The sequence below is a fragment of the Chenopodium album genome, chromosome 12 (assembly GCF_948465745.1).
Source record: "Chenopodium album chromosome 12, dcCheAlbu1.1, whole genome shotgun sequence".
Taxonomy (NCBI): Eukaryota; Viridiplantae; Streptophyta; class Magnoliopsida; order Caryophyllales; family Amaranthaceae; genus Chenopodium; species Chenopodium album.
Genome location: NC_137845.1, coordinates 24,804,235 through 24,876,323, shown reverse-complemented (window position 1 = coordinate 24,876,323; position 72,089 = coordinate 24,804,235). Strand labels below are relative to the sequence as shown.

The 72,089-nt window shown below is 39.5% G+C and overlaps 1 long non-coding RNA gene and 1 other non-coding gene across 3 annotated transcripts; one reads left to right on the top strand and one right to left on the bottom strand.

Annotated features, from left to right (window-relative positions):
• The first annotated feature begins 35,463 nt into the window (after positions 1-35,463).
• On the top strand, positions 35,464-35,570 carry LOC145573403 (small nucleolar RNA R71). The gene has a single exon (XR_014097443.1). It is a non-coding gene; the product is annotated as a small nucleolar RNA R71 (small nucleolar RNA).
• A 7,516-nt stretch (positions 35,571-43,086) lies between these two features.
• On the bottom strand, positions 43,087-46,128 carry LOC145572229 (uncharacterized). 2 transcript variants are annotated; one of them, XR_014096735.1, is made up of 4 exons: positions 45,774-46,128; positions 45,409-45,534; positions 45,096-45,277; positions 43,087-43,371 (listed from the first exon to the last, which is right to left on the bottom strand). It is a non-coding gene; the product is annotated as an uncharacterized LOC145572229 (long non-coding RNA). The 2 variants fall into 2 exon arrangements; XR_014096734.1 differs by having other exon boundaries at positions 45,409-46,128.
• Positions 46,129-72,089: the final 25,961 nt, after the last annotated feature.

The following is a 72,089-nucleotide window of genomic DNA, read 5'->3' as shown; positions in this document are numbered from 1 at the left end:
GCGAGTTTCAAAGATTCTACTCCTCTCCCGACGGCCCATCTTTATGGAAAAACGTTTCTTTCTTCTTATAAGACAATTTGGTGTATACTTTTCAATGTTATCAGGAGGGCTAATTAATTCAAGCCTTTCTATTAGCCAAATTTGCAAAAATTCAATGCAAGTAATTAATATTACTATACAAAATTAAATATTTTTTATTTCTGTAATTAAAAGTATTGATTTTCTACCAGTAATAAAATTGGAGAACCTCAAAGAGGTGATTTTGGATCCTTCTTTAATTCATCCAAACTAAGCATAGTTTCTCCAACTATTAACGGCATTGGATTTTTCCTTAAGTCAACTTGCTCCGTGATAAATACCAAAATTGCTTGACCCTCATGAATATTTCCACTAGTGAGGAGATATTGGATAAACATGCAAAAGAGGAAAGCCCTCCTCTTATAAACATGAAAAGACTCAGATCATGGTCTATCAAAATAAAAACATGCAAATTCTTTCAAATTGATCACATTACCATGCACTATATCCTTAAACTCCCTATCCCTAAGGTTAAGGAAATGCTCAAAATCATTATAATAATATTCGCCCACCTTATGAATTACCGCAAGATCTAAAGAAGGAAAGCCAAGAATGGCACCAAATTCTTCCGATAAAGGGAAAATTTCTAGCCTAAAGCAATGGGTATTTTAATCCCAATATTCTAAGGCGGTATGAATAAAGTTTATATCAAGATCTACCCCCTTAATACCATATAAACCCCCCAAGTGAAAAAAGTCAAGCTCTTTCCTCTCCTTAGCAGTCAAAGACCGGCACCACTCACGAGTAAAATCACTAAAAGTCTTAGCCATGACTACTTGATTGAAAATTAAAAGCTATGTATTTTAATCTCTTCGAATTATGCTGAAATCGGCAGATTTGGGGGCTATTTATAAAAAGGGATTGATGCAAACCGAATCCTAAACGGATTCGGGAAATTAAAATTATCACGCCGCGATAAGGCTATCACGACACGATAGAAGTATCGCGCCGTGATAAAACTATCCCGCATCGATAGTCTATTCTTGCCTGCGATAGTGTCACGTGTTAAGCTGGCCGAGTTTTTCCATCTTTGACTCAGATTTGTACTTGGACTTTACGGTTTTTGATCCTTTCAAAAATTTATCCAATCCTATTTTTGGCAACTTTCCTTCAAATACATACCCTATATTGATTAATTAATTAAGCTTATCTTTCAAATGCAAGCAAAGAGATATACCTCTGTCGTATCGCCATCACGACGACACGATACCTGGTGGCCCAACCTCACGAGCTGGTAACGGAAGGCGTCCATAGCCCTCGCCATCCTTGTCACCACCTCGCGAGGAAATTGCAAGAGTAAAAGAGGTTAAAAGAAGTCGAAAAATGCATATAGAAAAGAATCAAAGATAGCTTACCGATTTCGGACGGCGGGGAATCGATCTCCCCACCAGACACCACCCCTCGGGGGCTGGAGGTATCATCTCCTCTATGGGCCCAAAGGACCCCTTGTAGGTGATGAACATTGGCGGAAGTACAAACACCGCAACAGCCGCGTCCTGCGAAAATAAACTCTAACGATTAAGGTTATCAACGGCTACCAAAAAATAAATAAACTAGAGAGATAAAGCGCACCTCCTCCTCCTCTAAAATACAAGGCGGTGGAGCTAGTCACGGCAAGAGCTTCCTAGCATAGTACTGGGACGGATGGCTATGTCTCTTCCAACCCTCACCAGCCGGGGACCTCTCCATATGAGTCCTAAGAGCCTCCTAGTCCATCATATGTGGTGAAGGACGTCGAGGAACCACAAAGAACTCCGTAGGGTGCTGAGTCGTAACTCTCTCGCCCAAATACACCACAGCAACGTACGTCCCCTGAAAGTAACGATGCTGAGCTGTATACGTAGTGGCTCGTGCAGGAACGTCCAACTCAGCCCATGGACAGAAAAGAGGCTTAGGCCCTTGTAAAAAAGATATCCATGAGTCAGAATCCTATTGAACATAACAAAATTAAAATGACAAACAGCGATGCATACCGAGAGAAGCGCCTCTTGAACAAGTGCAACAGTATCCAAGCAAGGATAACAGCCTCCCTAACTAGCAACAACAAGGAGCCCTCATGGCGAAGGCCTGGCTGGTGCCAAAGGTGGAATATACTCGTAAAACTACACCTGTAACAACGAGGAAGAGTCAACAAAAGCTAACGTGCATCAAGAGTAATCTTCTAAAAGTAGAATATACCTCTACGATCCTCCAGAAGCTAGAAAGCGTGACCTCCTCCCTATAGTTGCGTTGGCGACAGGCGAGTCGCAATCCAAGCAGGATGTCAGCATAGGCCAAGTTGGTCCAGTCAAAAGTCTCGACCATTCGTAGGTCGCAAAGAGCAGGCAGATAATAGAGTAGCGCTCGGCTACCCTTATTAGGAGAAAAGGTCCCTGACAGCAAAATCAGAACAAAGATGCGCACCCGCTGCTCTAGGGTGGTCACATCATCTCGAAAGGCCTCTACAAGCAAAGCCCAGCGAATAGATCGGCCGCTCATCTGTACTGATCGCGACTTAACATGGGCCCGAACAATTATAGGACCCAGCAACTCGTCCACCTCTGGTGACATGAGGGTAATATCCTACCCAAAAGAACTACCGTCGACTAGAACTCTAGTCCAGTGATCATAGAGAAGTCGAGAGGAGTGACGGTCATCTCACCCCACGGAAAATGGAATGTATTGGTGGTGTCCTAAAAGAACTCCACCAAACCCCGTATGATGAAACGGCTCGACCGTAGAGAATAGAGGCCCCTAGTAGCCTGCAACAAAGGAGACAAGCCACATGACTCCCACAACGCGCGCAGCTCCCGTTGTTGATGAAATAGGTGTCGTAAAGATGATCGATGGTATCGTTGCCCGAACCGTGGCAAAGAACCCGGTCGTCGGTCATGCCACACCGGACACGCTCTGAAATGTGGAATCTGGTTGCAAAGTAAAGACTCTGCTCTTCCCACTCAGGGAACTCCCAAAGGCTAGTGGAAGTCCCCTCGTCCGCATCGACGGGCTCGTCCTCCCAATGAGCCCCATGAGAACGAGAGCCAGAACCTCGACGACGAGTCATGCTAATCATGTTCAAGAACATAAAAAACAGTAAATTAATGGTCCTATGGTATCTAAAGTTCGCCTAGCCGCATGATACTATGTTCATCAAAAATATAGTACGTAGTACTAAAATAGAGCATGTTTTTTATTCAACAATAACAACAATTTTTTAGCAATCAAACAATTTCTTTCAATATTATGGCAAATATTGTGACAAATTAAGCATGAAAAGCAAGCAAAAACATGAAGAACAAGCCACATTATGTTCACGAACTCAAGATGATCAAGTGGCAAATTGCTCATTTCTTCACCAAATTGAGCCAAACAAGTTTCAAAATACTCCCAAGGTAATATACAAACATAAATAAGTGGTTTCATGGCAAGAAATTCAACAAACAAAGCAAAACAAGCAAAATTGATTTTGAAAATCCGCGAGCAAAAATGCACCAAATTAAATTTGCCAAAAATAGAGTGAGTTTGAGCAAAACTTACATAGATGGGCAAACTAGAGATAAAAAGCTTCGATTTGCAAAAAACTTGAGCGAATTTCGTTGAGAAACGAGCAAGAACATGCAAAGTGAAGATTTTTGAGCAAAAACGAAAAAATGAAGCAACAGCGGCGAAATGAGGAAGAAGGGGTTTAAATCCGGAAAACCCGACTCCATCGCGCCGCGATAAAGCTATCGCGACGCGATAAGCCTGGCGTGTCGCGATAGCACGTGGCAGCAGGCGATGTCTTCTTTCCTCAGCGATGCAACTCCTTACGCCCCATATTGTTTTATGTGGATCTTATTCAACAAATTGGCTTCCTTGGTACGCAAGTTAGCCCCTATAAGCAAATTGACATGATTAGTAGTCGGCTCGATTACAATTGCAGTTAGTGATCGACGTGATGATGATCGTCTCACTTAGCCTAAGCCCCTAACATTGGCTCATCGCAAGCACAGAGATAATTGTTCATAGCAAAATCTTAGCAAAGCAATAGCACAGCAGATATACAAGCAAAGCATAGGCAAACTAAGGATCATTACAAGTAGAATGATCTTCAACGATGTTCCTTAAGATGTGGAGGGTTGTCATAAATAACTGAAGATAACTATAAGCAGAGTCACCTTCGACAATGTTCCCTAGCTTGTGGAGAATTGTCACGAAAACGGGAGATGACTAAAAGCGGAGTTATCTTCGACTATGTTCCCTAGCTTGCGGAAGATGGTCACAAAACAGTAGAGGATCGATATAAGCAGAGCAATCTTCGATGGTGTTCCCTAGCTTGCGGACGACTGTCACAACCAAAATTGAAGACGACTACAAGCGGAGTGGTCTTTGGCGATATCCCCTGGCTTGAGGAAGGTCGTCACAAATGCAGAAAAATTGGTTACCCCAAAGACGTGCACTCGACAGTGCAAGATACGTGTTTCTAACTCTTTTATCTATTTAAGTAACGCTAGTTTGCAAGTATTGGCGTTACAAGAATGATTTAGGATCGCAGAACGTTCTAAATCATTTTGATAAACTCAGTCAAAGTGGGGGCTTCTATAGACACCTTATTGTGTCTCCCCAAAAACGAAACCCAATGATAAATATCTTTCACGTCATTGATTATCAAACGAGGGAAAATGAAAAAGTCTCGTGATGCATCTGCTTTTAATAAAAATACTTCTTTCGATTTTCGAAAATATTTCTTTTCGTACCCTATTTATGGAAGATATCCAGTCCAATTTGGTTTGGTCCATGATATGGGTCCAATAATAGTGTAGTTAGATGGGGCTTGAAAAGATCTTTCTGATGATATGTTATAAGCTCAATTCCGATGAATAATGATGAAATTATGGCCAAAATACTAAATTGGGCCCAAAATGATTTTATATGGCCAATGATCAAGTGGAGGGTCCATTAATTATTTTTCTAAAATTATTAGGAATTACTTTAATTTTCTAGAATAATCTAGATGGTTATTTTAATTCTAATGGAATTAGGATTAATAATTATACTTTTATTTAGAAAAGATAAAGAATTTAATTTGAATAAAACAACTGTTTTAAAAGATAAAGCTGATTTTAATTAAGATAATTACGGAGTCAAATTACCTAATTATATTAGGAAAATCAAATCGTAAAGGATTTTTATCATAATCGCGCTATCGCATTGCGAAGAGCCTATCGCATCGCGATAGGCATCGCGAAAGGGCCTGTCGCGTGGCGATAGCTCTATCACATCAAATTCTAACTCTTTTCTAAACATTCCGGATATTTTCTCTATAAATAGGGGCGTTATTTCCCCGTTTTCAATCATCAACAATAATCTAATTCTATTCTTTTCTCTCTCAAAGCTAGAAGCTTATTCTTTCTCTCTCTTTCTAAGCCTTCCCTTTTCAAAATACAATACCGCATTCACGAGTCTTAGACGCACCAACCAAGCTCGAAGTTTCCTTCACCCTAGACGTGAAAGGTTGATAATTTATGAGGGTTTGGTCCCAAACCCCTATTTCAATTATTTAAATTCATTGTTTGATTTAATACTTTCATTAAAGTTACTAACTTGTGTATTGTATTGATAGAAAGAGATACGAGGCAACAAAGTAAGTTGTTTTATAGCTACATCTTTTGTAGAAAGCATGTTTATATTATATTAGTTCCTAATATCATATTAGGATGTTATTTATTGCTTTCTAGTATCATGTTTAGGTTGATTCCTATTTCTTTTATCATGCTAGTATCATGTTAGGGTTAAAGCTTTGATCTATAATGTTTAGTGACATGCTAGGATTTGTTATTAATCATGTTAGTATCATGCCTAGGATCTTGCTAATAATATTATGCTTTGAGATTATTATTATGATGATGATTATTGTTGTTTCAATAATATTATTATGTTGCTTGATATTATTGTTTTGGGGTTTTTTGTACGTACCCGAGTGGAGGGCGTGTACGTCCCGCGAGAGACAGATCCGCAATGCAACACTCGAACGGCCTGGTAACCTGCAAAACAATGAACCCCCGGTGGGGCGGAGGTCCGCCTCCGACGATCAAGTTAGTGACCGGAAGAATGTATTTTAGAGAGAGAAAGTAGAGAGAAGGGAGAGTAGTTGTGGGGAGCATTGCCCTTGGGGGATAAATTGGATCCCCTTAAACTGATGTAAATGATCAGTATTTATAGTGCATTAGGACATGTGCCTTTTAGGTTATTTAACCTAAATATATTGGTTTCCCACCATTTTACGGTTTCTAGGGTTATGGGCTTGGAGCCCATTTTACCCTTCTATCATTGAATGACACGTATCATGCTCTTATTGGGTTATTGAGCGCTGAGCTTACGGACACATGTCGCTGTGGCATTGGTCCACATATCGAGGGTATTTTTACCCTAAACATTAGCCCCTCATAAGGGGTAATTTCTCTTTCAAGAGTAATTGCTTCTTTCGAAATTAAGGCTTTATTTGCCGCTGCTCAAAATCTCTTTTGTCGGCATTTGTCTAGTTCAATAAAATGATTTGATTAACTTGGAAAATTTGATACCTTAAATGGTATAATATTTTCTTAGTTAATTAATCATAATAATGATTGCCGCTGAAATAGACAGATGTCGACTCTCATTTCTTTTAGCCTACTATAGTGGTCATATGACCTTTGGGTGACTTAGAATATTTTTGAGACGTTTGATATCCCATAAGGCAGGAGGCAAATGGCCACCTAATAAGGCAGGAGGCAAACGGCCGCCTGATGAGGCAGGAGGCAAATGGTCGCCTGATAGGGCAGGAGGCAAATGGCCGACAAACAGGACAGGAGCAAATGGCCGCCTAACATTTCATAGGGCAAGAGGCAAATGGCCGCCTGATAGGGCAGGAGGCAAATGGCCGCCTGACAGGATAGGAGGCAAATGACCACCTGACTTTTCATAAGGTAGGAGGCAAATGGCCGCCTGATAGGGCAAGGGGCAAATGGCCGCCTGACAGGACATGAGGCAAATGGTTGCCTGACATTTCATAGGGCAGGAGGAAAATGGTCGCCTGGGGCAGAAGACAAATGGCCGCCTGATAGGGCAGGAGACAAATAGCCGCCTAACATTTCATAAGGCAGGAGACAAATGGCTGCCTGGGGGCAGGAGGTAAATGCCTGCCTGACAGGACAGGAGGCAAAAGGCCACCTGACATTTCATGGTCCAGGAGGAAAATGGCCCCCTGGGGTGTTTGTAATCCAATTATATACTCAATGTCCTTTTACCCCATTAGGAGGACTTGTGTAATTTCGAAAGGTAATCTAGGTTAGAACTTCGGCCGATCGCCGGCTGATGTCTTTAGACCTCCGATTCTCGTAGACTTAGTCGTTCTTTTGATTACCCAGGTCAGACGGCTATGAGTTGACCAATTAGGTCATTCAATCTTTGTCGTCTGCATGTTGTTGTAGAGCACTGTGTCACCCGGATGGGAGTTACTCTCTATGACGATTCCACCCGGATGGGCGTCGCCGGATGCCTTACTCATGTTGGAGCAGACGAATTTATAAAAAATTTAACCATCCGGCCATTAGCCTTATGTCTTTTTAAGAAGGTTGTATAGCCACTAAGTTTTTAACTTAGTTTATTATCCGGCCATTGACCTCATGTCACTTGGACATTAGTTTAGCTACTAAGTCTTTAACTTAGTTTATTATCCAGCCATCGGCCTCTCGTCACTTGGATGTTGGTTTAGCTACTAAGTTTTTAACTTAGTTTATTCAATTAATGAATCAAATATTCAATAATAATAATAATAATGATTATAATGAAAACTATCATTATTATTTTAATGCGTCAACATTATTAGTGGAGGATAAATTAATAATTATTATACTGTTACCTTAAATATTCATTGGTCAATGCTCAACCCATGTAATTGGGTAGCTTAGCCCTTTTAACGGCAGGAGGCTTGAGAGCTTTGACCAAATACGAAGAACATCCAGGTATCTTCAAGATTTTACCGTCTTACTTGAAGGACCTTGAAGGCCGGCTGCCGAGCTTAACCAAATTCAAAGATTGCTTGACATTTATGCAGCCAGACCATTATACTCCCAAAGAGTCGATCTCTCATATATACATGCGGCTTCTCACACATTCACGTACATGCGGCTCCACGCCACTTAAGTGAACTTACAGCTCATATTAATGCTGCTAGCCGACTGGACTCCTTAAGGTGAGCCGGCATATATGCCACCTGGAGCATATGCAATCACAGCCGGATTTGGAGTTGCCTCGAGCATATGCAATCACAGCCGGATTTGGAGTTGCTTTAAATGCATAATAATCGGAGCCGGAGATATTTCAGCTCCTTGCTAGAGTGCCATGCGGCATCCGTCGCTTGCTTTTAATTTAGTTTGCCTCCTATGCTAACTCATACAAGCTAGGACACAAGTTCTCAAAGATTGGTCGCTTTGGCAGACGTTTGATTTTCAGCTGCTCTTCTTCCATTTGCGGCTGCTTGGGTAAGCTTACAAAGGGGTGACCCTATATAACAAATACCACAATGGGCTTCGAGCTTTAGTGTTACAGACGGGCTAAGGCTGATGGAAGCCGGGCTTGAGTGATTAATCGAGCTCAATGAGCTAGATTGGTTACAACCCAATGCTACAGCTGGGCTGACTTAAGAATTAAACTTGAACCGTCTTACAATCGAGCTCTCTTGCTAGCTCACTTCACAGCCGGCGCACTTTTCTTTTTCCTTTTTTTTTTTTTTTTTTTTTACAATCACAATAATGATTTATTATTTTTGAGCTAGCTAACGGCTATGGGATGCTGAGTATGCGACGCTCAAGAAATGACTTTGCTCTTTGAAGTACATGGATGGCTTTTTTAAGCCGTTAGTAGCCCCTGATGCCACTTGAGTTCAGCCGGCTTCAACGCCGTCTGACCTTGTTTAGCTTGAATTGCTGCTTGAACTAAGCTTACATATATATATATAGTCACAGCCGCATACATATACTCGAGTAATTTAAATCACAGCCGCTTAACCAAGATTACAATCGAGCGCAGCCGGGCTGACACCATTGATAATGCTGATCGGCTGCCACCATTGATAGTGGTAACCAGCTGATACCATTGATGATGGTAACCGGCTGATACCATTGATGATGGTAACTGGCTGACACCATTGATAACCACCTCTGCTGACTGGCTATAATTGCCGGCTTGGCTATTATTCCCACGCATGATAACTGAAATGTAAACTATCAAGTTTAATAAAATAAACTTGCTAGCTGTCAAAAACATTAGAGTATGGAAGTGCATGTCACTTGCCGCATGTACCCCACTAATTACAAGAGTTTACTCTTGAAAAACAATTGTATAATATTATGTATAATACAATTAGTAACATTCATATACATATATATTTGTTAATGTATATGATATTGATAGTATCAAACTATCAATCATAATGCCAGCATTCTCAATATATGCCGTTTAATTACATGCGCTTCTCGGTCGGTTTGGAGTTTGCTCCAAAAGCTTAATGAATAATAAGCTGCTCGTGGGAAGCTATATTGAAGCTTTCACTTAGCTAATATTATTTATTTATTCAATAAGCTCAGAAGTGACACCTGACTCATGGCCGGCTCACTAAGTGATGTATAATAATGGAGTAGTTGCTCTCCTTTTATATGTATTAATATATATGCTAATATGCATATATAAATATACTCAAGGCCTGCTGGTTGCTTTTGAAAGACATACTCAGCAATTTTTCCATCTTGCTATGTTGGGGGTAGCCCCTAGTTAACGATGAGGTGGCCAATTTGCCGGCTCATCACTAAAGGGTTATATGATAGTGTAGTTGGCAAATTTTGCCAGCTGTGATGAGGTGGCCTGAGCATGCATCCGACTCATTAAATGAGCAATGAAAAATAGTAGAGTTGGCCAATTTAGGCGTCTCACTCCTAATGTACCATTCCCCAACTTAGATCAAACGGCATTGCCATTTTACCTTTCATTGTGAGAATCATGACGTCTGTAGTATTTGACAATTAGCCTTATGACGCCTACCATACTTGACAGCTAGCCTCATGAAGCCTGCCATACTTGACAGTTAGCCTCATGACGCCTGTAGTCTCCTACAGGAGGCTCTCCTTCTTGAGACGGTGATCCACTACCGTATGTGCCAATAAAGATGTGTATCCCCACAGACGACGCCAAATGTTTTGTGGTTTTTTGTACGTACCCGAGCGGAGGGCGTGAACGTCCCGTACGAGACAGATCCGCAATGCAACACTCAAACGGCTTAGTCACTTGCAAAACAACGGACCCCCCAGTGGGCCGGAGGTCCGCCTCCGATGATCAAGTTAGTGACCAGAAGAATGTATTTTAGAGAGAGAAAGTAGAGAGAAGGGAGAGTAATTGTGGGGGGCATTGCCCTTGGAGGATAAATTGGATCCCCTGAAACTGATGTAAATGATCAGTATTTATAGTGCATTAGGACATATGCCTTTTAGGTTATTTAACCTAAATAGATTGGCTTCCCACCGTTTTACGGTTTCTAGGGTTATGGGCTTGGAGCCCAGTTTTACCCTTCTATCATTGAATGACACGTGTCATGCTCTAATTGGCTCATTGAGCGCTGAGCTTGCGGACACGTGTCACTGTGGCATTGATCCACATATTGAGGGTATTTTTACCCTAAACAATTATTGTTATTGCTTGATCACGCCTTCTCTTGCAAGATTAAAGGGAATTTGTACTTGAAATCAAGCTTAATAAGATAATTAATAATTTTATTTAAGCTAATGTGATTTTAATTCAAGTGATCGCCAATAATAGATTTGTTTGTGAATTAATATTCAACCAACATAGAATAAACAGGTTTAGGATTAATATATTGATTGTATGTTAATCAGAAAACGCACATGAATATGAGAAGAATAAAGTAGAGGCCTATTTACGGCAGATTCAATCTCTTTTAGGTTGGATTTGTACCTTCATCCCCGAATATCCAGTCATGGTTTCGGACCACTATAGAGTTAGCGATCTCATGAATCATGAAGGGGTGTAACCTTCACCCTGTGAACGGTTTACAAGTTCCTAAAACTTGTTGGCGACTCTTTTGCTCTAGCTTCCTTCCCTTTTGGACGCCACCATGCTGAGGTGTATGATCACAGTGGGGCTCAAGTGTAGGATGCTTGAAATATTCCCTACAGGGGGTAATCGAAAAATATATAACGTTCAAAGCATTCAGATTTTTTCGAACATCACGAAAAAACTCTTCACACTCGGGGGGGGGGGGTTATAATGATTTTAAAAAAATTTAACGCTCGTAGCACAGGTGTCTTCCGCAACTAAATCCGTTGCGCGCGGATGTCACGCGCAACAAAATCAGTTGCGCGCGACAAGCACGCGCAACCTTGGACGTTGCGCGCGCCACCTGATGACGAACTACGAACCCCAAATTTTACGCTTGAATAGAATTTCGATTTTACTAGCGATAAAATAAGGGCGTTTTTAAAACATTATGTGTACTCAGAAAACAACAAAAATAAACTTTTATTTAAGTTATTAAACAAAGTTTGATTAATTTTTCAATTTGATTTCTATAAGTACGATTAAAGAAAAATTAAAAAAAAATATAACTCTTTTTTGCGAAAGAACTACGCAAAGACCTGATTTCGTAATACGAATACATAGGCAATTTTCATGATTCGGTCATATATATAAAAAAAATTAAAAAAAAAACAAAACAAAATGTCATAGAAATAGATAATAAATAATTTGAAAAAAAAAAAAACATAGTAGTGATTACACTTAGTTCAAAAAAAAATTTATTAAACTACTAATATTGTGTAATACTCTAAGGTTTTCTTATGTCTTCAATCGTCACAGTTGACGGAGGAGTAGTTTCCATTGCAGTACTTTCGGTAACCTTAGAGCTTTCCCCTTCGCCCTTCTTTTTACCCAAACATTATTCTTCAACTTAGGAATAAGGGCCTTTTCAACGCTCTTTCCCTTGTCCTTAGTGTTTGTTGGAGCCTTTTTGCGAGGATTTGATGAAGATTCCTTAATCTTCACGCCTTGTTGCGCGGGTTTAGGAAGAGCCTTCCTTTTAGGTTCCCTTGAACGAGCCTTAGGTGATGAGGAGCCGAGCCTTAGGTGATGAGGAGAAGTCTAACTTTCTTCTCACTCCTTTGTTTTGGCCATTAGAAGGAGTAGTAGTGGCCGAATGCATCAAAGGCTTGGGTGGATTGCGTGCCGAGGCGGCTTGATTTTGTTGACGAGCCTTATTTAACTCTCCCTTGTCTGCTGCATTCATCCAAGCCTTGTAAAAGGAAGATAGTACTATGCTCGCCGTGGGATTTTGCATCACCCAATTAGGAAGGCTAGACCAATATTCCATCCAACGAGGAATCCTTTCAGGTTTAAAATTCACATCTTTAAGGGCATCACAATCCTGTGGGGGAATAATTTGTTTCAGCCCATATTGTCTCATCACCCTGCAAGGAAAGATGTAAGTATTACTAGAGAGGTCTAAAAGCCTAATATAGGGACAATTAAAACTATTCCCAATCATACTACTTATGTTCCACCAAGGAATCAAGAAGCGTATGTTAGGAACCCTGGGTGTTTTTATCCCTCGGGAGAGTTACAACTTGAGGACTGATCCGACTTCGCCTGTACCTGCAAAACAACAGAGACTCCGGGTGTTTGGAGTTCCACCTCCGACGGTCAAGTTAGTACTTGAATATGGATAGGAGAAGGTGCGGAAAAGAAAATGAGATCTTCTCGGATTCCGAGATCAGGTGTTTCTCTGATGTGAGAGAATGTAGGGTAGGTGTTGTTTTGGTTGTTTTTGTCCCTCGGGAGAGTTACGTCACAAAGACTGGTCCGGCTCTAGTTGTACTTGCAAAAACACGGAGACTCCGGGTGGTGGAATTCCACCTCCAACGATCAAGTTAGTAACTTGAAGAGGAGTAAAAAGTGCGGAAATTTAGGTGGGGATCTGCTTGGATTCCAAACTTAGGTGTTCTCTGATGTTAGAGAATTAGGGTGTAATAAATGATTGTAGATGTCCCCAAAATGGGGTAATATCTCCCTATTTATAGGGTCGTTGGGAAATGTGCCCCTCCCTAGGTCATTCTGACCTAGGACAAATGGGCTGCGCCGCAAAGATGCGGATTTTGGGGAACTGGGCCTTTGAAGGCCGCCTTTCAGAGAGAACATCTAGGACCGCCACGTGCCAGCTGGGGATTGATCTGGGTGACCTGCCAGCCCTTGACACGTGGCACTCCCTCATGGGTCTAGATGTTAAGGGTAAAAATACCCCAAACATTTGCCCCTCAGAGGGGTGACATGGCAGGGCACGTGGCGCCTGTGACACGCATCCCCCCAGGAGGGGTGAACGGTAAAAACAGCTAGTAATTAATGAGGGGTGTGACGGGGATGCCCCTGTTTCACCCTTCTATAAATAGATTTTTACCCCCCCCCCCTTTTTCTCTCACTATTTTTCTTTGTTTTGACTTTCTAGAGAGAGAAAGAGAGATTCTCTGATTCCGGTTTCGTTCATTTCTTCTCAAGACTTCCGTGTGTAACCTTGCAACACCCGGTCACCGTCCGTAGCAGTTTTCAGAGTTTCCAGAGTTAAACGCAAGGTAACCACCTGTACCATTTTTAGCTTTTCTTTTCCAACTTGTATACATTCTTTTATCCGTCTGTATACATAGTCTTAAAAATAAAATGAGCTCTCAATCCACACACTCGGCACTGCCTAGGACACTCAGCCGATCTCCCGGAACGGCTGAGTCTAGAACAGGGGGTGCCTTTTCTAGACTATCGGAACTGCTGTGCTCATCCCCGAATTCCTCCCTCTCTGTCTGTGCAGGACACAATGGCTAGAGTCACACAGACGGCCAGAAGGTCTAGGAGCCGGCGCACTATGGAAGTGCCTGCCGACGAGGTTGTTCCGGATGGGGAACATGAGGGTTTGGAGGAGAGCAGCAATTCTGATGAAGAGGCTCCCTCTTCTTCCGGGAGCTCAAGCGTACGAGAGGTAGACGGTGAAGAGGTCGCCTCCTCTAATGGATCCGAGGAAGGATTAGGCGGTACTGAGGACGTTGAAAGATCGGGAGCCGAGGCTTCTGGCTCCGATCAAGATAATTTTGCGGCTGACTATCAGCAGCCGGCGAAAGTTGCTGACAACCCTGACCCGAAGAAAATTAGGATGCTTCCGGGTGACATACCCCTGTTAAAGAGTGGCTTCAGGGCTTTCAAAGAAAAGCACCCCTTTGGAAAGGGGTGGGATATTGTCGTTCCGCCTGGGGACACAGTGATGGCTTGGGACGACAAAATAGAAAATGCAGACAACAATTTTGCCTGCTATGAGGCGGTAACAGAAGCTGGCCTCCGGTTCCCCCTCCATACTAGGATTAGGAAAATCCTAAAGGGGTATGATCTGTGAGTCTGGCAGCTCACCCCAAACTCGTGGGTGAACATTTTAAGCTATATTTCCGCCTGGGAGCTCTAGAACCTTGCACCCAATTTCTCTGCCATTGCTCATATGCACTACTTGAGCAAGGCCCAGGCGGTCATGGGGCATGGTATACTCTTACCACCTTGCCACAGTATTTGATGACCTTGGACAAGGTGTCCAAGTGGTCCAGTTGGAAGGACAAATTTTATTTAATCTCCTCACCAACCCTAAGACACAACCGGACACTGCGCCGGTATAATCAGGAACCGGTTCTCCTTGGCAGGAAATGCCCTCTCCCGGCATTCTCTACGAGGGCCCGGGAGTAAATAATGGAGCCGGGTTTCTTCGAAACCACTACTGAGCCCTTGGGGGATGGGACTCACATCATTGTTCCAAAGAACTGGATCCCCCACCCGGACTATTTCAAAGATGAATGCTTTCTGTCCGCCTGTGGGTTAAGCCCCATGTTTCCCAAGGGTAGATCCACTTGCATCCGGCTTTCCTGTAGTTTTTATTTTGTACTTCCAACTTTTTATGATTTTCTCTAAATTTTTGTTTTCTTCTTGCAGCCGACGCCTTGATAATGGTTGACCCGGCTAAGATTTTGACTAAGTCAGCAGCGCAGCTACGTAAGGAAAGTGCGCTCTCCAAGAGAGCAGCTGTTGAGGCCAAGAAAGGCGGGGTAAGACCTCCTGACTTCAGTTTTTTCTTTTAAATTTCTTGCAAAGGTTTTTACCGGCTGATAACATTTGGCTCTTGATTTGCAGGATGCCGTTAAACGCGTTCCACGCTCCGTCTCCAAGCTTTTCAAAAGGCAAGGGGAGGAGCTAGACCAGACTCCGGCTGCCAAGGCCGCTAAAAAGAATCCTTCCCATACAACTCCTGCTGCCAATCCGGATCGTCCTACGACTGGTGGCCATTCCCCCTCTGCCATGAAAATTCTGAGCGAAAGCTCAGAACGCTCGTAGAGGAAAGCGTCGGATGCCTCTACGACATCGAAGGGTGGCCAGCCACCCAATGTTGCAACCGGTGCTACAACAACTGGAATAGAGGATACCTCTAAGCCTCATCCAGAGACCCAAGTTAAGAACAAGATTGAAATACCTTGGCCACTTGACTTTATGAGAGTCAAGACTAAGGTTGACCCTTCAGGGGGTTCAGTCAGCAGTCGGCAACGAATGAATGCCAACTACGCTGCATCCCTCTCACCAAGTACTTCTTTTGGTGTAGATCTAACATCCGATGAGCCGGATCTTCCTGGGTTTGCCAAGCGGATGGTGAGGACCCTCACCCGATCTGAGAAGAATTCCATACCTGATTTGAAGGTGGTGGACTTTGACCGGATAATGGGCCAACTGGCTGAGGTAAAAGATTCTTCAACTCAATTCTGATATTTTTTCTTCATTTTTTCACCATGTGTTTCATAATCCGGCTGCTTCTCAGGTAATGCTGAGGGTGGATGGGCTCCAGGGCCCCTTCAAGCGGAAACAAGAAGAGGTAAATGACGCCAAAAGGAGGTCCCTTGAAAACCTCAACTCTGCTGAATATGCTAATTATATGTGTGATTTAAAGATTAAAGCGGTAGAGTTGGAACAGGAGGAGCTGATCCGGAGTTTGACGGCTGCGAACGATGAAGCTACCAGCCGGGCTAATGACCATGATCAAAAACTAAAGGATGCTAAGGTTGAACTCATGGCATTAGAAGAAGATGACTAAGAGAACACGAAGCTCCGGGCAAACGTCACTCGGTTGGGGCTGGAAATTATCAACATGCGGAGTCAGCATGCAGATGAAATTTTCAAGGAGCAGAAGCGGCTGATGGAAGAGAATGAGCGGGACAATGCAGCCCGCCTGAAGATCACTTGGGGTCTCCTTTATCCAGATATAGACTTTGAAGTCTATAAACTTAGGTATGATTACGCCACTGCGGTGTATGATGCCCAAGTGTTGGGAGAGGCAGCTCCGCCTCGCTTCAAGGAATGGGCTGCAGAGCTGGGATATGATGTCTCAGATAATGAGGAGGAGCTGGCGGAGGATGAGCAGAATGATGGCGGCCATCCTGATAACCAATCAGAAACCCTCCCAACCGGTCAGAACCAACCGGATCAGCAGCCTCCACCTCAGCCTTAGGCCAGCCTCCCCAAATTCAGCGGCAGTATGCCAAGTTTCTTTCTTTTCCAACTTGTAAGCCGAGTATGTTGTATTTTTACCAACTCTAGAGTTGGGTTAACAATCATTTCCTTTCTTCCTCACCGGATGTGATTCTAGTTAACAGTTATTATGGCCTTAGTGCCATTTTTAATATTTATATGAAGTATTCCGACTCAGTCGGTTGTTTATACATGTTTGTGTTTAAATTTTTTCTTTTTTTGAATTTTGCGTATATACTGCAATTCTTTGATATTTTACCTAACTTAAAAAAGCAAGCGGCAATTTGCATTCCAGCTATTCTTGCCCCTGGACGGCTGTGTGGTTGGTTTCATTTCAATATTGATTGATTAACTTGAAAACACTTGATACTTGGAAAAGTATGAGGTGTTTAAGGCTAATCAATCACAATGGTGATTGCCCCAAACCAAGTGCACAGCCGGTCATTTAAACCGGTGCTTCGAGCCTCTTTCCCAGGCGGTAATATTCCATCTGGGATTATTGCATAGCCATTACACAAAACACTTTTGCCCCGACTGGGAGAGAGTGTTCAATTTTAGAATAAATAATCTAAGTAAGAACTTCAGCCGGTAACTGGCTGATGCCTCAGGGCATCCGGTATTCGGAAACTTATTCTTTCTTGGAGACTATTCTGGTTAGACGGCTATGAGTTGACCAATTTGGTCGTTCAATCTTTGCCGTCTGCATAGGTACGTAGAGCTGACAAAGAGTCTGCTCTCTGCGACGATTGCACCCGGAGGGGTGTCGCCGAACACCATTGTCCATGTCGGGACAGGCGATTTTGTAAATTAAGCAACTATCTGGCCATTGGCCTTTGGTCTTGTTTGAGACCGGTTGTATAGCTACTAAGCGTTTTTGTGCTTAGTTTTTTCAATCTGGCCATTGGCCGCGTGTTATTTGATCATTTAATTTAACACTAAGTATCGAACTTAGTTGGCTAAGCAAATAAGCTGTCTGGGTATTACCCAGACGGATAAGTAATTATAAAGATAACAAAACAAAGCCTAATTTCTCATTAATACTCTTTGTTTACAAAAATTTACAATTCTCAGAAGTAGTACTTTTTTAAGTTATCTACAGTCCAAGTTCTAGGTAGGCGTCTGCCGTTTGGAGTTTCCAGACGGTAGGTGTCATCCCTGACTTCTTCATAGATCCGGTAGGGGCCTTCCCAATTGGGGGTTAGCTTTCTAAGCTCATTGGCCCTACCGGTTCCCTCCATTTTCCGTAACACAAAGTCGCCAGCTTTCAAAGGGCGCTTGCGTACCTTCTTGTTGTAGGCTCTCGTCATTCTCAGACGGTATATCTCATGACGCAAGGCAGCATTGCCCCTGCGTTCCGGAAGGGAGTCCAATACCAGGCGCATGGCCTCCCAATTTGCCTCTTCATCATAAAGCATGACTCTAAGAGTCGGCTTGTAATGCTCGATGGGCAAGACGGCTTCAGCATCGTACACCATGAGAAATGGGATTTCACCGGTTTCCCCTTTGGAAGTTGTCCGGATGGCCCATAGGACATGAATCTGCTCTTCTGCCCATAAGCCACCGGCTCTTTCAATTTTCTTTTTTATGCCGTCTGAGATAAGCTTGTTGAAGGCTTCAACTTGGCCGTTTGCTTGGGGTCGGCCGACTGATGCAAAACAATGTGAGATTCCCTGATCTCCCAACCAAGTCTTAAGGTGAGGCATTTCAACCTGAGGGCCATTGTCGAACACCATAGACATAGGTACCCCAAACCGGGTGATGATGTTCTTCCAAATGAAAGAGATGACATCTTTTGTCTTGATGTTCTTGACCGGCTCAGCCTCTACCCATTTGGTGAAGTAATCCACAGCCACCAAAATATAACGCTTTCCGCCTGGTTCAGGCGTATAAGGACCCAAGATATCCATGCCCCACTTAGAAAACAGAATTGGGTTGTGGATTGCCGTCAGATCAGTAGCCGGGCGGTGTATAAGCTTGCCAAACCTCTGGCATTTGTCACACCTCTTCACCAACTCTTTATCATCTGCTTGAAGAGTAGGCCAAAAATAATGCCGCCTGGCTCTGACAGCTAGGGACCTGCCGCCTATATGAGAGGCACAGTATCCCGCATGCAATTCTTCGAGAACTTCTTTACCCTTTTCTGGGGTAACACACTTCAATAGAGGTTTAAGGAAACCCGCGTTGAAGAGCTCTCCATTTCTCATCTCGAAATTTGCTGCTCGTTTCTTCATGACACCTGCCTCCTGTGGTGAATCAGGAAGCGTGTCGTCTGTTAAATATGCTCGGATGCCATCCATCCAGGTAGAGCTTTGGTCCAGAATTCCAATGGGCTCTTAATATATACTTCTTTTTTCCAGAACTTCCCAAAAGACTGACCGAGGCGTATCACAGCAGGCAGAGGATGCCAGTTTGGACAATGCATCCGCTTGGTTGTTATCTGACCTAGGCACTTGACTTAGACGGAATTCTTCAAGTGCCCCAGCCTCTTGTTTGAATTCCTGAAGATACTTGATCATAGCCGGATGAGTTGCTTCATATTTTCCCTCATACTGGATTACGACCAACTGTGAATCAGAGTAGGCGTCAATTTTTGTTGCCCCTGCTGCCTTACACATGCGGATTCCGACTAGCAGGGCTTCATATTCCGCCTCGTTATTCGAGGCCTGGAACTTAAACCGCAGTGCATATTCAAATCTGTCCCCCTCAGGGGACTCATATATAATTCCTGCACCGCAGCCGTTCTTCGTCGAGCTCCCGTCTACATACACTTTCCAAACCTGATCAATGTTATCTGGTAGTACCGGTCGTGTCATTTCAACAATGAAGTCGGCAAACGCCTGACCTTTCACTGCCTTTCTGGGTTCAAAAGTGATTTCAAGACTTTGTATTTCAATAGCCCATTTCAACATTCTGCCGGATGACTCTAAGGTAGACATTGGCCGCTTGAGGGGCTAATCGGTGTAAATTACAACCGAATGTGCCAGGGTATGGTGTAAATTCTCGGAGATCAACAAGGTGATTCGCCTGCTGCTTGGATTTGACTATCATGTCATCTATGTACGCCTCCACATTCCTCCCAATTTGATTAATGAAGACCGTATTAATCATCCGTTGGAATGTAGCCGGCGCATTTTTCAAGCCCAACGGCATCACAGTTTAACAGAATAACCCCTAATCAGTGACGAAGGCCGTCTTCTCTTGATCTTTTTTCCACAGGGGTATCTGATGGAAGCCGAAATAGGCATCCATAAAGCTCATCAAGGCATGCCCGGCTGTAGAATCGACCAGACTGTCGATCTTTGGAAGCGGATAATTGTCCTTTGGACATGCCTTGTTGAGGTCTGTGTAATCAACACACATACGCCAGGTACCATTCGGCTTCTATACAAGCACAACATTCGCCACCCAGTCGGGGAAATTACATGACCGAATGAACCCAGCATCCAGCAGCTTTTTTACTTCGGCAGCTGCCGCCTGACTTCTTTCCTCGCCGTGATTTCTTTTCTTTTGCTGGATGGGCTTCTTTTTTGGATCCACGGCGAGTTTGTGGACAGCAAGATCCGGGCTGACGCTTGGCATCTCTTCCACTTCAAAGGAAAAAATGTCTTTGAATTCTTTCAGCAATAGGTGCAGGTCTGCACCCAGCTTAGCATAAGCAGCCGTCCCAACCTTAACAGTACGCTCTGGACAGCTGTCCTTCAGAGGTATATCAATATGTTCTCCAGCCGGTTGGGGACGGAGCTCATCTGACCGTTACCCGGTCAGTGATTGCTATTTTTTCTCTTTCTTCACCTCCACTAGCTGAGGAGCCGGTGCTTTTCTTTTCATCCCGGCTGCTGGTGGGGCTGGGCCGGCGTCCTTAACATTGTCAAGGTCTATTGGTTCATGCCCTTGGCCGTCTAGGGCCACAGTATCCTTGACTGCTGAGAGGTAGCACTCCCGGGCTGTCTTTTGGTCCCCATTCAAGGAACCAATAGAGCCATCATCCCTCTCATACTTAATGAGCATGAGAGAAGGAATGATTACAGCCTTGGCTTCGTTGAGGGTTGGACGGCCTAGGATGATGTTATAGGCGGTCAGTTCCTCAACGACCAAGAATTTGACGACCAGGTGTCGTCCTTTTCCTTTTTCACCCAGCCGGATAGGTAAGTCGATCCTACCGACTGGGTAAACCATCCCACCCCCAAAACCAACCAAGGGGTGGGTAACCGGATGCATGCTGCTGAGGTTGTATTTCAGCTTTTGTAGGCACCGGAGACTGATAATGTCCGACGAGCTGCCGGTGTCAATAAGGATTCGACCAACCAGCTGGTTGGCGACCTTACATTCAATGACGACCGGATCGTCATGCGGATGGCGTACAGTGCCCCTGTCCTTCTCAGTGATTAGTACGTCTAGGAAGGAGGAACTACCTGTCGCCTGATCATCATCATCATCATTGTCCATCTTTCGAAGATGGCTCTTGGTGCCCCGGATGGTAGGGCCACCGCATGAGAACCCGCCTGATATGGTGTAGACCGGCATCTTATCGGTGTCCGAACTACTAGCAGGCTGGGTTTCAAGCTTGAACAATGAGGAAGAACATGACTAGAAAATAAGAAATTATACCTCAATGAAGCCTTGAATTACTTGCAAATTGCCCAAAATGAAGATTTAAGAACAAATAGAACACCCAAAGACAAGTTCCAAACCTCAACACAAAGCTTTAAAATTCGAAAAATAACCCAAAAATTTCGAAATTGGGTTCCAAAATCTGGAAATTTTTTGGTTTAAATTCGAAAATGTGATGTGGTTAATGTAATTTGTGATGAATTAAAATGAAAAAGGATTAAGCTACTTGATTTTCAAAGATATTGAAGGGTTTGAAAGGAGAAAAAGGGGTATAGGGATGAAGGAATAGTCGGGGAGAGAGAATGGAGAAATAAGGTGGTGCGTTTTTGGGGTTAAAAGGGGGCATTGAACGCACTAGGTTGCTGGCGACGATGCGTGCGCGCAGGCGACAGCAAGGGGGGGGGTTTGGCGCGAGGCTTGGGGCTGCAAAATTGGCCTAAAACGTGCGCACCAGGTAGGGGCTGGGGGGGCTGCTTCTCGCTTGAGACGCACCAAAAGCAGGCCAAAATTCTGACCGATGGGGTGCGTGCACACCAAGGGGGTACGGGCATGGTTCAAAAACCGTCAAATTTTATCAAAGTTAGTGAAAATTTCTAACCCCTTTGGTGCGCACGCGCAACCTATGGTGCGCGTGCACCAAGCAAGAATATCTCGGCCATGTATATACTCTTGTGTTTGCATAATGAGATAGTTGAAAGCGCATTCTAAAAAGAGTAGAAAATCAATAAAAATGCAAACATGAGAGCATAAAACCCCAACAAGCTTTTCCACCTAAATAAGGCCAACAAAAGCACCGTCGAAATACTTCTTAAGACGATGGCCATTCACCTTAAACGGAGAAGAAGAATCCATCATTGAGACCTCTACAACACCACTTGGAAAAACATTCTTAACCAAATAGGGACCGCTCCATCTTGACATGAGCTTTCCGGGAAACAACTTCATTTTTGAATTGTAGAGAAGAACCTTATCGCCAACACAAAAATCTTTCTTCTCAATAAGCTTGTCATGTGTTTCCTTGGAACGAGACTTGTACACACTAGCACAATCATAGGCATCAAGCCGAAGCTCCTCTAGCTCATGAAGATCTAACCACCTTTTTGTAGGGATTTATAGGTACTACGCAGCGGAAATAAACATGAATCGTATTCATACAGTACCTAATCCAAGGATCTAATGCATAACACATAAAGCACAAATAATCGTACCTTTGAAGCGTGATTCCACGTGCGATCGAGCAAGAACAAAGGGAGATAAAGAACCCCAAGCGTGATTCCTCTAATTGGTCCACGGGCACAAGTTAAGACCTCCACTAATGCTAGTTAGTTGCAATTGAACACTTCAATTGACCTTCTATGGAGAAGAGCGAGCAACGAACCACCATGAACCACCACGAACACCACACGCGCCACCTAGGGTGGCCGGCCGTACGGACGAGGGGAGGAGAGAGATAGCCGTGAGTTAGAGAGAGGATTAGGGTTTTGGGATTGGTTGCCTTGATGTCAAAATTCACTGTGTGTGAATTATGACTACCTCCTGCAAACCCTAGGCATGGTTCTTATTTATAGATCTCATCTCTAAATAAGAGCCCATGTCAAAAGCCCAAAACCTAATTCCAATCTAACTATGCTAGCCCAATCCAATTCATGATTAGTTAATTGCTCATGAGGCCCATTAATGGGCCTCTTACTTGCTTAACCCAATACCCTTGTGTGTGACCAATATAGGATCCATTCTAAAGGGCTTTGGGCTATTTGACTAGCCCAAAGATCATCTCTCATAGTCTAGCAACAGAGGATGACGCCCCAATAGAATGAACTTATTATCTCCATAATAGTGATCCTTGATATATCTAGTAATTGCACTTATCGAAGACACAATTCCTTCAATCTCCCACTTGTCTGAGACAAGTGCGCAATATTCAAATTCCTTAAGTCATTTTGTGTCGATTTGATAATATGATTGCATCTTATGCTAATCCATATTAATCTACAAATCGTTTCTTGAAATCCGAGTTAGAATTACAAAACAAATGGTTACTATGTAACACATTTGAGCACGGCCATGCATTTTCTGAATTCTCCCTCTTCAAGAGGCCAAAACATGACACATTCCTAATTTAATAGGTAGACTCTATCCAATCTTGTGGCAACCAAAGTTCCCACTCAACTTCTGAAATAACCGGGAAACACCCTTTATAATCTCCAGTTACGGGAAGACGTTTGAATGTACCACAGTTATATCATCCATTGAATGAAATCAATGTTCCACTCATGTCAAAGGAATCCACTAATATATCCGGAAATTCTATACTTGAATTTCAAAGTTGGTCTATAGTTCGATCCTGCATCATTCATGCATATCCATGTGATTGACCGAGCCTTATCACTATGCTCCTATAGCCCATGAAACCGAGCTATCCAATCAATCTTACATGCTAGTCCATTCATTGAAATCATTTATGTCCACTTTAATGATTTCGAACTAGGAACTTAAATAATATGTGGATTTTGTTCACCTGTGGGGTTTCATACACCAGGTCTCTATCGAATAGATAACCTGATGAGCCCATCAATCCATAATTATTTTGGACATTTTATCTAATCTTGAAACCACGATTAAATAAGATTGAAACTTTGTTTCAATTGATAAACATAATTCTGCAAGCTAATGTATTTACTTTCGTAATACGCTTTCTCAAAACATACACAACTAAAATTACATAGCTTGCTTCAATCCAAAAACCTTAGTATGACTCTCATACCTTGGTCATGGAAGGGGTTTAGTAAGTAGAGTTCATGAGACATTCTCATAAACATGAATTTTGCAATTTCTAAATCTTATAATCATTTTCATCTCCATACACTAAGAAATTTCCATCGCCCTTTCGCAAGGAACTTTGGAATTTCTAATTTGTATTCCAACGTCACATTATTGGATTTCGATTGAAATCTATCATCACTTGTTCTTTAAAACACGCGAATCAAATAGACGAGTATAGTCCATGGCATGTGCATGATGCATCCTTTGCAAATTGCATAAGGATCATCACTCAAAGTCTTAATTTCATCAACCTTTCTCAAGGTATTGAATCATTAAGCAACGTGCCATGCCGCATGGGATTGAAATTCTTTTCAATATAATGTTGAGCCCTACAAGAATCTTATCAATATAAGCTTCTTAACCAAACTCAAACATGCTTCGAGACCTATCTATATAGATCTTGAATCCCAAATGTACTCATCTTCTTCTTCAAGGTTTTTCATACAAAATGCAATAGCCATTACTTGATCCTTCATTAATTGCTCTTTGTACTGGGCCAAGAAGACTTCATAGCTCCCACTAAACATCTTGTACATACAAGACCTTTTCTTCATTTTACAAGAACATCAAACGATTTGATTAACTCATAAAATTAAGAACATTAACTCCATGATGCTAACTTCAATCTAATATTGATCTTTTAGGCATCCCTAGGATTATTGGATCTCCAAACTTTTGATTGTATCATATACAAATCTTATTTCATGAACAATTTCAAGAAAGTGTTTTTGAAATCCATCTGCCAAATCTTATAAGGTAGAAATCACTAAATATCTTTAATAGATCTTTGCAACATGTAAAGGTTTCATCGTAATCATAGTCATACTATGAATTAGTTGAATCCTTTAACAAGTCTTTGCTTTAGTTAGAAAACATTTTTCTTTCTTGTCTGCTTTGCTTACATTGGGTTTCACCCAAATTAGGCAAATTATTTAAGTGTCATACACTTGCTTACAGATTTAGAATCTATTTCAGATTTCCTGGTTTTAAACCACTTGGAGTCATAACTTGTCAAATCATCTTTATTACTTGCATAATCATAATGTTCCAAAATAAATATTTTAGAACTCTTAGTCAATATGAAATCATATTTCTTTGGCTAAGTTTTACATATGCTAGTCATCATTGTGGGTTTGAATGCAACAATTGAAACTCATACAACAACTTTGTTTAGTTTTCAGTGAGAAACGACAATAGAGGATGTGTACTTGGAATGTACTACCTGCGACACATGGTTATTAATCCCATTACACTTAATGAGACCACGCGTTGTCATTTGTAACATGAGGTGAATCATGCTCACATTGTTGCTTTTATTCGATAACTTCTCAAATTTCTTTGAGATTTTCGAAATTACTTTTCTTGAACTCTTTCAAGGTTCTCGAACTTTTCAAGATTCTTATACTCCCACTTGCCTTTTGAGGAGGCATATTTAGCATAGGGTAAACCAACCATGGTTTGAACCACGTTTCTTTGTTGCTTTTCTCAAACTCTTTTGAGATTTACATTACTCCCACTTGACCTTTTGGAACAATTTCCATAAGGGCATCTACTTGAGCAACAAACATTTTGTGCTAAGTATGGTTGTGTAGTAGTACCCCGTGCTCTATATAGGAATCGAACGCGCATCAAACGCTTTAATACATGTTTTATTCCTTGCTTTGTAGAAAGACTTAATAAGAACTTTTCTTATCCATATCACATATGAAGCCTTTGCTACATTTTGATTTGACGTATGTAGTTTGTTTAGTTTTGTAGCTTTTCTTAAAAGTATATCCCTTGAACAATGGTTGGAAGATAGGTAATCTACATCCATTATCAAAATATATCTCATATAGGTTGATAGCTCCCTTCATAAACACTTTACAAGGTTTTCTTTCGGAGTTTGTTGTAAAACGATTTCACAACTCTTGGATGTTTATCAAGGTCTTGGCTTAAATTTTCATTATTACGATCATATCGCAATACTTTGAATGTGTTGCCAAGTACATGTCTTGACTTAAATTTTCACAATTACAATCATATTGTAATGTAATCATTTTCTTGTCAAGTTGATACTGAACTTCATACTGAACATTTTTGAACTTTTCAAAATCTTCACTCTTGTGTTTCAACTTAGCACAAGTGATCATATCACAAATGAAGTTTCACTGTCCGTCTCTAGCCTTGAACCTTTGGTTTTCTTACATCGATATGTATTCGACCTTGAGTTCTCATCATCATTTCTCTAAATGGTGACTTAGTCAAAATTTCAAATTACATATATCAATAGATTCATAATCTAATGATATTGAAAGTCCATCCCTTTGGATCTTTCGCATGCAATTTTCATTTTCATTCGAATTAATTGACTCAATGAAGCATAGAATAACATTAGAGACAATTTATATATTTAGAAATTGTTTAATTATTTCTATCATATAGAATTTTAAACTTATTTAGCAATTCAAAACACATTATGACTCAATGAAGCATAGAATAACATTTATTCCACGTTTTTTGAATCTTCGATGCTTAGTCATTACTAACATTGAATGGTGTTTTGATAATGGCAAGAATGAATAACATTTATTTAATGCTAGCCAATTATTAGTGGTGAAATACTGGTTCTACTTGTAAAGTTGCAACTTTTGCTTCCAAACTTATAGATTCTACTTGTGAAGTAGCAACATTTGCTTCTAAACTTGTAGATTTATTTCTCCTTTAGCAATAACTTCTTCCTTTAGTTCAATCACATTGTGCAATGAATGATCTAAACAAGACATCATATGTCCAAGAAGTAGCAATATGCCAAATCAATTTCTATAATATAATTCTTAAATTGGAACATTTCCATTCTTTTACCTTCCAACTATATGAGGTAGTTTCTAATCAATTGGAATTGGTCCATTTAATTTGAAACATTTGTTGTTCATAACAAATTTTAGTATGTAAGTAGTTTTAGGTTTGAGAAGTAGCAACTTGTTTGCATTTCTTGGCCTATAACTTCTTAATGCAATCCTCATATATTCCTAAACCTTTCCCTTTGAGCCACTTAGAACATTTCTCTTAGGTTCAAAATGATACCTTGCTCAACTACTTTAAGCATTTTTCATGATCTTGCTAAGTCTATTCTATCATCATTTATATTTGAGTTTAATCAAGTATTAAACTCTATATAAAGTAGATGAAGAATATTGTCATTTGATCAACTTTTGATCATAGAGATTTCCAATCACTTTCTTATATTCAATCATATTGAAGATAAGAGATTTTATTGAATTTTATACTTGTCTTTTGGAGGGTTTGTACCTCTCATCTCATTATATCCCTTGAAACATTTTTCAAAATGAAGATGTGTTGGTATTTTACTCAAACATTTTGAATAAAACCAACCTTAGACATGTGACATGAATTTCTAAAACTTGCCTTTTAGAACAATCTTAGCAAAATTGGAATATAGGTTTATGGATTATCTTTTAAACTTTTGAGAACGTTTCTCAACTTTATTTTCAATCGAGGAAATTATATATAATAATAAAATTAGAACGACATGTTACTTATAAGTAAACGCAAAATTCAATTATGTTTATTAAATTTAAAGTACCATAAGCGAATTAAATTGGTAACTTTAAAGCACTCTATTCAATTTAAGTGATCCCAACTTGAATTAAGTGATTCCAAGATCCTTTATTCGTGCAATAATTAACCAGAGTGAAGCCCCGCATCAACCATTACATTTTCAAGGTGAGTAAACTCTTTACTGATTACAACTCTTGTAACTCTTGGTTGAATAATTAACCATCGCATGTTTAATTATTACTCTTAGCTTCAAGGTTCTAAACGATTTAGGTAACCTTGTTGAATATAACCAATCAAAAGTGTAGATATGCGGTTCTACCCCCACTTCCCCAAGATATATTATGATGCTCTGCTGAGTGCTGACCCATCACAAACGATCAAGGTTTTCATCGGGTTTCTAATTGGGAAAGCTGCATCAATATTTCTGGGATCTAGATTTATTATGTTGTGATTTTATAGTGAACTCTAGCGCATCATCAAGCAACATAAATAAACCTAAACATGCATAATCTACTAATGCAATAAAACATGACATAGTATGGCCCCTTAATCCTAAGAAAACTAATAAAGTAAAATGCTCCCACTTGAACCTTCATGGATCTCATCCATCTTGCTCCATTGGGCCTTCACTTCATTGGTTTTTGGATCAACTGCAACCTGTAATTTTATTCTATTCTACTACTACTTAAAAAAAAAAAAAAAAAAATTACAAAAGTAATCAACGGTACGCAGACCGTATTTAGATTACAAAAATACATCACGATGCGCAGATCGTATTTTAGAATCTATGGGCCATACTAGTCTATATATAGCTATAAACAATATCATATATTATAAAGTGCCATATAATAAATCACTCATCATGCTTTCCTAAACTACAACATCGAATGTCTATAATAAAGGAAACATGGCTATAAATATCTCATATTTTAATTAATTACTGTAATTAGATAATATCATATATTAATCATAACAAATTATAAAATATCATATATTTTAATTTAGGTATGAGATAGAATCAAATCTTATTTGAAATTATGGAATATAAATCATATTTATATTCCATGATTATCCTAAATAATTTAGGAATTCTATCCTAATTACTTGCCAATCACAATATTTTAAATCAATTATATCCAAAATTAATTATGGGATAATCACATTATTTAAATCAATCTTTATCTTTTTGGAATATGCTCAGAATATTCTAACAAATCCTATCCAAAATTAACAACCTTAATTAAGGATAATTATCAAAAACCAACTTTTGAAATTTGATTTTATCCCAAAATAAAATCAGATTTTATTTTGAAATTATCTTTAAAATAAAATAATTTAAATAAAAACATTTTTTTTTTTTTTTTTTTTGAAAAAAAAACTGGGAATACCGTGGCTTGGCTTGCTGCCAGCCACTTCCCAAACCATTGCAGCAACCAGGCCGAAGCCTGACCATCGCAGCAACCTGCCGCAGCAGCCAGGACTCAGCCCAGCCACCGCAGAACCAGCTAGCGCAGCCAGGAGTCAAGCCCAGCCACGCTATCACCAGAGCAGCTGCTGGACGTGCAACGCTTGCACCGTCCAGCCACCACACGCGGCAAAATCGAGCTGCCCTACGTGACTGAGCTTTCCGCCCAGCCACACGCTGCTCCTGCCGCAGCCAGGCCGGAGCCCAGCCGCAGCCGCAGCCAGCCGCGCAACCAGGCAGAATGCCTAGCCACGACAGCCAGCTAGCAGAGCAGCAGCAACGTGTTTCAGCCACTGCCCTGCCTCTGTTCCGCCACCCTGCTGTCCTCTTCCCCACTGACCACCGGAGCAGCCACCGTGGCGCACCCGAGGGTGGTTGTGCCACCCAGCCGTGGTTGCTCCCTTCAATTCTTGTTTTTTTTTTTTTTTTTTTGAGTGAAAATTAATTTCACAACTTTTGTAAAATTAATTTTGGTGATCTAATTAATTAAACATAAACTCTTTTATGCCTAATTTCAAAATTAATCCAAAATCACTATTTCAATTAATTTGGGGATTTTCATACAATCTAATCTATAATTCATATAAAACACTTTTACATAAATTAATTAAATGATTAAAATTCGATAATCATCAAAATTAAGCACAAAAATCAAAATTTTAGGGCTTTATTTCAATCATAATTTTCGAAAATACTAGGGGTTATTCGGATTTTGCTAGAACAATTGAGCAATTAAATCATATTTAATCATATCCCAAAATTAAATCTCCATTTAATATAAAGATTGAACCATAATTAATTATTCTCCCTCCTAATTGAATTAAAATTGTGGATTATCAAAGAATTATTGGCAATATGCGTAAATGCAATAGGCTAACTGATACCACTGTAGGGATTTATAGGTACTACGCAGCGGAAATAAACATGAATCGTATTCATACAGTACCTAATCCAAGGATCTAATGCATAACACATAAAGCACAAATAATCGTACCTTTGAAGCGTGATTCCACGTGCGATCGAGCAAGAACAAAGGGAGATAAAGAACCCCAAGCGTGATTCCTCTAATTGGTCCACGGGCACAAGTTAAGACCTCCACTAATGCTAGTTAGTTGCAATTGAACACTTCAATTGACCTTCTATGGAGAAGAGCGAGCAACGAACCACCATGAACTACCACGAACACCACACGCGCCACCTAGGGTGGCCGGCCGTACGGACGAGGGGAGGAGAGAGATAGCCGTGAGTTAGAGAGAGGATTAGGGTTTTGGGATTGGTTGCCTTGATGTCAAAATTCACTGTGTGTGAATTATGACTACCTCCTGCAAACCCTAGGCATGGTTCTTATTTATAGATCTCATCTCTAAATAAGAGCCCATGTCAAAAGCCCAAAACCTAATTCCAATCTAACTATGCTAGCCCAATCCAATTCATGATTAGTTAATTGCTCATGAGGCCCATTAATGGGCCTCTTACTTGCTTACCCCAATACCCTTGTGTGTGACCAATATAGGATCCATTCTAAAGGGCTTTGGGCTATTTGACTAGCCCAAAGATCATCTCTCATAGTCTAGCAACAGAGGATGACGCCCCAATAGAATGAACTTATTATCTCCATAATAGTGATCCTTGATATATCTAGTAATTGCACTTATCGAAGACATAATTCCTTCACTTTTCTCCCCCACAGTTGCCAAGTCAAAATTTATCTTCTTGATTGCCCACAAAGCACGCTGTTCAATTTCAACCGGGAGATGGCATGACTTGCCATAGACTAGGAGGTATGGAGTGGTACCTATGGGGGTCTTGAAAGCAGTTCGGTAGGCCCAAAGAGCATCATCCAACTTATCCGACCAATCCTTTCGATTTCTCGTAACCGTCTTTTCAAGGATGAGCTTGATTTGACGATTAGAGACTTCCACTTGACCGCTCGATTGGGGATGATATGGGAGGCCAAATCTTTGATGGACTCCATGCTTCCTCAACATCTTTTGAAAGGCATGGTGAATAAAATGAGAACCGTTGTTTCTTATCACCGCCTTTGGTACCTCAAATCTTGGAAAGATTATCTTCTTAAACATCTTCATAACCACCTTGTGGTCATTAGTTGGGGAGGCAATGGCCTCGACCCACTTAGACATGTAATCGACCGCCACAAGCATATATTGATATCCGAAAGACAAGAGAAATGGCCCCATAAAGTCAATACCCGACACATCAAACACCTCCAACTCGAGTATGGGTTGTTAAGGCATTTCATTTCTCTTGAAGATGTTCCCAACTCTTTGACATTGGTCGCATGTCTTTACAAAGCCCCATGAGTCCTTAAATAGATGTGGCTACCATAGACTGCATTGAAGGACCTTAGTGGCGGTCTTAGAAACACCCATATGGCCCCCTCTTGGATCCGAATGGCACATTTTCAAAACACTAGGCACCTCTTTGTTTGGCACACAACGTCTAAGTAAGCCATCGACCCCTTGCTTGTATAAGATGGGATCATCCCACACATAATTCCTTTCCTCTCTCTTGAGCTTCTTTCTTTGGTTCTTAGAAAAGGAAGGAGGAAACTCCCCACGTGCAAGAAAGTTCACTAAATCGACAAACCATGGGAGCTCCTTTGCTTCAATAGCATACAAGAAGTCATCAAGAATCCTATCCTCAATTGGAGAACCATCATCATGAGTTTGAGAATCTTCTAAACGATCCGTGATCAACCTTGGCTTGGACTCTTTCTTGGAAAAAAGATACTTGAGAGCCGCATGATCCGTGAAGACAATGGTCTTGGAACCTAATAGATAACAACGGAACTTCTCAAAAGCATGAACTATAGCCAAGAATTCCTTCTCCTTTGTAGTGTAATTCTGTTGAGCTCCATTTAGAGTCTTGGACATATAATAGATCACATGAAGTTTCTTGTCCACTCTTTGACCCAAGACACCTCCTATTGCCGAATCACTTGCATCACACATCAACTCAAATGGTAAATCCCACCTTAGAGCTTGAACAATAGGAGTAGAGATTAGAGCTTTCTTCAACTTATTGAATGCCTCCAAACACTTATCATTAAATACAAACTCGGCATCTTTTTGAAGAAGATCATTGAGGGGCTTTGCAATGAGCGAGAAATCCTTGATGAATTTTCTATAAAACCCGGCATGCCCTAAGAAAGATCTCACTCCCTTTACATTCCCCAGAGATGGAAGCTTTTCAATAACTTTAATTTTAGCTTTATACACCTCTATCCCCTTGTGAGAGATCTTGTGGCCAAGGACTATGCCTTCCTCCACCATGAAGTGACATTTCTTCCAATTCAAGACCAAGTTCACCTTTTCACACCTTGCAAGACATTTTTCAAGGTTTGCAAGGCATGCCTCAAATGAAACACCTCCTATGGAGAAGTCATCAATAAAAACCTCCATCTCCTCTTCCAACATATCTCCAAATATACTCATCATGCATCTTTGAAATGTCGCGGGAGCATTGCAAAGGCCAAACGGCATTCTCCTATAAGAAAATGTACCATATGGACAAGTGAAGGTTGTTTTCTCTTGGTCATCCGGGTGGATAGGGATTTGGAAAAATCCCGAATAACCATCAAGAAAACAATAGAACTTGTGCCTTGTTAGTCTCTCAAGCATTTGATCGATAAAAGGAAGGGGGAAATGATCTTTCTTTATAGATGTGTTTAGACGTCTATAGTCTATACACATCCTCCATCCTGTCACCGTCCTCGTCGGAATTAGCTCACCTTTCTCATTCTCAATGACGGTCATACCTCCCTTCTTTGGGATAACGTGAACGGGAGAGACCCACCTAGAACTAGAAATGGGGAATATGATTCCCACATCCAAAAGTTTGGTGATCTCCTTCTTCACTACCTCTCCCATTTGGGGTGTAGCTTTCGTTGTCTCTCAATAGAAGGTAAAGCACCCTCCTCAAGAGTTATGTGATGTGTACATAAAGCGGGGCTTATACCTTTGAGGTCATCAATGGTATAACCCAAAGCACTTCAGTGCTTTCTCAAAACACCACACAAATTTTGAGCTTGATGCTCACTCAAAGAGGAGCTAACAATCACGGGATAAGTGGAGTTGGGTCCCAAAAATTCATACCTAAGGTGTGATGGAAGAGGTTTGAGCTCAACCATTGGAACACCTTTACCTTCCTTCGATGTTGCCACTTGCAACGCTTCTTGGCTAGAAATGCTCAAACACATTTGCTCTTCAACATCCTCAAAGCTTCCATTGAGCACATCTTCATACAAAGCCATCTCCTTACTAGGAGCACCTATCTTTTCCTTATTCAACAAAACATTCTCAAGAGCATCGTTAGAAGTGAGCAATTGTTCATGCATAGAAGACACAACATGATCGAGAGAATCAATCAACATGTAATTTTCTAAAGAAGAACTTGGATACTTCATGCTATCATTCAAGTCAAATTCTATCACCTCATCCCCTACTTTGAGTGAAATTTTAGCACTTTTCACATCTATCAAAGCACCCGAAGTAGCAAGGAATGGTCTCCCTAGAATGATAGGAATATTAGCATCTTCGTCCATCTCAAGCACCACAAAATCTACTGGAATAACAAATTTCCCAACCCTCAAAGGAACATCCTCTACCTTACCCTTAGGAAACTTAATTGACCTATTGGCCAATTGAAAAGTGATGTTCGTAGGTAAGAATTCCCCTAGCTCAAGTCTTTGTTACACCGAATATGGCATAAGGCTAACACTAGCTCCTAGGTCACACAACGCAATCTCAATTTGCATTTTATAAATGGCACAAGGGATGGAAAAGTTTCGGGTATTTTAGCTTAGGTGGCATCTTGTTCATTATGACTGCACTACAATTCTCGGTCAAGTTCACCGTTTCTACTCCATCACAAGTCCTCCTACCACTCAAAATATCTTTGAGGAATTTTGCGTAGTTGGGCATTTGGGTGACAACTTCGGTAAATGGTAGAGAAAGGTGAAGTTGCTTAAGCATGTCAATGAATCTTCCAAATTGTTCATCTAACTTATGTCTCATGAAATTTTGTGGATAAGGAAGCTTGGGTTTCACAATTTCTTTCTCCATTCTCACCTCACTAGGCTTCTCAATCTCAACTCACTTAAAGATGCACCATCTCTCTCATCTTCTACCAAAACCTCTTTTGTGCCCTCTTTGGTCTCACTCTTCCTAGGAAAACTCTCCTCAAGAACCTAACCACTCCTTGTGACAATAGCATTGACCGGTCTCTTGGGATCTAGGCCTTGGGAAGGTAAAGAAGAAGGACTAGCATGGTCTTTCAAAGCATTAGCAAGTTGATAAATTTGGTTTTCAAGCATCTTATCATAAGTCATCATTTCATTAAATTTCTTATCACTTACGGTCATGTAAGTGTTCAACAAATTTGTTTGATTTTCAATGATTTCTTCCAAATTTGTTCTATGTGAAGAAGAAGAGGATTGAAGATAGGAATTATCATTTTGGGCCTTTGGAGCAAATCCGGGTAGACGTCCTCTTTGAGCATTGTTTTGAAAATTGCCTCTACCTTGATTGTTCCAATTATCCCTATTTTGATTTTGACCATAACCTTGATTATGGTTACCACTACCTTGATTATGATTCCCATAACCTTGGTTTTGATTACCATAATTTTGGTTTTGATTTTGGCTACTATAATCTTGATTGTTATAGTTACCTCGAGAACCTTGGTTCCCTTGGTTCCTATGACCACCACCTTGGTTATAGTTGTCAAAATTGCCATGATTGTTGTAATTCCTATTCCATTGACCTCTTTGATTCTCAAAACTAGAATCATGATTATTTGACACATAGTTCACATGCTCATTCACATTTCCATCTTGATCATCACAAACATCCATACATGCATGAGGGCAACTAGAAACATCATGATCATACGACCCACAATCATCACAAAACAAGCATCCACTAGGCATGTTATTAGAAGAAGGAGGAGGTTGAGAATTAGAAGACATACCTCTCCCCTTAGATTGGGAGGGAAGATTTGAAACTTGGTAGGTAGCACTTTCCAACTTTGCCTTGATAGCGGACATCTCCTTCCCTAAGTTTGTCATTTTTTAGGATAGATTGTTGATTGCATTTAGATGATCAACCGAGTACACCGAAGAGCTACTCTTGCTACTTGACTCTCTTTCTCCATCTTGCCAATCTCTATAATACCTCACTACGTCTTTAATTATCTCCACCACTTCCTCTTCCATTTTGTTCATGATAGGACCTCCGGCTCCTCCATCTAAACATGATTTTCCTTGAGGGCTAAGGCCTCCATAAAAGATTTGAATGATTTAATAGGTTGGAATTCCGTGATGAAGACACTCTCTTTGATACTCTTTGTATCTCTCCCATGCTTCATAGAGGCTCTCACTTGGCTTTTGCTTGAAACCTTGAATCAAAGCTCTAGCGTTCGCCGTTTTCTTTTGTGGATAGAAACGGGATAGAAATTCCTTGGTAACCTCGTCCCATGTCCTTAGAGAATTCGGCTTAACCTCCTTGTCTAGCCGTTCCAAAGCGCGCCCTATGAGAGAAAAGGGAAAGAGCTTGAGGCGGATAAATTCTTGAGAAATTCCGTTCACCTTGATAGTATTGTAATATTTTTCGAACTCCTTGAGATGATTTAGCGTGCTTTCATGCTTGGCCCCACTAAATTGTCGCCTCTCTATCAAAGTGATCATTGCCGGCCTTATTTCAAAGCCATTTGCCGGTGTTGTAGGTGGAGCAATCCCGCTCTCAAATCGTTGAAACACAGGTTTGGAATCTAACAAGGTAGGGGCATATGTCACGGGGAGAGTATTTGCAGGGAAGCCTGGTAGAGCCTCAAACTCGCCAGGTAATGGGACAATTTCATCCCCTTTAAAAAGGAAAAGATGGTGGTTTGAGTCCCAATGATTAACTGCAGCATGGAGAAAATCAAATTTTATATTAAGTTGCATATAGCTTAATAAGGGTCAATGTGGTATATTTTAAAAGCTAGTTTATCCTCAGTTAAAAGGGAAGTGACCCATTGTTTCAAACATTGCTCAAAGGTTTTTACCATTGTTCAAAAGAGAAAAATAAAAAATAAAAAATAAATAAAAAAAAAAAAAAAAGAAAAAAAAGAAGAATGAGTAGAAAGAGAGCAATAATTTTCTTGATAATATTACTAACGAATGAATGTGAGATGATCAAAATCCTATAAGAAACCACGTTTAAATAGACCCAAACGGGGTAATTTTTTGACAATTTTCGCCCAAAGGAAAGTTCACCCGCAGGTGGCGCGTGCATCTCACGAGTTGCACGTGCCTACCGTGCGCAACCAATTTACATACGCGCGATAGCCGCGCGCAACCCATCCAATTGCGCGCCCCCTGTTCTGTCGCGACATGTTGGTTGGTTTATTCACGTATTTTAGATTACCAAATAATAGAATACCAACGAAATCTTATTACTAATCTATACGGTTATTTTCCTGTCTTCATTCTTTTTATTTTATTTTTCTTCTTCTTTTTTGTTTCTAACTTCTTTTTTATTTTCTTTTTATTTTTTATTTTCTTTTAAGTTCTTTTTTTTCCTTTTACCTTTTCTCTTTCCCCTTTGGTTTTCTTTTCCGTTTTTCCTTTTCTTTCCTTTTTTTGGTTATTTTTTTCGAGGGGGGTAAGTCGGGAACCCTTTCCCTCCCTCGAAAATTTTTCGCTTTTTAACACTTATGAAAATAAAATATGATATATACAATAAATGTGTGTCATATGTACAGCGTAAAAATTAAAAAAAAAAGTAAATGTACATTTTCCATAAGCTAAAAAAAGATATATATATATATATATATATATATATATATATATATATATATATATATATATATATATATATATATATATATATATATATATATATATGGAAGTCATGATGCTCGGCGACTCCCGAAAGGCTGCTGTATATCCTGCAAAATCCAAAAAAAAGATTAATACACAAAATGTGTAATAACTTTGAAAAATAAAAAAGAGAAAGCAAACAAACTTACCGCAACCATCCGATGATCACGGTATGACAAAGCCACGAGGGCTCTCGGATAAGAAGCTTGGAAAGCACAAATAATCCTCACCATGCCATTCACGATCTCCGCGGAACCTATTCCAAAGAAATAAATATAAAGGACAGTTATAAAACAAATGTATATGATATATGGAAAAGAAAAAATATACATGTACGGAATAAACATACCGACTCAACCGTCTCTGGTACAAACGGTATGTCCTCATCCTCCGCCGTTGGAAGAATCTCACAAATTACCGACCCAAAAGCGTCGGTATACGTGATCTCCGGCGTGGGAGGCACCCAACCACCCAGCTCGACTCGCTGAAAATACGATAACAAAGGAGTCAAGGTTCCGAAATTTGACAAAGAATAAAATAAAAGAAAAGAAAAATACTAGCCAGAACGAAAGCGAGAAAAGGAGTCGGCCTAGATGCAACGAATGTCGGGTAAGATGCACCCGGCAGCACCAGCTGCTCCGTTGGATAACTAAGGATCGCCTGAGCTCGATCCTCAATAGACAGTAAGTCCAGACGCAGCATCCAGATCAGAGGGTCCGCAGGAACCAAAGGCTCCTCGGAGAAAGATTGCCAGAGAACACGCTCGCCTAAGAACCAAGCATCCGTCTTCTGGAGCACAGAGAGTCCATGATAAAGGGCCCGGAAACGGCAGCGAACCATGCCTGCCAAGACAGCTTCAGGGACCCCGACGATCAAACTCCAAAGACGAAGATCGATCTACAAAACACGATCACATGAGAAAATCATTCAAAAAATGTATACATGAAAATACGGGTAGTCAAAATCACACTCACCGACGTACGAGTCGCCGGAAGAATCCTGTGGCGAAAGTTGCCGGCTGAAGTTGCTCGTCTCTTCCTAATCGTGACCAAACGATGGCCAATAGGGAAACGAGCCTCCCCAAGTATCCCGGGGGCTAGAAAAGGCAGGTACGAATACCCCCAAGCTTAAGAAAAGAATGCAATTAATTAATTAATCAAAAGCTAAAATGGTGATGAAAAAATGTATAAAGATTAAGATACGCACCTCGAGGATACGACCATGCCATGAAATGGGGATCCGAGGCACCTTAGTAGCTGTCGCGGAATCCATCACCCAGATCGCCTTGCCCATCTATGTAAGCATACGGGCATATGACACCTCCGCCCAACTCAGGTTACTCACTTGCCCCAAATCACTGAGGCAAACGAGTAACCCGATAACGAAACGCTCTCCCCGATCACTCGGAATAGTGACGGAAAGAACGTGGGCAATGTATATTCGAGCCAACTACTTAGGTGTACACTGCCGATCTCCCTCGTCAGCCGACAGCTCGTCGGCAAGAACCGAGTACGGACAACACTACGCGTACATATGAAGAGCCGCCGCAAGACGGTCCCCCACAAGGTCGCGCAGCCTCTCGTCTAACCCCTTCACGGTCTCTATAACCACAGGCTCACCTCCGAAAGGAAAACCTGTGATCATAGAGAAGTCGAAAGGGGTAACCGTCATCTCTCCCCATGGGAAATGGAAAGTATTGTTGGAATCCCACCAAAACTCCAGCAACCCACGAAGGAAAGCTGACTCAATAAGTCCTAAAGAGCCACTAGCTGGGGGCAGATCCCCAAAAGCTCCACCACCTTCTTCACCGCGTCGGGTAAACTCTCGAAACGGCTCCTAAAGTCACCAGAGCCATACAAACGCATGCTAGGCTCACTCTAAAAGAAAATATACGAGAATATACGGTCATGAGTTTTCAAAAGAGAAATAAACGATGAAAGGACAGAGGCGCAAAAGTACTCACTATGTCGCGCCAACTTCAAATCGAAACATGATGGTCCGGGTCCCACTTACGGACTTGAGGGTCCCAGTTGGGAGGAGCCTCCCAGACCACATCCTCATGACGACGTCGATCAGCCCCGACGCGTCGTTCTCGAACTTCCTCACGGGGACGTGTCACCCTCTTTCGAGGGCGAACCGCCTCGTCGGGCATAGGCACTCCTAGGTCCTCCTCAGCGTCAACAAAAGGAGGGGAATCCATGCTATAACGGATTAAATTCCTTATTAGTTTGTTTTTTACTAAAAAGACTAGTATACGTGTTCTAGACTCATTTCGGCAGCATAACGGCTGCCAAAAGGGCAAAAAACAAAAATCGAATGCCACCCACGCTTGGGGGCTATGATACCTGTAGTTAAACTCTATAAATGGGGGCTTTAACACCCACAAAAGCCATCCTATACCAGTTTCAACTAAAGTATTCTAGAGATTATATTCCTAAATCTAAAGAATCAACTACTTTGACGAATAATAATAACATAAGCATAATTATCGTCTACCAAACAATCATGAGGTTCGAATATGACAAAAACAAGCTAAAGTATCTACTTCGTGCCATTTTTCGGATTCAAAATTTTCAAAACATGATTCATGAAAGTAATTGTAGTTTAATACTATAGTTCACTTCATAATCAACAAGTATAACCAAATGAGCAAGCAAAAATAACAAATTCGAAGAAAAATGCCAAGAACATATTTAAACAAAGAAATACTCATACAAGGTTCAATACTCAACCATTTTTCGTGAAATTTGTTGCAAAACACTCCTTAAACATAACATAACAATATAGGACAACCAATTTGACAATTATGGAGCAAATTGGAAACCCCCAAATTTGAATTTTGGGGTTTTACGGTTCAAAAATCCCCCAAATTCAGCCAAAAATGAAGGAAAAAGGTAAAAAACTTACATTGGATTATGGGAAATATGAATAGGGGACGAGATCTACTTCCTTTAGCTTCAAAAAAAAATAATTTCGAGCTTTTTAGAGAGAGGAAGAAGCGAAAATGGTGAAGGAAGGAGAGAGAGAGGGAGCGAAATGAAAAATCCCGCTCAACGATTTTCTTTTTGCTGATTTAAATGTCGCGCACAACTCAATTAGTTACGTGTGACATCCCAGCGCGACTCAGAACGATGTGCGTGCCTGGCCAGCGCGACCCACTAAGTTGCGCGCGGATAATGGTCATTAAAAAGACCGGTACTTTGATTTCGATCCGTTTGATTTATTTCTAACTGTTTTTGCTCCTTATTAGACGTAATGACGCGCAAATAATCGAAATCTTTTAATTGATTTGCATCTCGTAGTTTGTTTTCTTCTTTTATAGTTTTTTGCATCATATTGCATGCACACCGTGCTTAGTGCCTTCCCTAAGCATACGTTTTGGAGGTTTTTCGTAAGCGTGTCATAAAATGTTCCGTAGTGGTGCTTTATGTAAAAGCTTTACGTACAGTTTTGTCATTTTACTGTACTGACTTTAGAAATGTCACGTTCTTTTCGTTCTTTTTAGCGTCCACAGCAAAAAGGATGGCGTATCATACAGCGTAAAATTGTATGGCGTAGGTGTTGCGCAAAATGTCACCTCTTCCCTGCAATGTGGTCTACCTCTTGTAACTAAAATGGTAGAATTTCTGTCTTTAGGCATTAGCTAAACTAGCCGACTGGCGCGCCGAAACATCGAGGACAAGGCACATTCTCGATTGGAAGAAAATACGGTAGTTAGTGAGCTTACTGGCTTACCGGACAGTTAAGGTGTCCGTCCACCCCCTGTATAAAGAGCAACGTGCGATGCCGCATCTGTTCAGACACGTGCCCCCAGTCTTGAGACACGTGTTCTCATCTTGTGGACAAAACATTTGAGAAAGTTGCCGATTTTCTTCTCTCTCACTGGATTTGTATATATGCCTCTAGTCCTGAGACATGTATTTCTGTCTTGTTGACCCTGAATACTGCGTTTTGGCAAGCGAGTGTCAAGAACTTTATTCACGTGTTAGGCTACGAATGCCGAAACACCCCTTCTTTTATCATCTTTTAACTTGTTAAAATCATAGACTAAAGTTTCAATGACATATCGAGGGACTTTAGATCAACGATGCCATAATTGAGAGGATATCATTCTCTTTAATCTTTTTAAACCGATATCTTCTCATGACATGACATCACCCAGGACAGCCTTTACTTGTTAAAGCGTTCTACATTTGCAAAGGATCAATCTAGATTCTTTAGCGTGTTAAGACTAGAAAATACTTTTCTAGCTTTAATAGCTACTTGTCTCAAACACTTAGCGAATCAAGGATCGTTTTGACATCCTTAACACTACTAAAACATTCTCTATTCTTAAGGAACTTCGTAGAATGAGTCTTGGATTTATTTCCATGGCTACTTTGATCCTCGTCTATTCTAGACTCTATCAAAGTGGGGGCTAACTGTAAACATCTACTTTTGGCCTCTTGTCCCGACAGGTAGTGCTATGACGATAAATAAAACCATATTTGTGTTGGATCAACGTGATGAATGCTTATGGACAACTTATTAAGTCACAAGAATGTAAAATGACTAGCCTAACCCAAAACAAATGAATCAAGGTCCAAACTAACTAAGCCCGATCATAATTAAGCTTAAGCCCGAGGTTAAAACCTAATTATGATGGATTTAGAGGCGCCTAGGTTAAAAATCAATGCTGCTGCAGAAAAATCAGCGCGCATCTCAATGAGTCGCGCTGGTCTGGCGCACGCAACTTACAAGGTTGCGCGTGACACCCACCGCAACCATTAGTGATGCGCTTGCGAAAGATTCAGAATTTCATAAAAATATAAAATCAAATCTTTTCATAAAACTGCGCGCAAGACATTCAGTTGCGCTGCCCATAGCAGCGCATTTAAATCACTTGCGTTGGGTTGTCGCGCGCAACCCATTCTGATGCGCGTGACACTTGATGCAGCAGAATACTCAAAACCCCTAAATGCATCCATTCCGTATAAATAGAGGCTTAATATGAGGCTGAAACAGACATAAATTAACCTAAAACTTTGGCAGAAACTTTGTGAACTTGTATACTCTTAAACCTCTTGTCCTAAACACTCACCCCCTCAATACTTGTTACTATGGTGGAGGTTCCCGAACAAGAAAGATTCCATAAGTGTTATAAACGAAGATCTAGGAAGGAGAAGTGGTAAATTCCCGAGTACTTAGATCAATCATCTTTACTTTTCTTGTTTAAATAACATTTAATAAATTAATTAGTGTTGTTTGATCACTTTAAACGAACTTTTAATAATTAATTCCACATAGTATCTTGTGTTAAATTAAGAATAGAATTGAATCATTAATTGTTGATTGATCACTTAAGTCAAGGCGAATCTTGTTTATTTATTATTTATTTCACGAATATTGATTAAATAAGAATAACGATCTTTGCAATGTAACTCCTACATGATTGATGCGTGTAAATAAAATCAACTAACTTAGTTTTTAGGTATCACGTTGCATTTATATTGTTTGGTGATGAAATTGTGAAAAAGGAAGAGCTAGTAGAGGCCGAACTAGGGCTAGAATAGCGATTCCTCCCTAAAAGGAACGTTATTTTAGTACCCTCGCTCTCAAACTCATTTCAGGTACATGTAGACCAATTTGGGCATAGATAAACTTACGATTCGTGCTAAATATCCCTTGAACTCTACTTAGGAGAAAAGCATGAACGAACTTTACGAGTTTTCCTAAAACTCATTAGCGACTCCTACTTGTTTCACTAGTGGAAAAATAGCTATCCATAACGGGCAAAAACAGCCCATCCGTAACAGGCAACGGGCATTACATATTCAGCCGTTATGGATAGACTGTTATTCGTAACGAGCAATGCCCGTTACAAATGACGGGTTATTTGTATCGAGCAGGTGAAATGTTCGTTACAAATAACCTCGTTATTTGTAACGAGGCGGATGAAATGTCCATTACGAATAACGGGTTACAAATAAAGGGGTTATTTTGTAATGGGCATTTCACCTGCCCGTTACAAATACATTTAACCGCAATTAAAAAAAAAAAAAAAAATCGACATAATTTTCCAAGCTTCATCATTTTGTGCTTTTTTTTTTTTTTGCTTCATCATTTTCAATGTAAATTTTTATTTATTCCAAAAATTTTAATTAGTACAATTGGCCTCAAAGCTAATAAAAAATCCAAGAAACAATTCTTTTTTTCTACAACACTAGTAGTAAGATTTACAAACTTGGTGCTGCTGAAGTAGCAAAAATAAAAAGCACTCCTTAATTTTGAACTTAAGTTCGGAGTAGTGTTGATTCATAGGTTCTTCGCATGTCTCATCAGCAAGGGCAATGCAAATTGTGTCCTTCGTTTTGTTTCCCTGATATATTTCATCAAAACATATGACAAAAGTTAGAACTCAAAAATTATATAAAAAACATGAACAAAATTTGGAATAAGAAAACAAGTAGCAAAAATTTGAAATTTGAAATAAGAAACCAATATCATAGTGTAGGAAAAGCTTAACTAAGCTTAATTAATACAAAGGTACATGGTAATATGAGCCAAAAAGTTGACTGTTCATTAGGACAGAAAATCCATATTAATGAATAATGAGCCAAAAATAATGAACAATCCCCATCATTTTTTGGCAGCTATCACTAGTTTACTAGCATAAATCAATACTCTCTAACAAGTAACACCTAAGTTGCTAGCATTGTCAGATTCCTAATTTGTTTTGAGAATAGCATATATTTCTAATTCCATTTAATATTCATATTTAGTTAATTGATATTCGTATGTGTAGCTAATTACAGTACTATACTACAAAAAGCATCATTTCCTTTCCACTTACCAACGGTTCACAACCATAAAATTGTCAAGAAAACATTAACATTATAGAAATCATATAAATGATGTAATGTAATGATCTTAACTCATTAATCCACAACCAGGGGAAGTTTTTTTAAAAAAGTTAATTAAATTCATCCTTATTTACACACTTTATTTTTAAGCAAGCACAATGAAACCAAATAAGGATACAGCCATCAAAATCAGACAAGGACAGTTGTGTTTGTCAAATAAGCACATGGTTAACGACAATTACAATTGTCTTTATCCGCTAAAAAGCATGTGGTGATAATAATACAACTTGCTTAATTAGTGATCTACCAACTCATCACATTGTATATAAACCACAACTAAATAAAAACAAGTTAATTGATATCATCCCGAACTTTGACTCATATTCACACAATATTCCACATCTACTTAGGGAATTTTTTACATAGTAAAACTACCTACGCTCAAGGTAATTAAATATTCACCTATACAGTGGAATCTTTAATATGGAAACCCGCCCATAATATGTGATAACTGAATAAAAATTAATGAATATTGGTGGTTGACTGGATGTGAATCTAAGAGTTATGGCCTGTTTGAATCAAATATATAGTTACGTGTGGCCTGTAGAATAATGCTAATTTTTTTTTTTTTTTTGAAACCAGAATAATGCTAATTAGGATTGTTTAGCATTAGCTTTTAGTTTTCCTGCACTTAATTTCTAATTTCAAAAAGCGCTGAAAAAGGTATGGTCGAGCTAAATGGAAAGCTATTTTAGAAGGCTGAATGAAGATTCAAGACTGGTAAGTGGTATATGAAAACAGAAGCCATGACAACTTACTTTTCAAGGGTCAAAGGCAAATGAATCCAAGATTTCCATATCTGATTTAGGTTCCATAATTCTATATGCTTGCTTTTTTTAATGGGGCATATACATGATACACACTTCCTCTGTTCTTTTTTTACTTGACCTGTTTCTTTTATCACGCTTACCAATGCAAAACTTTAATGATTAATAACTTTAATTCTCCAAAGACGGTCAAAGGAGAGGTGGTGAATAATGTAAAAGTCAAAGCGGGTCAAGTAAAAAAGAACGGAGGAAGTATTATTTTTGCATCAGTCTACTACTGCCAAACAGCAAGTGGCCAATGTTGTTAACTGGCATATTAAGCAATAAAGTAACTTATGCTTTCAATACAATTATTTTTCTATCACAAGTGTAAGCAACAAAGAGAGGCCTTCTACCAAAGACCCATGGATTACCTGAACTTAGTGTTGTTCCTTCCATTAACATGGATTAAAATCCACCTTCTCCTCTCAGTAGTAAAGGAGGTCAATGAAACAAACCGAAAAAATCTTCCACCAACCTCTGTCTTAGGGAACCTGTTTAGCCTTCTTCTTGCCCCCAGTGGCACGCCTCTTGTGCATAAAATCACGAGAAATACCTGTAACAAAATAACGAGAATAAAACCAACACTAATCAAAATCAAATCAAACCACCATTAAAGCAGAATTTGAATACACCAATGAATTGAAATGGATGGTAATGGAGGAGAGAGAAAGTGAGAAAAATTACCCATTTTCTCTAATAAGAGGACAGAAAAACTAGGTTTGAGCACACTTTTGCTTGAAATTATCGAACTCCATTCATAGAACTGACCTAATTACCATCTTCATTATCGCAATCAACACCAATCCAGACCTAAGATTCATCGATCAACTCCAGAAATGAATGGTAAAATGAACAAAAAACCCTAATACAATTCCTGATTCCAATTGCCAAAACGTAACCCCAGAAAATCCCTAATTCATTTCATCATTCCTCAAAAACCCTAATCTAATAAAAAAAAAACCCCCCAACTGAGTCACAAAAAACATAAAAACACCCAAAATAAAAATATGATGGATAAATAATAAATAGCAATACATACAAGAGCTCACCTAGAAGAAGAAGTTGCTGATGCTTCTTCGCCCCTTTCCAAGCTCAGAAAACGTAGAATACACTTCGATCTACTGAATCATCGCGAGCAATTCACCAAGAGGACCCGAAATCACCGCCAAAACAATCGGAAGCATATTTAGTCGGAGCAGTCAGGGCACAAAACTTCGATCTACCCCAATAGAGCTTGTTCGTTGTTCGTATATCCATAGAGAAGAAACAAAAATGGAGGAGATTGAGTGAGGACGAGAGAGATATTGAATGAGTGAGGAGAGAGAAAATGAGTGAAATGAGAGTGAAAAGAGGAAAGAGATTGGGTTATGACGGCTTAAGGAGAGTGCTATTGTAAAACCCTAATAATAAGTAATGGGTTCCTCAATCTCATCAGTTGGACCAAGATATTTATATCGGGCCATGTGTGCACGTTACGAATATTGTATTATTTATATTGCCCGTTACAAATATAGTATATTTGTAATGAACTGTTATTTTGACCGTTACCAAGATTACATACTTTGATGTCTCGTATCTCTTTCTAATAACAAAATACACGCGTTAGTAACTTCAGGAAAATATAAAATCAAACAATTAAATTAAATAATTGAAAATAGAGATTTGGGACCAAACCTTCACAAATTATAATTTTTCACGTCTAGGGCGAAGGCAACTTCGAACTTGGCTAGGTGTGTCTAGTGCTCGTGAATGCGGAATTTTGTAAGAGGGAAGGTTTAGAAAAAGAATAGAGAGAAAAAGCTTCTAGCTTTAGAGAGAGAGATGATTGCTGTTGATCGTAGATAAGAATTGATGAATCAAAACGAAGGTTCAGGACCCTATTTATGAGAAAACAGTCCGGAAATAGGTAGAATTTTGATAAGGAATAAAACTCCACACTGTCGCTGCAAAACCGACCTTATCGCCAGGCGACAGGGTCTGTCGCGTGGCGACAAGGCTTGTCACGTGGCGACAGGCCTGTCGTTTGGCGACAGCCTGGATTTCTACGCGCTTTCAAACACGGAGTCCACTAATGATCAAAATCGATTTGTAAAGTCCGTATGAAAACCGAAATCGTATTTTTCATAAAATAATATTTTATTCTAAGTAAAACTTTATCAAAATCTAATTATTAATTCTAATCTGATTAGGACTAAGGAGAACCTTCTAGAGAATTCTAAAATACTATAATTAATTCTAATAACTTTAGGAATAATAATTAATATTGGGCACTCCCCTAGATCATCGGGCCGCATGTAAAGATCAAACCGGGCCCAGTTTAGTATTTTGGCCATAACTTCCTCATTATTCATCGGAATTGGGCATATAATATATCGTTGGAAATATCTTTTCAAGCCCCATCCAACTACACTATTATTGGACCCTTGTCGTGGACCAAACTAAACTGGATTGGCTGTTTTCATAAAATAGAGTTGTTTTCGAAAACAGAAAGAAATAATTTAATAAAAACCAACCGCAACACTTGACCTTTCACACTTTCACCTCGTTCGATTATCATTCGACATGAAAGGCATTCATCACTGGGTTTGGTTTTGGGGAGACACATTTGGGTGTCTACAAGTATCCAAGTTCTTCTTTAGAAAATTGCATGTTGATTGATTCTCTTGACCATGTTGTGTCTTCTATGTATGAGCAATTGCTCACTTCTAACGATGCTCTTGAGAATGTTTTGTTGAATAAGGAAAAGATAGGTGCTCCTAGCAAGGAGATGGCTTTGTATGAAGATGTGCTCAATGGAAGCCTTGAGGATGTTGAAGAGCAAATGTGTATGAGCATTTCTATCTAAGAAGCGTTGCAAGTGGCTACATTAAAGGAAGGTAAAGGTGTTCCAATGGTTGAGCTCAAACCTCTTCCATCACACCTTAGGTATGAATTCTTGGGACCCAACTCGACCTATCCCGTGATTGTTAGATCTTCTTTGAGTGAGGGCTAAGCTCAAGAGTTGTGTGATGTTTTGAGAAAGTTCCAAGGTGCTTTGGGTTATACCATAGATGACCTCAAAGGTATAAGCCCCGCTTTATGTACACATCACATAACCCTTGAGGAGGGTGCTCTACCTTCTATTGAGAGACAAAGAAAGCTACACCCCCAAATGGGAGAGGTAGTGAAGAAAGAGATTACCAAACTTAGGTAATGCATATGGGAGAATGCCTCAAAGCAAGGTTCAACTCCCTGCATCCCACAGGCGGACACGTATCCTAAAATATTGACCCAAGAATTGGGAGCTAGCTTCCATACCCCCAGGCGGTACCCATCAAAGATCCTTTCGACGGCTGGATCCGGTGGGAACCGAAGGCCTGCCTGTATTGTGGCCGCATAACATCCAAAGCAAGAATCCCCAGAGCTTTGGCCAGGCGGCCAGACGATTGTGTCGTCAAGAGCAGGGACATTTATTTTATAGCCAGCCACCATCACATAGGTGTCCCAGATCTCTTCTAATTTTTTCCGCATGAGTCTTTGAGTTGCAGCGGAAATGTGAGTAAAGTATAGGGTGTATCGCTCTTGAAGAGAGGAGGAAGTCTCCTCCTGGCCTCGTTCGATAGAGGTGGCCTCCCCCTCAGATTCCTCTTCGACAGCCTCAGGTGGCCTCTCTTCGCTCTTAGAGCCGCTTGAGATAGCATCCGATTGGGACGACCCCTGTTCGGAGCCGGATGTCTCTTCGCTAGACTCCTTTTCTGACTCATCCAAAATAGAGTCATCCGACGTAGTTGGGATGCCAGACGGATGATATTAGACTTCATTCCTAGGCACCCTAATAGGACTCTCGTCCTCTTCATCACTAGACGCCTAAGCTGTCCTCTTAGTTTTGGCTATAGTATCTTGCACAGACACAGACACGGTCAGATTCGGGGACGAGTACAGATTGGGGCAGGCGGCACCCCTAATCCTAGATTCAGCCGTCCCAGGTGACCGGCTGACAGCTATCCTAGGTCGTGCCGTGTGTGTTTGTGATACCATTTATAAAAATGGAAAAACAAACACAGACGGAAAAGTGAAATATAAAGAGAGAGAAAGCGCAGACGGTTACCTTGTGAAGGTACTGTTGAAAGTTGCTTAAGCCGGCTATGTCAGACGGTTAAAAGCAAGCGGCAGACGGAAAGTTCTTTTGGGAAAAGTTAAAGATTCTCTCAGATTCTCTCAAGAGTTTTTTCTTGAATATGCGAAAAAATGAGGGGCAATGATAATATTTATAGAGGGTGAATCCAGGGACAACCCTGTAATTTTCCCAGGTGGGTAAATAGTAAAACTGACCACCCAATGCATGTGTGACAAATGTCACAGATGCCCCGTGGCAAGCCACGTCACATCTGTGAGGGGCAAATGTTTTGGGTAAAATAACCAAAGACACGTGGCCCTATCAAAAGCTGATACGTGTCAGCCTCTCGGAGGTCCAAATGGATCTCCCACCTAATGACATGTGCCACTTCAAACAAATGGGAGAAAAGGTTGCCTTTTTGGCCCAAATCCTGAGAAAGCCGTATTACGGCGCAGCCTACCAAATTAGGTCAGAATGACCTAAAAAGGGAACTTTCCCCAATGACCCTAGAAATAGGGAGATTTACCCCATTTATGGGGTAGATAGATTTATTACAACAAACCTACATTCTTTTACATCAAAGAAAACACCTGATCTTAGAATCCAAGAAGTCTCACTCTACTTTTCTGCACCTTTTCATATTCTCCAACACGTTCTAACTTTATCGTCAGAGGCGGAGCTGCAACCACCCGGAGTCTCCGTTATTTTGACGGAACAGGTACCACCGGATCAGTCTTCGAGCTATAACTCTCCGGAGGGACAAAAACACCCAAAAAAGTTTGATTCGTAGTAAAACTGCTCCCATCGCAGAACTACAGCTTCATCGCGGCGCGATGGAGCTGTCGTTTTGTGATGGCCCACGCGTTAACTTAAGGCCGTACGGAGTCCTTAATCTAATTAAATTAGACTAATTAACGTCCGTACTTATCTTTTAAAATCAGATTTAATCTTTCAAAACACTTGTTTAATTCCAAATAAAATTCTTTATTTTTCTAAAAGATATAATTGCTAATCCTAATCCCACTAGAATTTAAGATAACCTCCTAGATTACTCTAAAAAATTAAAATCAATCCTAATGATTTAGGAATATTAATTAATTGGCCCTCCACTTGATCATTGGGCCATACATAAAACTCATTTTAGACTCAATTTAGTATTTTGGCCATAACTTCCTCATTATTCATCGGAATTGGGCTTATAATATATTGTTGGAAAGCTCTTTTCGAGCCCAAAACAACTACACTATTATTAGACCTTTATTATGGACTAAACTAAATTAGAATGGACATTTTCCATAAATAGAGTACGAAAAGAAATATTTTCGAAAACAAAAAGAAGTATTTTTTTATTAAAATGACCGCATCAAAAGAATTTTCACGTTCCACCTTGTTCGATAATCAATGACGCGAAAGATATTCATCACTAGGTTTGGTTTTTTTGGAGACAAAATTAGGTGTCTACAACTACCTTCCTGCTTATTACGCAAGTATAGAACATTCCCCCCAGTAGCCCAATCAGTAAGAGCATTCTGACTCAGGCAGGTTCAAAAGGGTTCAACCTCAGCCAGAGAGACAGGGCTGCCAATCCTGTCATTAAGGTTCAGAACATTATTATAAGCCCCACTCAGAATCCAGGGACCATTAATGTTCACACCAATATCACCAACCTGCTCCCAAAGCTTAACTGTAGAAGCAGCCTCATTTAAGCCATGCACCATAGTACAGAAAAAAGTTACACCAATCTTATATGTGTTGTTTGTTGATTTAGATTTTCTTGCATTGTGTTGTTGTTGATTGTGTAGCTTAATTGTGAAATTTGGTGGCTATTTGTGGAAGATTGAAATTTGGTATTTTTGGTAGTAAGTGGTGATTGAAGTGTCGGTTGGTTGAACCAAGTAATGTGGTAGTGTTGCAGTTGTATTGTAATTGTGGTTGATTGTGGAGTTGTGATTGAATTTTGGTTGTGATCTTTGTGAAGTAAACATGTCAAAAATCATGAAAGCCCTCACCTCCAAAAAGAGAAAAACAAACATAACAATTGAAGAACCTTCACCCTCAAACACACCATCATCCCAAACACAACAAAATGATGACCCTCTACCATTACCCGAAACACAATTTGCCAATACAAGCCACAAACGACTTTGGACTGAATTCAAGAAAAGAACCATAAAGCCCTCACGACACTATCATCGAGAGAGTATGATTAAGTTGGAAATCGATGAGGACTTGTGGGTCTTGTTTAACAACCTTAGGTTGGGTATCTTTGTCAACAAATGCTACCGAACCTACCTTGAGCCGATTAGGGAGTTCTTAGATTCATTGACTACCACTCCGCGGTGGTGACAAGGACTACCAAATTTCCTTCCAACTCTTCAATGTGGAGATTACCATGTCTTTGGCCAAATTAAATGTGGCCCTTGATTTCAATCCGGGGGCGAATATCCTTTTTACCCGACATTTTTATTTGGATGGGTAAGCCCAAAATGCATGGTGGCATGATATCTCGGGGTGGGATGAGTTCACAGCTTGCTACTCTCTTGCTAGCGACATTTTCCAATCGTGCCTTCGAGTGCTTCATCGGTTATTGGGTTACTCCGTATTCCCAAAGCAAGACTTGGGAAAGATGTCGCAGGCCTAGTTGCGTGTTCTTTGGATTGCAACTAGAGAAGAGTTGCGTGGAAGGTTGATCTTTGGGAACATCTTTTTGAGAAATTGCATGAACATGCGTGGTAAGAAGTTGGGGGACATTCCTTATGGTAGCATGGTGACTAGATTGGCTACCAAGCTTGGTTATGGTCGATATCTCCCTTCTTGTACTTCGGTGGGGGACGCCGACACTCTCTACCTCGACATTCCTCAACTCAAGAAAGTGCAATTCATAGCAAAGAGAAATGATGACAAGGTTTTTGATTGGTTATTAAGGAATGCTCATCGATGTTACCTTCCGAACCCCTCTTTGGTCTCCCTTCACCGGCATGTTCCAAATGTGTGGTTTGATCCCAGAAGCATCCGTATCCCCAGTGAAGATGAAGACATGCAAGATGTCCTCAATGAAGAGCAACAAGTCCAACAAAATCAACGTAAACGTCAACAACAACGACAATAAGGTCAAGAAGTGCCTCAACCTCAACATCAACAGCATCAAATCTCCAGCCCCGACATGGTGGCTTTGAGTGCCCAAATGGCGGTCATGTAAGTTCGAATAGAGGGGATGTATGATCAAGGTTTTGAGGGGATCTACAACCAAATGAGAGGCATCTCTAAAATACAACAAGGTATGTTTCTCCAATAACAACTCTATGATGCGAGTGTTAACCGTGGGGAGATCATTCCCTCGGTTAACTACCCGTATTTCCTTCCAAAACTCGGTCCTATACCTTCTTGGGGAGATGATGGGAGGGCTACCTACCCATATTGGAAAGGACCTTAAGTGTCCGACACCGAGACTCGCTCATTTCCGGATGAGCACGGTAACTATGATTACCGTGTGCCCAATGTGAGCGACTATAAAGGTGATCCTAACTACCCGTATGTCGATCCCACCCATCCGTTGCCACTTGAGTTGCCTGATTAATAGACTCCCTTGGCCCCTTGGCAACAAGATAACTTTAGGGGTCATTTTGGTTGGCCACTCGGCTACAATGGGGGATGGGATCCTTATGGTCCCCCATTCGGCTTCTCATAAGATAGGAGGATGATGATGGTGGTGCCGAGCCTAGTGTTAACTAGTTCCCCTATTTGTTCTTTTACCTCCATCCCTTTTATTATGTGATCCTTGTTTTGTATTGATGGGATATTGAGATGTATTTCTGTTTAGCTTGGTGGGACACTAGTCTTATGGAAAGGTCTCGGTGGGCAATTTTGTTGTTGTTGTTGGATGTCCATGATTTTTCATGCCTTGATGATTTATGATTGTTTGTCTTGATCTATACTTGATGTTGTTGAGTGTTGTTGTTTTCCATGATTATATCATGTTTTTCTTTTTGGGATTCTTTTGATGTTAATTTTGATGATGATTGCTCTTTTATGATGAGTTGATGATTTTGCTCCCTTGAATCCAAATCCCTAAATTCCTAAACCCTTGAATCCAAATCCCTTTGATCCAAATGATTGTAGCTTGGGTGTATAGTTGATTTTCCCATTTTGAGTGTATAGATGATTTTGGTACTTTGATTGGTTTATTTTGATTTTGATTTTGTAGATTAGTTTGATTTTGTTACTTTGTCTTTTTATTCTTGATTTTGCTTTCTTATTATGTTTTTTTGAAGTTACTAACCGTTTTATTTCTATATAGTTCCATTTTTCTCTTTTTCACTCTCACTTGGTTTTGATAATTCATGCTAATGCTTGATTGGAGCTTCATGGAGGTGGTATTTTCGTTACCCCGCTTTTCTTAGCTTAGCTTGGATATCCCGATGAAATCTTTCTTTTTCTCTATTTTCTTTCTTTTTCTTTCATTGTTTGCATAGAATAGGCTTAGTTTAGGAAGAGTTGAACAGTCCGAGGATGTTTGCTTTTAAACACCATAGGTGTTTGGGGTCAATGGCGATGTTGTCGAATGACCACTTGTCTGACGATTGGGATTTATATGACATGCATGCACCTTTGCACTTTTCTTTATCTTTTCCTTTCTTTTCTTTTTTCTTCTCTTTTCTCTTTTCCTTTTTCTTTTCATTCTTTTTAGAAATGAAAAAATCCAAAAATATGATTTGAGGCTTTCTTTTCGTTTTCATTTCATGTTATGCTTATCTTTTGGACATAATATCAACCGAACTTTTGCTTTTGAATTAATGGTTTCCTATGTGGTATTGGTGTGCATGGTTTGAAAGTATCTTTGGTTGGTTCTAGGATAGATTATGCTAAGGTAGTGTCTTTAGAACTTTTGGGACCTTGAAGCCGGATTCTAATTGTTTGTGGAAAGTTGGAGTTGCTCCCTTTGGTGAATTTGAAACTAATAGTGAGTTATTGCTACAACCATGTGAGATTTCATTCTGATCAAGGCTTCTACATATTTTGCATGAGCGGCACATGGATCCTTGACTATTATATGCTTTATCTAGAACTTGACTCTTGTCTCCCGAGATCGCGACCGAGCCATTTAGGAAGGACAAAGGCATCTTTTCGGGGTGGTCATTTTTCCTTTTCTTGGATAGTTTTCTATTTCTTTATTTTGGGTTTTCATTTGCCTACTTGCTAACCATTTGAGCCATAAACCTTCTTTTCAAGCCACATCTTTAGATTTTGAGCCCACATGGAGTTAGTAATCTCATGGATTATGAATGGAGTGTAACCTTCATGGGTCAATCATTGTTGCCTATCGTTGTCCCTTAGTCGTGGTTGCCTTAAATGATCCGTTAACGGTTTACAAGTTCCTTAAAAACTTGTTGGCGGCCTACTACTTTCCTTGTCCCTAATCGTATTATGTCAATTCCCACTTCCTATGAGTGCCAAGCATATTCACACATGCTTATGTAGGCGCGCTTCAAACGACTCCTACAATTTGACTTAAAATTCGTACCACAAAAGGCCATCAAAGGTTCTGTAGTTTCTGACTTCTTAGCAGATTTCCCGCTGGAAGAAGTTGAGAAAGAAGAAGAAGATTATGATTTCCTTAACGAAGATCTACTCATGACCGAAGATGATAGTTGGACGCTCTATTTCGATGGAGCTTCAAACAAAAAGGGTTGTAGTGTAGGAGTCTTACTCGTATCACCCAACGAAGAGCACATTCCAATTTCCATGAAGCTCAATTTTGATGTCACCAACAACGCTACAGAGAATAAATCGTGCATCTTGGGATTAGAAACAGCCGTGGCTTTGGGAATTAAGAAGCTTAGAATCTATGGTGACTCGTCACTAATCATTAATCAGATCTCCAAAAGATACCAAGTGAGAAGTGAAAGGACCGCACAAGAGAACTCCACAAAAGGACCGCACAAGGGAGATACCTCTTATGCATAGCTAAGAAATAAGCACACAGAATCATGGAAAATCTTCATTTCGGAATATGTGGAACGCATATGAACACTAAGATGTTAGTTCAAAAGATTCAACGGCAAGGTTATTATTGGACTACCATGGAGAGAGACTGCCATTAATATGTCAAGAAATGTATGAAGTGACAAGTCTATGCAAATCCGCAGCACGTTCCACCTTCGCTTCTGTATACATACACTTCTCCATGGCCTTTCTCTACTTGGGGAATCAACATCATTGGGAAGATATCACCACCTAGACATGGGGGACACGAGTTCATCCTTGTAGCAATTGACTACTTCTTCAAATGGGTCGAAGCTGCTTCATATGCTAAACTCACAACAAACACATGTAGCTCAATTCATCGAGAAAAACAACATATGCGGCTATGATGTACCGCACGAAATGATTAGTGATAATGGGATGCATTTTCAAGCCGAGTGCACCGAACTATTATAGAAATATCACATCAAACATCAAAGATCATCACCTTACAGGCCACAAACCAATGGCGCGGTGGAATCGGCCAACAAGAATGTAAAAGACCATCATTGAAAAAATGACAAAACTATAAAGATTGTCCAAGAAAGCTACACTTTGCTCTTTAGGGTTATTGAACTTCTGTTCGTACATCAATCGGGGCCACCCCCTTCTCTTAAGTCTATGGAGTTGAAGCCGTACAACCAATCGATCCCTTCTCTATGGATTACGTTAGAAAGCCAACTAGATGAAGTCGACTGGATTAAAGCGAGAAATGATGAACTAGTCTTACTTGACGAAAAATGCTTGGCAGCTTTACATCATGTCTAAACCTACCAACAACGTATGGCACGACATTTCAATAAAAAAGTCAAGACTAAGAATATCAAAAAAGGTGATTTAGTGCTTAAGGCACTTCGCAAAAATGTGTTAGATCCAAGAGGAAAATTTATACCAAATTGGTCAGGTCCACACATTGTCAAGTCCATTTTGTCGGGCGAAGCGGCATAATTAGTAGACATGGATGGCAACGGCATTCATAATTTAATCAACTTGGATCAACTTACGAAATTTTATGCCTAGTTGCATGGGTTCAAGACCCGATAGAGCTACGTTTGGCCTGATTACTTTTAAGGATACGTAGGCAACCCATTAAGGGGCCCGACCCCTTTAAAAATAAAAATCCCTTCTTCGTCAACAAAAGTACATCATACAACAAAGAAAATCACAAAGCAACAGGCACCTTGTCATGACAGGAAATGCCGTGCCGCGGTAGAATTTACCGCGACAAGGTGGAATTTTGGCGAAAATATATAGCAGAGAAGCACCGTGTCGCGGCAGAAATTATCGTGACGCGGCGCAACATACCGTGTCACGGCAGACAGTTTTTTCGGGATTTTGCAGTTTTGTTGATTGATTTACGATTTTTTCGTTCGACGATGTTTTATTCTTCCATTGCGTCCGACTTCTTTACTCGGATAAATAAAAAAAAAAAATTAATTAAAAGTCATTATAAGTTCTAATTAAGGCAAAAATAAATATGCTATTATTAATGAAATAAATGTCACTACAACTATTGGCATTATACGCCTTATTTAAAAATTAAAACTTAAATCATTAAAGCAAAGCAATATTGGTCTAATCCTTGTTAGCCTTAGGAATCTCTTTCTTCTTTTCAACCAGGTCGGCCTTCACCGTTAGTGAGTCCTTTCTAGCTCGAACCGTCACACCCCTAGTAGAGCTTTTACCCCTTTCACCTTTCTCAGGTTTCTTAGGTTGTTTTTCCCTATTTACTCTTGTCTTTACCCTTTCCTTTTACCCAACTCTTCTTCTTAGGCATCATAGGTGTCTTAAACTTAATTCCTTGTGTCCTTGGACCAAGATAATCTTTCGAAGGCGCCTTCTTACTTCCAAGTCGTTCCTTCACATCACCATCGAACCTACACAACCCAACTCATTCTCTCCTACTTCGAGGATTTAACCACGACTTGTATGCACTAGATAAGGGTGGAGGAGGTTGATTACTCGCAGAAACGGTCCACAAAGGTCTTCCAATCCACTAGGTCTCATACTTATGCACATTACTTTCATGCAATGATACTTCATGTGGACTATCATTATAGCGTGGAACTACTTGTTCAAGTCCATATTGTCGCATCAATCGGGAAGGGCAATAAAAAGTCAATTTCAAGAGACTAGGAACACGACAATTCGGAGTATCATTCGTCCCAACCATCCTAGTAAGCCTCCACCAAGGCACCACCCATCGAATGGAAAATTCTCTCTTCATAAAGAACAACTTCCAATCATCATAAGACATGTTTGCAGAGTAGTTTTTCTTCCTACGGACTAGATCATTAGAACCATATTTTTCAATATCGTCGGGGGCTTCAAAGAGTTCTAAACGCTCCATCAACCAAATCTGCGAAAAAAAACGCAGATGGTTAGTAAAAAAAAAAAATGCCGTGACACGGGAGTCACTGCCGTGCCACGGCAAACATTAATCACGATGCGACAAAATATACCGTGACACGATGCGAACGCGAAATAGTTTTTTTAACCTGCAACAGTACTAGAGAGACCTTCCTAATGGCTTTCCGGTCAGATTTTGCTTCATCAAGACCGCACAGAGTTTCTCCAAGGCAAGTAGGCATAGGGGATCTTCCAGATTCAACATGTTCAAGCACAGATGCTAGACAAGCATGTCCTGCTCTACCGTTTGAAAATAAAAGCTTGCTAAAAATGCAAAAAATATAAGCTCTCCTACAGTATACATGATATGACTCAGAAATAGGACAATTAAAATATAAATTTGCAAGCTTTTCCAGATCTACTTTGTTATCACAAATCTGTCACATTCAGATGACGCTCAAAATCCTGGTAATAATATTCACGCAAAGTAGGCATTACAACGAGAACTCTAGCAAGGAAGCCAAAGATAGCACCAAATTCCTCCGGTAGAGGACAGATTTCATCATAATCAACTTAAAACAATGGATTTCTGGACTCCAATAATCTAAGGCTGCTCTTTAGAACAACGGTAGTAAACCTCTAACAAGGAATGATTCTAGCTCTCTTTTATCTGCATTTGACAAAGAATACGACCAATCGCGCAATGTATTATCAAAATTTTAGATATTGTTATTAAAATATGAAATTCTAGCTATTTTATGCTTCGTAATTATGCATATCACGAATTAACTGGTCATAATTTGTTGCTAAAAACGCAAAAAATTTATCTAGTTGCACGCGCAAATGCACCACTGAATTATATGCGCACCGCAACACGGTAGGGATTACCGTGTCATGGGACAAAGCGCCGTGAGGTAGCAATATCTACCGTGACACGGTATAGGCCATGTGTCACGGTGGTTACGCGTCATCATTTTTTTAACCTTGAGCTCTTTTTCCAGATACACTATGAAGTCGATTCTTACGCCAATAGTGGTGGCGCCCCGACGCAGCAACCCTCGCAAACTCGGTACTGACTCTACTCGGGACTCACCCCGGTCACGCCTACTGGCGCCAATAGGAAAGTCGCGGACTGCTCCCCGACGCCGTTGAGGGGCTAGTCTTGGAAAGTACTCATAGAACAAAAGCTGCAACAAGAATAATCTATAAGTACACGAGCCAAAGAAATAAGAGCAAAACATGAAGGAAAAGAATCGTCACCTCCACGACTCTTCAAAGACCATAGACGGAAACAGGGGACTGGTCGTTCAGCTGTCGACAGCCATGATGCAGCGATGAAAGTAGATCGGCATACCCCAGACTAGCCCAGCTAAAGGATCCAATCTCACCAATTCTGGTCAAAGATAGCAAGTAGCAGAGAAGCGTGCGAGAACTCTTATCATGAGAAAGAGTCCAAGAAATGAGGATCAAGACGAAGATTTGTACCCGCTGCTCGGGTGTCGTCTCAGCAATATAAAAAGCATGAGTAAGAATGGATGTAAGCTCTGACCGCGTACTCCGAGGACCACCCCGAGGCACCGGCTGAGTCCTGATATGGTGAACAATAGGACCCAACAACTTCGCTACTGACTCGACTCTCAAGTAAGGTTAGGTATCTGCTGGACGGGCCGAGTGGTAAAGCGCAGACCGCTGATCATGCTGAAATCAAAAGGGGTCATCGTCATCTCCCCCCAAGAAAAGTGAAAAGTATTGGTAGTATCCCAAAAATACTCCAACAAGGCTCAGACAACTATCGAACCACAGCCTCGGGGGCTACGAAAACCTACGACCGATGTATAGAAATCACCTAAGCTTATAGACTCCCACAAGGAATTAGTACCAGGATCCGTTGTGATAAGCCCGTATAGCCGGGGATTCGTATCTACAACTCCAAAACTGTGATGGAGAAGTAGACCATCGACTAATCCAGCGAGTGGACGATGAGAAACATGGTTCTCATGACAGAAAACCAACTCGTCTGGTGTCCAAGCCGGTGGAATCCACCTACCCATGCTTACTCGTAGAGGGTCGGGGCTCGGGCTCAAAAGTCTTAGCCTCATCCTCAGGAAACGAAGGAGTGTCCTCTCTCAAGGCCTGATGTCGGCCACAAGTAGAAATATCTCGATCTTGTCGTCTAGGCATTGTACGGAGGGTGTGCTCATCGTAGGGGATCCTTCTCCTTAAATTGCCATGGCCCTTTAAAAGCCTAGGACTTTACACTTATTAGGGTGTACTAGGATTTGAATTCCTGAATATTTGGGGGACCTTGAATTAGAGTTGGTCCTATCATCACCCTTTTTTATAAGAAACAAGTAAGGAGTCGCCAATAAGTTTTAGGAAAACTCATAAACCTCGTTCATTCTTTTCTCCCAAGAAGAGTTCAAGGGAGTGAGGGTACCATGCCCAAATTGTTCTACGTGTACCAGAGATGAGTTCGGGAGTGAGGGTACCAAAATAACGTTCCTTTAAGGGAGGAATCGTTATTCTAGCCCTAGTGCAACCTATACTAGCTCTTCCTTTTTCACAATTTCATCGCCGAACAATATACGCAACGTGATACATAAAAACTAAGTTAGTTGATTTTATTTACACGCGTCAATCATGTAGGAATTACATTGCAAAAGTCGTTATTCTTATTTAATTCAAATTCGTGAAAACAATAAAAATAAACAATATTTGCCTTGTCTTAAGTGATAAAACAACAATTAATTATCAAATTCTAGTCTTGATTAATGAAAGAATACTATGTGAATTAATTAAAAGTTTGTTGAAGTGATCAAACAACACTAATTAATCAATTAAAGTTATTTAAACAAGAAAAGAAAAGCATTTATCTAAGTTCTCTAGAAACTAACGTTCTTCTCTGTATGCTTAGATCTCCGTTTTGAATGTTTATGGATCTGGTTTCTTCTTTGTAGCTCCAAGGGCCTCAATGGATTCAATTAGGGTTGGAAAGTATTTCGGAAGAGAGAAGAAAAGTAGTTTGATAATTAGAGGATTTGAGAGATTAGGGATTTCATAATTTAGGGTTTGGAATTCAGATTTTTCTGTCGTCATTAGGCTAAGAGAAGACCCCTATTTATAGGTTTAGGAATCTAGGTTTAGGGTTTTATAGCCACGGCATCAGGTGGCACGCGCAACTCTCTGAGTCGCGCTGGGTGCCGCGCGCATTTGCCTTATACGAAAATGCGTTTGTAAAATTCCATAACTTTTGATTGCAAAGTCGGATTAAGGCGTGTGAGATATCATTGGAATGCTCTGAATGTCAACTTTCCAATGCCATTTGAATTAGGTTAAATTGTTATGGGTCAAAAGATATGGCTGTTGCACTGCAAGGGTGTCAGTTTTAGGGCCCGGTTTAGTGTTTTGATCATAACTTCTTAGCTCGGAATTAGGCTTATAATATACCATTGGAAAGCTCTTTAAAAGAGATATCCATCTTCATAGGCCTTACACAGAAATTTGATGGTTGGTTTATCGGTTTGGTTCTGTTTTCAACAATATAAGATCCATTGGATCCAATCATTGCATTTGACGCATTTGGGTCCGTTATTAATCAAGTTTAAACATGTATGAGCATGTTTTAGGCCTAATTAGTAATCAAACAAGGCTCTAAGATAAATTGGTATTAAATATGGGTTTTAACTTACTTCATAATGCATTTCGTAGTCCATAAACACTTCAACTTTGATCTAGCATGAGGAACGGTTTTTTTGTAACATCATCGCACTTCCTGTTGGGACAAGAGGCCAAAAGTAGGTGTTTACAGTTAGCCCCCTCTTTGATCGAGTCTAGAATAGAAGATGATCAAAGTAGTCAAGGAAATAAATTCGAGACTCATTCTGCGAAGTTCCTTAAAGATAAGGAATCATTTAGTAGTGCTGAGAATGTCGAAACTATCCTCGATTCGCTAAATGTTCTAGACAAGTAGCTTCTAAGGCTAGAAAAGGTTTTTTCTTGTTTTAGTGCACTAAAGAGTCTAGATTGACCTTTTGTAAATGTAGAACACTTTTACAAGTGAAGGCTGTCTTGGGTGATGTCATGTCATGAGAAGATATCGGTTTAAAAAGATTAAAGAGGATGATATCCTCTCAATTGCGGCATCGTTTATCCAATGTCCCTGATATGTCATTGAAACTTTAGTCTATGATTTTAACAAGTTAAAAGATAAAAGGAGAGGTGTTTCGGCATTCATAGCCTAACACGTGAATAAAGTTCTTGACACTTGCTTGTCGAAACGCAGTATTCGTTGTCCACAAGATAGAAATACATGTCTCAAGACTGGAGGCATATATCCAAATCCAGTGAGAGAGAAGAAAATCGGCAACTCCCTCAACAGTTTTGTCTAGATGATGAAAACACATGTCCCAGGACTGGGGGCACGTGCCTAAATAGATGCAACATTGCACGTCGCTCTTTATACAGGGGGTAGATGGACACTAACTACCGTATTTGCTTCCAATCGAGAAGTGTCTGTTCTCGATTGGTTCAGCGTGCTAGTCGACTCGTTTTAGCTAACGCCTATAGAAAGCTATAAATTCTACCGTTTTAGTTACGAGTGGTAGATCACGTTGCTGGGAAGGGGTGAAATTTTACGCAACACCTACGCCGTACAATTTTACGCTGTATGATAATGCCATTCTCTTTGATGTGGACACTAAAAAGAAAGAAAAGAACGAGACATTTCTTAAGTCAGTACAGTAAAATGACAAACCTGTTTATGGGAGCTTTTACGTAAAGCACCACTAAGGAACTTCTAAAGACACACTCATGAAAAACGTCCAAAACGTATGCTTAGGGCAGGCACAAAGCATGGTGTGCATGCAGAATGATGCATAAAACTATCAAAGAAGAAAAGAAGCTACTGGATGAAAAGTAATTTTAAAAGATTTCGATAATTCGCGCGTTATTACGTTTAACAACGTACAAAACCGTTGGGAAAAAAGTTCAAAACATATCAAAATCTGGTACTGGTCTTTTAAGTGACCAGTGTCTGCGCACAACTTAGTAGGTCGTGCTGGCCAGGCGCGCGCAAGAAACTGGGTTACGCTGGGATGCCGCGCGCAACTTGATGAGTTGCGCGCAACATTTTAATTAGTAAAAAGAATTAGAGATGCGCGATCTACAGCTCACTCTCTTCTTCTCCTCTTTCTCTAATTTTGATCTCTTTCCAATTTTTGGTTATCGTTTGAAGCTAAGGAAAGTAAATCTTGCTCCTTTTATTTTACCAGACTTTTAACTTGCTTAATAAAATGGAGCAAGCCGAATGAAGAATCCTAACTAGAAGTTAGGGTTTTTGATTCGACTTGTTTTCATGAATTTGTTTGTTTGTTGTTGTGACATGTTTAAGCAATATATTGCATCAAATTTCATGTGACGTGGTAAAGTATTGATCCTGTATGAGCATATACAAGCATATATGTTTTTTTTTGTTCATTTAATTTTGAATTTGTGCTTGAACTTTATTTCTCTTTTTTTTGCTCTCATACACTACAGTTGTTAATTTTTATGTAAATTGAAGTGTTTAGAACAACAATTATGCTTTACAATTATAAATGAAATTTTGAACTTTGATAATAGCATGAAATTGTTCTTGCGGCTTATGTTTATTTTTTCACGTGTAAGTTACAAAATTGGTTTTATCAATGATAAAAATAACTGATGGTTATTATTATTCACTGATAAAATAGTGATTCAAGATTTGCACAAAACTAGTTAGTTTAGGATATTCTTGAAGACATCATTGAACTAGAGTAGTTTGGCTTTACTTCGGGCTTTTGAGCTCCAATTTTATGTTTTCGAATATTATAGCCCCCAATGTTAGGTGACTTCGATGACTTTCTTGTTATTTAATAATTAGACCCTTTCATGTTGCTTGGAATGGGTCTGGAAATCCCGTGTTTTGTTTGATTGTTACAACAACTTGGATCTTTGAAACATTTAAACGAGTGTGTTAAAAATCGTTTTCGACCATTCATAGTTTTAAATAAATGAAATTTGCTAAGTCTAGTAATATTAGTCGTTCGTCGGAAAAAGTAAGAGGAAAAATGAAATGTTGTTCAATTTTTCCCTCTATTCTCGCTACTATCGAATTCTCTTTTTTTGAGTTCAAATTTTGTTACTGATTTGAAGCTCAAGAAAAAAGAAGTTATCCTCCTTGTGTGAAACAATGGAGAAAAATGAAGATTAATTTAGAATTTAGGAGTCTCTTATCATGAAATTGTTTGTCTTATGTTAATGAAGTGTTTTGATACAATTTTCATGATGAATGATTGATACTAAACTTTCGTATGAGCAAGTATGTTGTATGCATTTGAATTCTATTTTGAAACTCATGATTTTGTTTCTTTTGCTCTATACTAGTCATACTCTCTAACCTTTAGAGTAAATTGAAGTATCGAAACAATTATGCACTAAGATTAGTTTTTGAAGTTGAACTTGAAAATGACTCGAGCATGTAACCTGTTTAATGGCCAAGTTCAAATGCAAACTTAGTTTTCAAAGGAACAAAATGTTTATTAAATCACTGTGATGCATTTGAAAATTGTAAGGCTCGAGATCCACGTAAACCATTTGTAGTTTAGGCAATTCTCGAAAGTAGCTCGACTAATGGCCAAGTTCAATTGCAAACTTAGTTTTCAAAGGAACATAATGTTTATTAAATCATTGTGATGCATTTGAAAATTGTAAGGCTCGAGATCCACGTAAACCATTTGTATTTTAGGCAATTCTCGAAAGTAGCTCGACTGAATATCTCAATTTGTTTATTGTGGATATTGGAGCCCCCATGTGTCGGGTTATGCACATTCTTGCTATTTCACAAGTCTTGGAGCCCTCAATTTGGGGTAGTTCTAATGACTTTCTTTTGTTTAGGCCATTCATATTATCATGATGTTGGAATGAGCCTATGTATCCCATGTTTTTGTGTTTTGAGAACATTTTAGGACAATGACGTGGCCAACGCCTTTTAGCTAAAGCCATGTTTAAGGAAGCAAGTTAGTTCTTTGCTAGTTTTAAAAACCAAAAACAATTGTAGTTAAGGTTTAGTAATCTTTTTACCTAATGTCTAAACTTTTGTAAAGATCATTACAGTGATTTTATTCTCAAAGTTGATTTAGAACATCAAATATTTTCTTTATTCTTATCAATCTTTGATTTTGGTCTTGTAGGTGGTTTGTTGACCATCCCTAAGCCAATATTCGCAGGATGACTAGGCGAGAACAAGTTCGAGTCAAGAAGAAGTCGAATCTTAGTTCACTCCTTTGGAAATATTTATGTATTGTCCAAAACGTTATGAAAAATCTGAAAATTCATTTATTTTGAGAAAGTGAAACAAAATTTAGAAAGGGAATTTTGAAGACTATATATTTTTATTAGAAACATGTTATTCCGAACTAGAATTCAAAATTTGAAAAGGGTCCAATAATTTAAATGAAAGTTACATAACATATTCTGGACCCAAAATGGAAAGAAAAGTCTAGCTCGTAATTGAGTGTGACTTTTCTGTTCAAGATTGATGAAGGTAAGTTATAATTTGCAACTTATTTCAATAAAGATATGAAAATGTGAGCAAACTTTTGTATATCTAATTTTTTCATCTCTCCCTTTTTTAGTGTTTGTCATCATTGTCATATTTCAATAATTAAAAGTGAAGTTCTTCCAATTAAACAGGTGCCGTAGTTTGAAAATGAATATTTATTAAACATAGGTTTGATGGAGTGTTAGAATAATTTATAAAATCATTCGAATCACTTTCTAAAATACGGTCTTAAAAATTAGAATAGACCTATATTTTTGTAGCCCCCAAGTGTAATCATAGGTGGCTTTTGCAATTCATGTATACACACGCTAGGGGATATTTCTCATGTTTATTTGAAGCCTCAAGATTTGTATTTTTAATTTGTGGAATATTGCATATGTTTAGCATGAATTGTTTGATCAGGTAACATAATTAATTATCTTGGTCAAATAATAGGAAGTGGTATTCTTCCATTTGTCATTTAAAGTTATTAAGATGGTTCGTAATAAGCTTTGCACGACATTGTTTTCGTAGCATAAATAGCGTGTTCAAATCTGTAAATAGAGAGAAGTGGGGATGTCCTGGCTTTTTTAGCCCCCAGTTTGAGGCAAGGAGCGAAAAAATTATACTATTTTCCAAGTATTTTAGTTGCCAAATCCAACTTTCCATAGAAGAATAAAGAAAGAGAATTAGACATGTTTTCGAAAGCAAGGATTATTGACTTAATAGTTGAACCATCGTGATGACTTGGCAGTGAGGTATATGTGTGATAGCGATAACGATCATTTTTTTCATGTAGCGATCATGTTCAATCAATGTTCCTCTCTTAGAGAGGATGGATATATCCCACGCCGGCAGACATATTAGTTACTCATGATAAGTGAGAAGACCAATGCTCAAGAGTTGTAAAAGACATCTAAAGTTGACGTCAAGGATTTCGATATATCAAATCAATTTACTGTATTAACTCGTTTTCTTTCTAGGCAATATATATAGAACTTGAATTACCTTGGTAATAAATAGCCCTATTATTAAAAGAAAATAAGATGATTGTTTTTAAAAGTGGTAGTCATCTCATTTTTCTTGGCAAAAGATATGGAAAACATCGAATTTAGTTTGATTCGATTGTTTTACTAAAATGGTGTCATCAAGCCAATGCCCATCAAATCATCCATTTGATTTTCTTATATGATTTTGTAATCATTACTCAACAATTCATGCATTTTATATATGGGCATGACTACTCCATAGTAGGTCCATATGTGTAAAGGCCTAAGGTTGGTGATATTTTCATGGAATGATGATTTTGGTATATGGTTATGGTCTACCTCAAGGAGGACCTTTCCAAGGTTGTAATGTGGCTAGGCTTGAGTTTATGAAGAATGGACAGGCTCAAGTCCCTTACTTTTGGTGCTTCTCAAATTAAAACCTTTTGTGTGATAACTCGTACATTAGGTGCCTTTTCTTTGTCCTCTCTTTTTTTTTGACAAGTTTTGTTTTGGGTTTAGAATGACTTTTTTTTTTTTTTTTTTTTTTGCATTGGATCTTTCCTTTCGGATTTAGACTAACTTTGTGTCCCCTTCTTATGTTTCGTTCCCTGAATTTTTCATTTATATCTCCGCACCATTCCCATCCCAAGGTTTGGAATAATATAGGTTGAATAACTAAGGCTCAATTGACGAGGCTCAAAAGGGCTGACAAAAGATGGTTTTGCTCTAAGGTTAAGAACATGGGATTGTCTTTGTGGAGTTTCAAGTTGCTTCCTGTGTTGGTGTAATCATCATATCCTTTCTTTGTGGGCCAAAGATGGGCCTCTTTTCATTCGATAAATCTAGTAAGACAAAGCTCATCAAGATTCTTAAAGTGTTGAGTATGTATGCCATTTTGATATTACCTGTTTGTATGTATATGTTTCATTTAACTTGAGCCAATAATAATAAAAGAGATTGAAAAAGAGAACAAGATAGACGTACTTGAAAATATAATTTTTTTTATTCATTAATTAATGAGAGTACAAAATAAGTAGATTCGACAGCATAAATCTCTTAGTCTATCATAAAGAAAAAACAAAAGGAAAGAAACAAAACAAGACCTAGGGTGCTACATCTTGAATTGTTGACAACTTCTTGAGATTGCGTCTTCGAGCTTTGTCTGTTTCCAACGTAGGTGAAATCCTCTCAAAAAATCTAATCCATCTATATGATTCATGGTTTTATTTATCATGTCCCTTTCAATTAATGTTCCCACAGTATAGACCTTTTGAAATGTGTCTAAACCAAGGTATTTTAAATGGCACTTGTATGGTGGAGACATATTATCTATGAACTTTGGGACAAGTTCATGATCCAGAGGTCTTTGTGAAAGAAGAGCAACCTTTGATCGCCACCTAGAAAAGAAGTCAATGAAGCCTTCTTCTTCCCCTTGCTTCTGCAATTCAAGATCGCGCAAGGTAGTTGTGAGTTCGATGTTGTCTCCATATTGGGCTAAAATTGCTTTTACAATGTCACCCCAAGTGGAAATTTGTTTTGCATCGAGGTAATAAACCATGATCTGGCAGTTGGGTCCAATCAAAGAGGAAAAGTACATGCATATAAGCTATGCTCAACCCCTTTCAATGCCATAATTCCAATAAAGCTCATTAAGTGAGTCCTAGGATTGTCTGTAACCTTAAAGGTTGGTAAATACGTAGTCAAGAACTTTTCTAGGAGATTCTTGCCACTAGGTTGTGGTGCAAGCTCAAAATTGAAGTACTTATTCCCTGCGCTAGCTCGAAGGACAAGTTTCTCCAAGGTCTCTACTCTTTCGGCCCTTGCTTTTTCTTGCAGAATGTTTTCTTTTTCTTTTTCTGCTTTTATTTTAGACTTTTTTGCTTTTTTATGAGTCTTCATTTGGGCTTCTTCTTCTCGTAGGGCCTTTAGGTTTTGGAGTTCCATTCTAAGTTTCTCCAATTCTGCTTTGTCACCCATGATTGGACTAGTATGCGAATGTCGAAGATGATCTAGTAATGTGTATCACGCGTTCACTTAAACCGTCTCTGCCAAGCATCCAAAAAACGATTAAATGTTAAAATTATTGTTTTCTTTCTTTTTTGTTTTTGATCCCTATAATACGAATTCACTTTAAGCAAGTTTGTTGATGAAAAAATATCAAAAATTTCACGAACAATGGAATGTCATGATTTGTGTTGACTTTAACGAGGTAATCATCTAAGGATATTACTTTAAATGAATTGTTTTCAAAAAAGGTAGAAGAGAAAGAAAGGGAAAGTTGGATTGACATGCTCATCAAATTTTTATAAATATTAGTCAACCTTACTACATTCCTTTAAATTATCAATATACTAGAAATATGGTGTAGACATATTGTCTATGAACTTTGGGACAAGTTCATGATCCAGAGGTCTTTGTGAAAGAAGAGCAACCTTTGATTGGCACCTAGAAAAGAAGTTAATGAAGCCTTCTTCTTCCCCTCGCTTCTGCAATTCAAGATCGCACAAGGTAGTTGTGATTTCGATGTTGTCTCCATATTGGGCTAAAATCGCTTTTACAACGTCACCACAAGTGGAAATTTGTTTTGCATCGAGGTAATAAACCATGATCTGGCAGTTGGGTCCAATCAAAGAGGAAAAGTACATGCATATAAGCTATGCTCAACCCCTTTCAATGCCATAATTCCAATAAAGCATGAAGTGAGTCCTAAGATTGTATGTAACCTTAAAGGTTGGTAAATACGTAGTCAAGAATTTTTCTAGGAGAGTCTTGCCACTAGGTTGTGGTGCAAGCTCATAATTGATGTACTTATTCCCTGCGCTAGCTCGAAGGACAAGTTTCTCCAAGGCCTCTACTCTTTCGGCCCTTGCCTTTTCTTGCAGAATGTTTTCTTTTTCTTTTTCTGCTTTTATTTTAGACTTTTTTGCTTTTTTATGAGTCTTCATTTGGGCTTCTTCTTCTCGTAGGGCCTTTAGGTTTTGGAGTTCCATTCTAAGTTTCTCCAATTCTGCTTTGTCACCCATGATTGGACTAGTATGCGAATGTCAAAGATGATCTAGTAATGTGTATCACGCGTTCACTTAAACCTTCTCTGCCAAGCATCCAAACAACGATTAAATGTCAAAATGATTGTTTTCTTTCTTTTTTGTTTTTAATCCCTATAATACGAATTCACTTTAAGCGAGTTTGTTGATGAAAAAATATCAAAAAATTCACGAACAATGGAATGTCATGATTTGTGTTGACTTTAACTAGGTAATCATCTAAGGATTTTACTTTAAATGAATTGTTTTCGAAAAAGGTAGAAGAGAAAGAAAGGGAAAGATGGATTGACATGCTCATCAAATTTTTATAAATATTAGTCAACCTTACTACATTCCTTAAAATGATCAATATGCTAGAAATACGGTATTTGTTGATCATTTAGATTATAATAAAGATCTTTATCGTTTTATTATTATTATTATTATTATTATTATTATTCTCATATTACTCATCTTTAAAAGATAATATATTACTATTTGCTTAAAAAGAATGATGGTCTCCGAATGTAAAATCCAAGAAATAATTAAATCTTTTTCTCGCTTTTATCATTCATTATTTTCTCTTTTTTTTAGAATAGTAATTTTTGTATCATACTCTTTTTTTTTTGTTTTAAAGAATGATCCTTTTTTTTTATTATTTTTTTTCGTTTTATTTCTCTCTTTTTTTTCGTGTGAGGCAATCATCCCAAGTAAGGTTCTCGGGATTTTCTTTTTAAACCATTGAAGAAGTAAATAAATTATACTCTTAAATCAAGGTTGATCAATTACAATTAAAAAAATGATGAACACGAAAATAGGCACGTTTAAGAATGGGAATATTGATGACGTCCTATTAAGGGTTGCGAACTTCTAATGAAGAACCTTATAAGGAGTCATGTCATTAGTTCGATTATAAAGTACGTAAACGAATCATCATAATCGAAAATAGCATCGCGTGCAATTTTCCATCTTGCGCTAAGGTGGAAAGTGCAACAACAAGAGTAGCATCTGCCACATATGGTTTTTTGTTTTATTTTTTCTTTTTTTTTTCCCGAATACGCAAAAAGGCTATCAAAGTAAAAGTAACTAAGTTAAACAACGTTGTTAGCCAAAGAAATATTTTTAGCACCTACTTAACGATTAACCTTACAGCGGTAATATCGTTTTCTCCATATAACATTGCTCGTAATGAGTCAAAGTCAACGTGAATAGTGGGCGCGCGCAAGACATAGAGTTGCGAGGAAGGGCTGCGCAACTTTTGAACTTGCGCTTGGAGAGCGCACGCAATTTTGACAGTTGCGTGTGCCACTTGGTAGGTTTGATATTTTTATTTTTTTTTTGAAAAATCGAAGTACAATTTATTTATTTATTTTTTTTTTTTTTTTGCGAACCATAATTTTTGCGAATTTTTTAAATATCACTAGGTAGCAAGTTGGAATTAATTAGATTGGACACGAAGCATACAATAAGCATATATTCATGTAGTCACATAAGTACATAAAAGGAACCGTCAAAGCATAGGATGCCATTCTATGTTCAAGGCTTGGGTGTCCAAGGGTACCATATCTTAAGAGACGATGCACAAATCAATCACTCAACGTGTTGACCCATGACATAGTCCTCCCAACATTTTGTTGGCGATATGGGTGGGATGATTGTTATTGATTTCGGGATTGAAGCCTGGTGTTGGCAGCCCCTAGTCAATGAGCCAATCCCCTATGTTTAAAGTGTTCTATGATTATGCATGATGCAAGGTTGCTTGTTTTGCTTTTACTTTTGTGAAAAAGGAAGATATTATGCGTTCAAGTCTCGCTCTCTAACTAGAGATTATCCAAGTTAGCCATCGTTATAACCCATAGGTAACCAGGTGTTGGAACCTTGGACCATAACTAAGAACTAATCTTGTAACCTCTAAGTCCCCACCGGAGTCGCCAATTTAAGGAGGGTGTGCCCATCATAGGGGATCCTTCTCCTTAAATGCCTATGGCCCTTTAAAACTCTAGGATTTTACACTTGTTAGGGTGTACTAGGATTTGAGTTCCTGACTGTTTGGGGGACCTTGAATTAGAGTTGGTCCTATCATCACACTTTTTTATAATAAACAAGTAAGGAATCACCAATGAGTTTTAGGAAAACTCATAAACCTCGTTCATGCCTTTCTCCCAAGTAGAGCTCAAGGGATATTTAGCACGAATCGTAAGTTTACCCATGCCCAAATTGGTCTACGTGTACCAGAGATGAGTTCGGGAGTGAGGGTACTAAAACAACGTTCATTTTAGGGAGGAATCACTATTCTAGCCCTATTACAGCCTCTAATAGCTCTTCCTTTTTCACAATTTTATCACCAAACAATATATGCAACGTGATACCTAAAACCTAAGTTAGTTGATTTTATTTACACGCGTCAATCATGTAGGAATTACATTGCAAAAGTCGTTATTCTTATTTAATTCAAATTCGTGAAAACAATAAAAATAAACAATATTTGCCTTGTCTTAAGTGATAAAACAACAATTAATTATCAAATTCTAGTCTTGATTAATGAAAGAATACTATGTGAATTAATTAAAAGTTTGTTGAAGTGATCAAACAACACTAATTAATTAATTGAAGTTATTTAAACAAGAAAAGAAAAGCATTTATCTAAGTTCTCTGGAAACTAACGTTCTTCTCTGTATGCTTAGATCTCCGTTTTGAATGTTTATGGATCTTGTTTCTTCTTTGTAGCTCTAAGGGCTTCAATGGATTCAATTAGGGTTGGAAAGTATTTGGGAAGAGAGAAGAAAAGTAGTTTGATAATTAGAGGATTTGAGAGATTAGGGATTTCATAATTTAGGGTTTGGAATTCAGATTTTTCTGTCGTCATTAGGCTAAGAGAAGACCCCTATTTATAGGTTTAGGAATCTAGGTTTAGGGTTTTATAGCCACGGCATCAGGTGGCACGCGCAACTCTCTGAGTCGCGCTGGGTGCCGCGCGCATTTGCCTTATACGAAAATGCGTTTGTAAAATTTCCATAACTTTTGATTGCGAAGTCGGATTAAGGCGTGTGAGATATCATTGGAATGCTCTGAATGTCAACTTTCCAATGCCATTTGAACTAGGTTAAATTGTTATGGGTCAAAAGATATGGCTGTTGCACTACAAGGGTGTCGGTTTTAGGGCCCGGTTTAGTGTTTTGATCATAACTTCTTAGCTCGGAATTAGGCTTATAATATACCATTGGAAAGCTCTTTAAAAGAGATATCCATCTTCATAGGCTTTACACGGAAATTTGATGGTTGGTTTATCGGTTTGGCTCGGTTTTCAACAATATAAGATCCATTGGATC